The following is a 72,089-nucleotide window of genomic DNA, read 5'->3' as shown; positions in this document are numbered from 1 at the left end:
GGGCAACCTTGAATCTGTGAGGGAGGAGAACCAGACTCAGATCAGAGACCTGAACACACAAGTCCACAATCTTCAGCTTGAGGTGAAGATGGTTTACAAGGAGAAGTGTGACCTCAAGTGTGAGCTCAACTCCATCCAGGCAGAGAAGAACAAAATGAGAGAAGAACTCACTGAGAAGAAGACGACTCTTGAACAGCTGAGATCCCAGAGTGAGGAGAGAGAGGCAGAAAATGGATGTTTGAGGAGACGAGTTTCTACTGCATCTCAGGAGACAGAGACCTTCACTGCTGAGTTGGCCCACCTTGAATCAAGGAAGGACCAGGACCCCACAAAGACTGGCAGTCTGAACGGTGAATTTCAGAGTCTTCTATGTGCAGTGACAGCACATATTGATGATTTCATCATTGGGAAATCCTGGGAAATCTTCATGATTTAAAAAGCTGTTTGAAAGAGGAAAATCATGACCTTCAAGCGAAGGTCCAGCAAACTTCTGAAGAGCAAATAGACTCTCCCCTACGTCCAGCCAGAGAAGAGCAAACAGACTCTCCCCTACGTCCAGCCAGAGAAGAGCAAGCAGACTCTCCCCTACGTCCAGCCAGAGAAGAGCAATCAGACTCTCCCCTACGTCCAGCCAGAGAAGAGCAAACAGACTCTCCCCTACGTCCAGCCAGAGAGGAGCAAACAGACTCTCCCCTACGTCCAGCCAGAGAAGAGCAAACAGACTCTCCCCTACGTCCAGCCAGAGAAGAGCAAACAGACTCTCCCCTACGTCCAGCCAGAGAAGAGCAAACAGACTCTCCCCTACGTCCAGCCAGAGAAGAGCAAACAGACTCTCCACTACGTCCAGCCAGAGAACAGCAAACAGACTCTCCCCTACGTCCAGCCAGAGAAGAGCAAACAGACTCTCCCCTACGTTCAGCCAGAGAAGAGCAAAATGACTCTCCCATACGTCCAGCCAGAGAAGAGCAAACAGGCTCTCCCATACGTCCAGCCAGAGAAGAGCAAACAGACTCTCCCATACGTCCAGCCAGAGAAGAGCAAACAGACTCTCCCCTACGTCCAGCCAGAGAGGAGCAAACAGACTCTCCCCTACGTCCAGCCAGAGAAGAGCAAACAGACTCTCCCCTACGTCCAGCCAGAGAAGAGCAAGCAGATGCTATCACATGTTCTTCTGCAGAGGAGCGATGGCATTCTGCTGCATGTCCTGCAACTGAAAAGCAGAATGATGGGGGCACCCTGGAGACTGGACCTGCTATGGGTCAAACCAGAGGTCTACTGAGCCGTGTGACATCTGGTGTAGAAGATGCTCTGTTCATGTTCATAGTTTTTTTCTTTGTGTGCTTTTCCTCAACTTTGTTTTCTTTGTTTGTTATATATGATGATACCTTGATCACCACAGCAGTTGATCCCAGCTTGATTAGCTGAGTGCTTTGCAGTCTAAAGCACTTTAGTGATACCTGTGGGGTCCCTTATCCTCACTGACCACAGGTATTCAGCCTCAGTTAAGGAGAGTGAACCTTCCAGGTTGCAGCTCCTAGACTCTGGAATGCTCTCCCACTGGACATGAGGACGCTGTGGACGCCTTCAGAAAGAAGCTAAAGACCCATTTGTTTCGTAATATTATTGTTCATGATGGAATTGTCCCTCTGTACTTGCCCACACAGGTCAAGAGGTCAAATGATTCCTTGTTTAAAACAGCTCTTCATCACATGGATGTGCATCCCAACAGTCAGAGTTCACCGATACTCCTATTCCCTCCAGTGGGAGGCACTAGGAGTGACTGATGAGGGTCAGGGGGGATCAGGCTAGTCCAGATAGTGGGTCTGTATGAGGTTGTTAGGGAGGGATAAGGTAGTTGCAGAGTTCAGGCTGTAGTTGTGCTCCAACAGTTGAGACAGGGCAGGATAAAAAATGACACCCTGATGGCGTTAGGAGTGATTCTTACAAGAACCAATCAATAAAAGTGGGTGGTGACCTGCTCATGTGACGCTTGTGTTGATGATTACTGCGTCTCCTCCATGCTCGTTTATCATAAATGAATCCCTCTAAGTAAAACACCTGATGTCTCCTGAGTTGTTTCACAAAATATTTGTGTGTGTGTGTGTGTGTGTGTGTGTGTGTGTGTGTGTGTGTGTGTGTGTGTGTGTGTGGGCAATAACTACAAGTTATCTATGTATAGATCAAAAAATTATGAATCAGTTGGATACATTGACAGTGGAAGTTCAGGTTTCCTGTAATTCAGTTTGCAGACAACACAGAAAACTGCCCCTGACCCCTCCCCTCATTCTGGAGGCTTTAACATGAAAATGAAAATGCTGACAGACACAAATGCAAATCAGGGTATTTGACCAGAGGTGACATATCTTTTCATACTTTTCTTGTTATATTTGTTATATATGTTCTGTATGGTTATATTTGTTATGGTTGTTATGGAGTTGATGGTTATTATCTCTGTTTCTTGTGTCTTTGTCTTTGTTGTCCTCCCCTTCGTCCTTCCTGGATTTTTGACCTTGGTTGCAGGAAGCCTGTGACCTCAACTCCTTTTTCTGTGTTGCTGAACGTAGAGCCTTGCTTCATTGTGCTAGCTAAAGTGTGATCCTCCCTGCTAATTCCTTATTTCATTGACTAATTACCCACCAAAAATTAATACCTACTTGCTTTATTTGGCTGAAGTTTAAAAGACCATCATTCTGGCAGCAACAGTCTTTCTGCCTTGTAAAAACGCTAAGCTAACGATGGCTTCTCCCTCTTGTTCTCCTCTCTCCTGCTCAGGGTGCCACATGTTTTGTTCCTCCTCTGCCTCCTTTAGTGATACTGATAAGTGTGTTAAATGTAGTTTTTTGTTGTGTTGGAGGTGAGGCTTAGCGAGGTTGAATTGGACCTGCAGCGGCTCTGCACCAAAAGCTGCGAGAGCTAGCCAACCCTCACTAGCTGGTGCAGACCAACTTAGCTTAGCTCCTAGCTTAGGCCCAACTAGCGCTCCCCCAGAAGCTCCCAAGCATCTGGGAGAGCGCCAAGAAAAGTTGGGCCTAAACTAGGATGTGCTTGCTCATGAAGAATTGTTGGGTGTAAATTAATTTAAGGAGTGTTGAACTGGACCTGTTCTACTTGTAAAGTGTAACTTTTGTTATTTGGTGCTTTACAGGGTGATGACTTGACTTCATTGCAGCTTTGACCTGAGCAGGTGTTCATTCACATCTCAGTAACAGGGGACACTTTATAACACCAGTGGACAAACATCAGCATTCATCACCCAGCAGCTCCTCTGATCAACAGAACAAGCTAAAGTATTCTGGAGAATGAGGGCATCGATCCCTCTACCTCTCACATGCTAAGCGAGCGCTCTACCATTTGAGCTAATTCCCCTGTTAAGGAGCACAGCAGATGATGCACCTTGACCTTCATGGTTGAATGAGCGTCACCAGTTGAAGCTTCTCTGGTTGACCAATGTAATGGAGACCAAGGGTTCCATGACATCAATGATTAATTGAAGGTAGCATTTGTCTTGGTATTAACAGTTTATGTAAATTAGAGGCACACACACATGGTAATGGTGAGGTTTATTGAATCAGCAAACAAGTGAAACATTTTCTATGCCATGTGTTCCAGGGAGGGACCTGGGAAGCACAGGGGGACCGGCCATCCTGCCTGTGGAAAATGAAGACCCCAGTGTCAGTCAGTGGGAATCACTGTGCAAGGCCTGGTATTTAGTGTTTATCAAGTTTGTCTCATGTAAATGTGGCAGTTTCAGTCGTCACGTCAGTCCTCACCTCTTCCTGGTGGTTTCCTTAAAGGGGGTGGAGCCAAAAGGGGAGAGCAGCCCAAGGAAGCTCCTTAAGAGCTGTAGGTGCAAACCTTTGCTCCCAGATGGGGGAGGGGGTACAATCACAGGCAAGGTTCATTGAATGATTATGTGGATGTATGATTGAGTTGGTGTAGTAGTCTGGAATCATGTATATATTTAGTCAGGTTAAGTTGTTGAGATGGTGCTGGTTTGATGTAAATATTGATTGTGGAGCATGGTTGTGGTCTCACCTCCACTCTATGGGCCATCCATCGTCATCTTCTGCTAATTCCTTACTAGTAAGGGTCACGGGGGGGGGGGGGGCTGGAGCCTATCCCAGCATCTTCAGGCGAGAGGCGGTGTTCACCCTGGACAGGTTGCCAGTCCATCGCAGGGCCAACACACAGAGACGAACAAACATTCACACTCATACCTACGGTCAATTTAGAGTATCAATCAGCCTCGTCCCCAAATTGCATGTCTTTGGACTGTGGTAGGAAGCCGGAGTATCAGAGAGGACGCACGCAGGCCCGGGGAGAACATGGAGACTCCACACAGAAAGATCCCGCGCCCGAGCCAGGACTCGAACCCGGAACCTTCTTGCTGTGAGGCCACAGTGCTGACCACTGCACCACCGTGCAGCCCCGCTATGGGCTGGTCTGTCTAATTTCCTGCAGCCAGGAGGGAATTAAAGGCAGTCAGGGGTTTTTAATGTAAGTTGATGGTGTCTCATGCAATCTCTTTCAATACTTTTTAAGTAAGTTTAAGTGAAGAAAAACATCGGTTAGTCAGTAGGACTCTGTGTGTGTGTGTGTGTGTGTGTGTGTGTTTGTGTGTGTGTGTTTCCATGCAGACTTTTCCTTGTGACAACCGATTTGATTTGGAAACCATCTCATCTAAATCTCCTCTCCAAAAACCCTCTTCTTCAACTTTGTACCCAAGTTGTCTCCTCATCAGGCACCACAGTATCCAGTAGGTTCAGTTAAAACAGTCATCAGTGATTAATGTTCATGTTCAATGATGAGGTTTTGATTTATTCTTCCAGAATCATCTGAAGAAACCCTCCTCAACACTGTGAAGCCTTCATCTGACAGGAGGAGTTTCTTTTCCCAGTGATTCCACTGACAGTGAAAAGCTTCGTTCATCAGACTGGTCTGATAGGATCAACTACTGTTTGCTCTGGAGTGCAAACAGCAACCTGTCAGGAAACATTAGTCAGATCAAAGCCAAGATTAAAGCAAGAGCCTCCAGATCAAAGTCAGAATTGATGATGACGTCATCAGGGGGCTTTGATAGTATATTTATTTGTACCTAGAATTCTGTCTTTGATCTCAGGAGGACATGAAAGAAACCCAATTGAGGAAAGCAGAGGAGAACATTCAGCTTCATTAGAAACACTTGAACTGTTGAACAGTAGAATTTGTTAGAAACAGTTTACAACACTGAGTGACAGGATTGAAGAGGGAAGGTTTTTGTATTTTCAGTTTAATTCTAACTTTAAACTGGGCATGAACATTTTTAGTCGTTCATATTCTAATATACAGAGGAAGTCATGACATTCCCTTTTTTTAACCTGTCCTGTTCAGGAAATGGAAATGGAAATTTAGCTGCTATGTTGAATCAGAAAAACCTTCTGAAGTCTACTTTTGCTTCAGTCAGAAAGTGGACTGTTGTTAACTCTCACAATGGTTGGTGATTGTGGAGGAAGAAAGAATCCTTATGAACCTCTTTTTAACAGACACACATTTCTAAAGATGCAGGTTCATTTTATTTTTCTTCTTCTAGCAGAGGATGGTTTCGATCCATCGACCTCTGGGTTATGGGCCCAGCACGCTTCCTCTGCGCCACTCTGCTCTACCATTGACGGAACAGTCCTTGTTTTAGGAGAGCATTATCTGTCTTTGTCTCTGCCCTGCTCTCCTGCTCTCTTTCCCCTCAGTTAGTCCTTGACATGATCCATGCTCTACAGCTCTGCGGGTGGAATGAAGACCTGCGTCTGCTCTGCCCGTGCCGTCCTTTGTCTAAACCTAAATTGTTTGACCCACCTGTATAATGATCGGACTCGCTCCCGCTGAGCGCGCCAGGCGCTGCAGACAACACAACCAAACTGGCCCCGATCAGGATTTGACAGGCCGAAACATGCCCTCAAAACACCAAGAATAATATCCACCACCTTCTGAACGGGGCCTGACCCGTCTCCTGCATCAGGGGCCGCCGCAGTCGCGCCTCAGCTGTTCAACAGCTGTTCACCCTAACACTCAATGAGACAAAGACATGAGACAAAGACAAAGACACTCAATGAGACAAAGACAAAGACACACACACACACACACAATGGAGCGAGTCCGATCATTATAAAGGTGGGTCAAACAATTTAGGTTGAGACGAAGGACGGCACGGGCAGAGCAGACGCAGGTCTTCATTCCACCCGCAGAGCTGTAGAGCATGGATCATGTCAAGGACTAAGTGAGGGGAAAGAGAGCAGGAGAGCAGGGCAGAGACAAAGACAGATAATGCTCTTCTACAACAAGGACTGTTCAGTCAATGGTAGAGCAGAGTGGCGCAGAGGAAGTGTGCTGGGCCCATAACCCAGAGGTCGATGGATCGAAACCATCCTCTGCTAGAAGAAGAAAAATAAAATGAACCAGTGTCTTCAGAAATGTGTGTCTGTTAAAAAGAGGTTCATAAGGACTTTTTCTTCCTCCACAATCACCAACCATTGTGAGAGTTAACAACAGTCCACTTCTCACACACACAAACACACAGAGTCCTACTGACTAACCCATGTTTTTCTTCACTTAAACCACCACTGGAGTATTGAAAGAGATGGCATGAGACACCATCAACTTAAATTAAAAACCCCTGACTGCCTTTAATTCCCTCCTGGCTGCAGGAAATTAGACAGACCAGCCCCTAGAGTGGGGCTGCACGGTGGTGCCGTGGTTAGCACTGTGCCCTCACAGCAAGAAGGTTCCGGGTTCGAGTCCTGGCTCGGGCGCGGGATCTTTCTGTGTGGAGTCTCCATGTTCTCCCCGTCCCTGCGTGCGTCCTCTCTGATACTCCAGCTTCCTCCCACAGTCCAAAGACATGCAATTTGGGGACGAGGCTGATTGGATTCTCTAAATTGACCGTAGATGTGATTGTGAATGGTTGTTTGTCTCTGTGTGTTGGCCCTGCCATGGACTGGCGACCTGTCCAGGGTGAACACCGCCTCTCGCCCGTAGATGCTGGGATAGGCTCCAGCCCCCCCGCGACCCTTACTCGTAAGGAATAAGCAGAAGATGACGATGGATGGCCCATAGAGTGGAGGTGAGACCACAACCATGCTCCACAATCAATATTTACATCAAACCAGCACCATCTCAATAACATAACCTGACGAAATATATACATGATTCCAGACTACTACACCAACTCAATCATACATCCACATAATCACTCGAATGAACCTTGCCTGTGATTGTACCCCCTCCCCCATCTGGGAGCAAAGGTTTGCACCTACAGCTCTTAAGGAGCTTCCTTGGGCCACTCTCCCCTTTTGGCTCCACCCCCTTTAAGGAAACCACCAGGAAGAGGTGAGGACTGACGTGACGACTGAAACTGCCACATTTACATGAGACAAACTAGATCAACACTAAATACCAGGCCTTGCACAGTGATTACCACTGACTGACACTGGGGTCTTCATTTTCCACAGGCAGGATGGCCGGTCCCCCTGTGCTTCCCAGGTCCCTCCCTGGAACACATGGCATCGAAAATGTTTCACATGTTTGCTGATTCAATAAACCTTACCATTAACATGTGTGTGTGTCTCTAATTTACATAAACTGTTAATACCAAGACAAATGCTACCTTCAATTAATCATTGATGTCATGGAACCCTTGGTCTCCATTACATTGGTCAACCAGAGAAGCTTCAACTGGTGACGCTCATTCAACCATGAAGGTCAAGCTGCATCATCTGCTGTGCTCCTTAACAGGGGAATTAGCTCAAATGGTAGAGTGCTCGCTTAGCATGTGAGAGGTAGAGGGATCGATGCCCTCATTCTCCAGAATACTTTAGCTTGTTCTGTTGATCAGAGGAGCTGCTGGGTGATGAATGCTGATGTTTGTCCACTGGTGTGATAAAGTGTCCCCTGTTACTGAGATGTGAATAAACACCTGCTCAGTTCAAAGCTGCAATGAAGTCAAGTCATAACCCTGTAAAGCACCAAATAACAAAAGTTACACTTTACAAGTAGAAAAGGTCCAGTTCCACACTCCTTAAATGAATTTACACCCAACTATTCTTCATGAGCAAGTACATCCTAGCTTAGGCCCAACTTTTCTTGGCGCTCTCCCAGATGCTTGGGAGCTGCTGGGGAAGCGCTAGTTGGGCCTAAGCTAGGAGCTAAGCTAAGGTGGTCTGCACCAGCTAATGAGGGCTGGCTAGCTCTTGCAGCTTTTGGTGCAGAGCCGCTGCAGGTCCAATTCAACATCGCTAAGCCTCACCGCCAACACAACAAGAAAACTACATTTAACACACTTATCAGTATCACTAAAGGAGGCAGAGGAGGAACAAAACATGTGGCACCCTGAGCAGGAGAGAGGAGAACAAGAGGGAGAAGCCATCGTTAGCTTAGCGTGTTTACAAGGCACAAAGACTGTTGCTACAAGAATGATGGTCTTTTAAACTTCAGCCAAATAAAGCAATTAGGGATTAATTTTTGGTGGGTAATTAGTCAACGAAATAAGGAATTAGCAGGGAGGATCACACTTTAGCTAGCACAATGAAGCAAGGCTCTACGTTCAGCAACACAGAAAAAGGAGTTGAGGTCACAGGCTTCCTGCAACCAAGGTCAAAAATCCAGGACGGACGAAGGGGAGGATGACAAAGACAAAGACACAAGAAACAGAGATAATAACCATAAACTCCAAAACAACCATAACACATATTGCCCATACACACACACACATACACACACACATTTTGTGAAACAACTCAGGAGTTATCAGGTGTTTTACTCAGAGGGATTCATTCATGATAAATGAGCATGGAGGAGACGCAGTAATCATCAACACAAGCGTCACATGAGCAGGTCACCACCCACTTTTATGGATTGGTTCTTGTAAGAATCACTCCTAACGCCATCAGGAGGTCATTTTTTGTCCTGCCCTGTCTCAACTGTTGGAGCACAACTACAGCCTGAACTCTGCCACTACCTTATCCCTCCCTAACATCCTCGTACAGACCCACTATCTGGACTAGCCTGACCCCCCTGACCCTCATCAGTCACTCGTTGTGCCTCACACTGGAGGGAATAGGAGCGTCTGTGAGCTCTGACTGTTGGGATGCACATCCATGTGATGAAGAGCTGTTTTAAAGAGGGAATCATTTGACCTCTTGACCTGTGTGGGCAGGTACAGAGGGACAATTCCATCATGAACAATAATATTACTAAACAAATGGGTCTTTAGCTTCTTTCTGAAGGTGTCCTCAGCGTCCTCATGTCCAGTGGGAGAGCGTTCCAGAGTCTAGGAGCTGCAACCTGGAACGTTCACTCTCCTTCAGTGAGGCTGAATCCCTGTGGTCAGGGAGGATAAGGGACCCCACAGGTATCACTAAAGTGCTTTAGACTGCAAAGCACTCAGCTAATCAAGCTGGGATCAACTGCTGTGGTGATCAAGGTATCAACATATATAACAAACAAAGAAAACAAAGTTGAGGAAAAGCACACAAAGAAAAAACTATGAACATGAACAGAGCATCTTCTACACCAGATGTCACACGGCTCAGTAGACCTCTGGTTTGACCCGCAGCAGGTCCAGTCTCCAGGGTGCCCCCATCATTCTGCTTTTCAGTTGCAGGACATGCAGCAGAATCCCATCGCTCCTCTGCAGAAGAACATGTGAGAGCATCTGCTTGCTCTTCTCTGGCAGGACGTAGGGGAGAGTCTGTTTGCTCTTCTCTGGCTGGACGTAGGGGAGAGTCTGTTTGCTCTTCTCTGGCTGGACGTAGGAGAGAGTCTGTTTGCTCTTCTCTGGCTGGACGTAGGGGAGAGTCTGCTTGCTCTTCTCTGGCTGGACGTAGGGGAGAGTCTGTTTGCTCTTCTCTGGCTGGACGTAGGGGAGAGTCTGTTTGCTCTTCAGAAGTTTGCTGGACCTTCGCTTGAAGGTCATGATTTTCCTCTTTCAAACAGCTTTTTAAATCATGAAGATTTCCCAGGATTTCCCAATGAGCACTGCTCCTTTTCTTCTTTTGTGTTCTCACTGCACATAGAAGACTCTGAACTTCACCTTTCAGACTGCCAGTCTTTGTGGGGTCCTGGTCCTTCCTTGATTCAAGGTGGGCCAACTCAGCAGTGAAGGTCTCTGTCTCCTGAGATGCAGTAGAAACTCGTCTCCTCAAACATCCATTTTCTTCCTCTCTCTCCTCACTCTGGGACCTCAGCTGTTCAAGAGTCGTCTTCTTCTCAGTGAGTTCTTCTCTCATTTTGTTCTTCTCTGCCTGGATGGAGTTGAGCTCACACTTGAGGTCACACTTCTCCTTGTAAACCATCTTCACCTCAAGCTGAAGATTGTGGACTTGTGTGTTCAGGTCTCTGATCTGAGTCTGATTCTCCTCCCTCACAGATTCAAGGTTGCCCACCATGGCAGACATGTTCTCTACCAGCTGATATGCAATGATCTTCTCTTGTCCAAGACTAGAAACCTGTCCCCACAAATTCTGGTTTTCTGTCCATCTCTTGTCACACAGAGACTGAAGCTGATCAAGAGCACTTTTCTTCTCAGTCAGGTCTTCCTCAAGACATTTCATCTCCACCTGTTCACTCTCCCTCAGAGACTGAACCTGGGTCAGTTCTTTTCTGAGCTCATTGTTCTCTCCATCAACCTTCCTCCCCTCACACTGAAGACTGTGGACTGTTGCGTTCAGATCTTCTATCTGAGTCTGGTTCTTGTCCTGGACCGTTTGGAGGTTGGCCACCACAGCAGTGAGGTTCTGTAGCTCCTGGATTGCTCTTTTATTCTCACGTTCAAGAGTAGAAACTTGTTCCCTCAAATTCTGGTTTTCTGCCTGTGTGTTGTCACTCAGAGACTGAAGCTGCTCAAGGGCAGCTTTCTTCTCAGTCAGGTCCTCCTGCTCTGTCAGCCTTAGAGATGGAGGAGCAGGATCACATTGACCAGGATCATTCAGTGGATAAATACAGCTCCTACTGAGATCCACCAGATCTCTGAATGCTCCAACTATACAATCCAATGGAGTCATAGCCTTCTGTCCTGGGTTGATCTGAAGATCTTGAGCCAGACTAAATCTCCTGGAACTGTCAAATGTTTAAAGACCAAAACTGCCTCATAAAAGTGGAGTCTGGATTCTTTTCTAGAATGTGACGGCAATTACAGTCCTGCTGAGTGACATCACTGACATGACTGGATGACTTCAGTCACATGACTGGATGACAGCGTAGATGCCAATGTAGAGGTTGGGGAAATAGTCTCTGAGAATCCAGCTTGAAGCCACGCCCTCCTTGTCCTTCTAAAACCCAAACAGCGACCATCAGTCTCCCTCCAATCCTGTACTTGGGTTCAATGTTGCTGTTCCATTTTGCAGCAGTAGGTGTCGCTGTGATACCAGGTTCAGTTCAAGATTCCCAACTCCAGTTCATGTTGGTGACCTCAGTGGCAGGTAAAATGGTGCTTCAGTGGATCATGTGATCAACTCATGTCTGTCCTCACTGCTCCACAGGTCTGTCAAATGTTCTGTAAAATAGTTGGACCCAGCAGAGCTGCTAGATTAGGAGTTGATGGAGTCGTTGCAGATACCAGGGTCCAAAGTCCAGCTTGAACCTGGTTTGTGCAGTTCTTTGTCAAGCTAGCAGCCATTCTTGTCACTGCCAAGCCAAAGTGACTTCTGTCAACAAAGGTCAACATACAAAAGGATATTTCTGCTGTCAGTTCAAGATTTTGATCAAACTCCTTTTTCAGAGCTGGAACCTTCCTCTTGTGTCAGCTTTCTGTTCCCATCTCTATGTTAACGGTCAGTTTTGACCCACGTCTTCAATCAGCTGTCAAATAAACTAAAACAATTTTCTATCCTCCAAGTTGTTTCCATCTCTTGGTGACCTTGTTAGGCTTCCTTATCCATGGAAATATTGGTTTGAAGATTTAGTTGTGGGCCTCTGGACCTTTTTTTAGTCACTAAACCCTCGATTTCAGTTTAAAAAATGGTAAAATGAACCTCAAGAAAATCCTAGAAATAAACAAAAGGTTATTGTGTTTCCTGACCGTTACTGAGGGTGTTAGAACACATCTCTGACATGGACTGGTTTGATTTATTATTCATTTTAATATCATTAACTATTGGAACATCCATGGTGTTATGGGTCAGTTTAGACCCTCATAAATTTACTTCAAGAAAAAGAGAAAAAGTCTCTTTTTCAGCAACAGAACTTTAATACAAACACAAAATGAAAAGCAGAACAAGCCAGAACCCAAAATATGACATGAGCCAACAGTGGTGGTGTCTCCAAAGAGGTGGAGCTCTGTCCTTCACCTGCTAGGTTCCAGCAGGCAGCTCAGGTCTAGTTTTCTTCACTGAGCCACCATGATGAGTTTCCTCCTGAGAAGTTCTTCTCCAAGGTCCTGTCTGAGACCCCAGCTCCACACCATGGAGAGCCTCCTGGATGATGTCCTCAAGCAGCGTCCCTGTTTGTCTCCTGGCTGCAGCTGGACGCCCTCACAGCCCATAGACAGAGACAACCAGAACTGGCATCATTTTAATGCCACCGTTCAACAGTGAATCTGCTGGTCTCATGTTTTTAGGAGCTGATGGGAGCTGCACAGAGAAGCTCTTTGAGACAGGAAGCATTCAGAGCTCCACCCTGCTTCTTCCAGCAGGATCCACAGATCCACCAACACACCAGCTGTTTGATGTCCATCCCATCCATCCATTGTCTTCTGCTTATTCCTTATGTTAAGGATCGCGGGGGGGGGGGGGGGGGGCTGGAGCCTATGCCAGTATCTTCAGGCGAGAGGCGGGGTTCACCCTGGACAGGTCACCAGTCCATCACAGGACCAACACATAGAGACAAACAACCATTCGCTCTCACAGTCACACCTACAGTCAATTTAGAGTATCAATCAGCCTCGTCCCCTCTTGATGTCTTTGGACTGTGGGAGGAAGCTGGAGTACCAGAGAGAACCCACACAGGAACAGGGAGAACATCGAGACTCACACAGAAAGATCCTGTGCTGGAGCCGGGACTGGAACCCTGAACCTTCTTGCTGTGAGGCGACAGTGCTGACCACTGCACCACCGTGCAGTCGCTGTCTAATGTGTGGAGGCTTTTGACCAGGATTCCTAGACAGCACAGCTGGACTCACTCAACAGCTAACTTGTTAGCACCGACTAGACAGGAGTGCTTCTCTGGTTTTACTCAGTGGTTCAATGTTTTTAAAAGATGTCTCATTCAGCCTGTGGGTTTGAGTGATCACTCTTCAGTCTCCTGTTCTGTTTTCTGTTTGAGAGTCAGGTTGTCATCAACACTCACCGTCACACCGTGATGTCACTGCTTGACCTGAAGTCCCAGTCTTCAAGAGTTTCTCCCCAAACTGTCAACCTGCTGTGACTCATATAACAACCGATACACACAAACATCTGTTAAAATGACTCAACATTTCAAATGCTTTAATTGTGAAGCCCTGGATGGAACACATTCCCATGAAAATGCTTCATTTATTGTGAGGCTTGGCCTCCAAATCAGTCCACACATTCAACTCTGATGTCATCAGATCAGAAGGTGGCAGTGTTGTGTCTGTTTGTGTGTCTCTGGTTCCTCTTCCTGCCTCTGCTGTCGTCTTTCAGGTCTTCTTGATGGTCCGGCTTCTTCTCCTCCATCGAGGGGTTGCTCTCACCGAGTGGAAGCCTTGTAAACCTGGTGATTCCAAGATGGCTGCTGCGTTCATTCCTCGTCACTGTTATGGTGTTGATTCACTACACGCCCACATTGTTGTGCTGATTAGAGAAAAAGGTTATGTTTCCATCCAAGTGTCCTGCACAACTCTCAGCTAGTAACTTAACATAAGAGGTAACTTGGTGTGCAGAGTAGAAAATACTTGAAGTGAGAAAATACTTGAAGTGGGAAGACTGAGAATACTTCAATATGTGAGCCTGTGTACTTGAGCTTTGGCCTTGTTTCAGTGTCAGGAACCAATCAGAGCAGCCTCCTCCTAACTAAACAGCTCTACTCATCAAGCCCCTGACCCCAGACTCTTCTTGGTGAACTGATCAGAGATCAGATTAGTAGAGAAGCAGTGACACAAAGGGAAACTTGCTCATTCCCTGAACGCAGCTTCATCAAACAGAGCAATGCTAACTGTTCACCTGCAGTGTTGTTCAAGAGGGGTGGAGAGAGCAGGGAGGAAGAGAGGTGGAGAGAAGAGCACGGGGTCTCCATCCAGGGATCTGTTATTTTCTCAGCCCCCCTCCTCCCTTCCTTCCTGCTCACACACTTTGTCACGTGGACACGTGTTATTTGTAAATGGAAAGGTGCCAGAGTTCAACAGGGCTGAGTTTTCTCTCCAGTTTGACGGCCAAATTTGGTCAAATAATTGGAGATGAAGAGGAAGAGAGCTTTGTATCGTCCACGTTTGTGAGGAAGATCTTTTCATGCCATCACTGAGGAATCGCTCTCTTGATTTCTTTTGTTTTTGAAAGAAAGATATGGTCAGTTCCAAAAATTGGATCATTGTGATTGACAGGACCAGGCTCAGACTCAGGACAGAAGCAGGGTTCACGGCAAGGGACGTTGATGTTCTTGTACTCCGAGCAGAGAAACCAAACGGCTGCAAACGTATCCACTAAATCGAGACTATCGGATAAAACTTTCAAAAACTCTCAGAGGCTGAAGAACACAAGACAGGCACGGCTGCATTAACAAGGTAGAGGCTGTGGCAGGAACTGTGCATCAACGGGCTGGAGTGAGCACACAAGGACGAGACAGGAGTGAAGGGTGGATGAGGCGTCATGAAGCCTGTGGACGCCATGACACTGTGTTACTGTCACTGAATACTGACACCTGCTGGACTGTAAACTTCCCTGCAGGCTTGACCGACTGAACTGACACTGATTTGATGACCCGTGAACACAATGAGATCATTGAAGTCTTTGCGTTCCTACTGGATCGTTCCATGTCTTTGAACAATGGGACCATGATGTGAAAGTCTCAGTGAAAGTGATGGGACTGAGGACGCTTGTGGGCTCTGTTTTTACAATTTTTATGAAAAAAAGAAGTTTTTCCAACGTTTTCAAATCAAGTCTGTTGGGTTTCTTGAAGCGATTTCTCCTGCCGTGGAGCTCCAACAGACGCGCGAACCAGAGGGAGGAAACCACGGCGTTTCGCTGCTTTACATTTAGAATCTCAGGCCAAGCCGGAGAAGCAGGTCCTGAATCAGTCACGTGGTCACTGCCGGCTGAAGAGGCTTTGGACGTCACCACATACGTCATCAATACGCGCTTCACAAAACGACAAGAAGACGCGGGAAGCTTTGAACACAACAAGGAAAGAAGGAGAAGTCCGTGAACCCCCGGCCTCGGTCTTTGTCTCCTGAAGGCTGAGTGGCGCCGGTAGAACCTCAACATGTGCGCCGCGCAGCTGCTGCGGGTGTCGGTCCAGGAGCGGATCCTCGCCGCCGCTGAAGACTTCCTGCTGCAGCTGGGAGAAGGAGACTCAGCGGCTGGAGTCCCGGTGCTGAGAGCGCTGCTCACCGAGCGGCTGGCGGCGGCCGCGGAGCAGATCGTGGCTCTGCTGGAGGAAACCGTGGCGGAGTACGAGCGGGAGAACCGCCGGCAGAGGTTGCTGCTCGATGCCGTGCTGAAGCCCCGAGTCAGGCTGGACAGAGCAGGTGAGTCCCCCGGACCTGCTGGGCCCCTCATTCCTGGGTCCTGTTAAGAAGCCCTGCCTTAACAATCAGTAGCAGCGTGTTACCATTGAACTGAACCACAACAACACCTCGCCTGAATGACGTTCACACTGGATCACCAACTGCTGCTAACTTGTGGACCAGAATGTGAACCAGGCTCCTGCTGCATTGTTACCAACATAAAGGGAAGTTTTAGGAACTCAGGAAACAAAGTCGACCTGAAACAATTGGTTTATTTCCTGTTGTTACTGATTTAATTTAAAACCTTCAAAGAAATGCATACAACATGACAATTAACACCTCAACATCAAAACAGTCAGCGCACACACACACACACACACACACACACACACACACACACACACACACACACACGTGTCAGCAGTCTCTCTGTCTCCTGCAGCAAGTCACATGATATCCAAATGAGTCCCGTCAGAATGAACCAATGTTACAGCAGCTTTAGGGGACAAAATCCAAAGGCAAACCTCCTGCAGACACCAGTGAAGCTCTGTTGTTTCATTTCAATGCAGTTTCAGTCCAGATCAGTGAGTCCAGAGCTGCTAGCTTGACAGCTAAACACGGAGCATCACAACACTCAGCAGGACCCTGGCTGGAGTCGTTCTGCCAGCTTGAAGTGACGTCACTCATGCAGCTCTTTGAGTGTCTCACTGGTTCAGACCTCCAGTGCTCCAACATGAACAGGAACCTTGAAGACCATCAACCATTCATCAACAGTACAGAACAATGAGAAGAGTTTCCACTTCTAAATAAAAGGCTATCACACTGTTACTACTACAATATTACAGTATTAGAGGTTTAGAAAGTTCACCAAATTAAGAGTAAAATGATATCATAGGCATTGACTCAGCTACATGTGGAATACAAATGCAGAGCCAGAAAACCTGGAGAGAACCCACGTAGGAACAGGGAGAACATGCAGACTCACACAGAAAGATCCTGTGCCTGAGCCGGGGCTTGAACCCAGAACCTTGTTGCTGTGAGGTGACAGGTTGAACCACTGCACCACTGTGCCTCCTATAATAGAAACTATACAGGCCTTTTAAAAAGTTATTTTTGTTCCCTGCCCAGCTGGCCTGGGCTGGACCGGCCATTCAAGAATTGTCCCACTTTTCCCAGTGGAGAGGACATCCCTGGACCCCACACACTGACCAGGACACGGGGAGGCGGCACTCATGCTAATGGTAGCCAGCAAGTGTCTCTGGTCTTGTTGTGTCTGTAATGCGGGCCATTGTGTTCCAACTGAGTAGGAATGTAAAAACATAGAAGATTTTAATAGCTGACGGCTATTTGGTGTTGTTAGAGTGGTTAAACCTCACCTTGTGATTATGAATGGACAAAACCATTCAGTGGAGGGGACCAGTGACCTTTGACCTGGGTGACACAACGTTGATCCAAACATCTGAAGCCAGCGTTTCTGTTCCCAGTTTGCTGACTGGTCCTCAGTAGCAGGACGTCTCTTTTCATTGAGTTGATTTCTGTTTCTGTCTGTTGCTCCGCTGTTTCAGAGTCAAATGAAGAGATTTCTGATGTTGCTGTTTGTGTCCTGCAGATGTGGAGCAGCTGCTGGTGATTAAAGAAGAGGTTCCCCCTGAACTGCAGGACCCAGAGCCCCCCCACATTAAAGAGGAGTGGGAGGAGCTCAGGATCAGTGAGGAGGGAGGGCAGCTTCAAGGGCAGGACGAGGCTGATATCACCACGTTCCCCTTCACTCTGGTCCCTGTGAAGAGTGAAGGGGACGAAGAGAAACCTCAGTTCCCACAGCTTCACCAGAGTCTAACTGAGGAGAACTTGAAAGAAGAGTCTCTGAGCAGCAGCCCAGTTCATCCTCTGAAAACAGAAGCTGATGGAGAAGAGTGTGGAGGACCAGAACCAGAACCAGCCAGCAAGGTAGATCCAGATCCACTTGTACAACCTGAGACTGATGACCAGATATCAGACTCTTCTGAAGCTGAGACTGAAGTCAGTGAGGATGATTGGGTCAGACCTGATAACACGGCCACCTCAAGGAGGAATTTGCTTCAGAAACTGAGCCCAGGACAGGAAGTGACTCATTGCAGCTCAAAAGAGCAAAGAGTTAAGACTGAAAGAGAATCAGATATCGTCAGGAACGTGAACTTTGGTCCTTCTGAATCTGAGACAGAAGTCAGTGAGGATGAGCGTCCTTTTAGGTGCTCAACATGTAGTAAAGGTTTTAGGAACAGAAGGAGTTTGAATAATCACATGAGAACACACACTGGGGAGAAACCATTCCCATGCTCAGTTTGTGGCAGAAGATTCTCAGAAAAGGGTAATTTGAGAAGACACATGAGAAGACACACTGGAGAGAAACCATTCCCCTGCTCAGTTTGTGGCAAAAGATTTTCAGAAAAGGGAGGTCTGAAAAGACACATGAAAATGCACAATGGGGAGAAACCATTCCCCTGCTCAGTTTGTGGCACAAGATTTTCAGAAAATGGGCATCTGAAAATGCACATGAGAACTCACACAGGGGAGAAGCCATTCCCCTGCTCCATTTGTGGAAAAATGTTCTCTGTTCAAGGATATTTGAAAAGCCACATAAGAACACATACTAGAGAGAAACCACTCCTCTGCTCAATTTGTGGCACAAGATTCTCAGAAAAGAGATATCTGAAAAACCACATGAGGACACACACTGGAGAGAAACCATTCCCCTGCTCAGTTTGTGGAAAAAGATGGTCAGACAGTGGAAATCTGAAAAAACACATGAGAACGCACACTGGGGAGAAACCATTCCCCTGCTCACTTTGTGCTAAAAGATTCTTGATAAAGGCACAACTGAAAAGACACATGAGAATGCACAGTGGGGAGAAACCATTTTTCCAAACATGACACTGAAGCCATGACAAAAGAGTGGGAGACGCAGGTTGAAAGCCAATAATGAATGTATTTAACTAAAAAAAACACCACGATAAATCAAAAATGGGCCCAGGTGCTTCCAACTAGGAGGAATGAACAGCTCCCCACCCTCCAGATACCTGCTGCAACACAAGAAACATCATGAAAGACACGAGATTCTGCGTGACTTTTCTGTTAAACCTGTGTTGAGAGCTAATTTGCAGTATGCAACCAAACCAGGTTACTTTTGGATGTTGCAAAAATACATCCCTGCAATTCTTCAAAAATAATTAATAATACAAGAACACACATTAGGTTTGTTTTGCACTGGAATTGTCCTTTAAGAGCTTCACAAGCTGGGAGAAGGATTTTAAACGCTACTCTGGATTTTACTGGAGGCCAGTGCAGCGAAGCTAAGATTTGCGTGATGTGCTCTCTCTTCCTAGTTCCTGTCTATGCTTCTTGTCTATGCTTTACGCTTTATTTCTATGTGTGCACCTGCATTGTGGACCAGCTGCAGAGTCTTCAACCACTTGTTAGTACAGCCTGATAATAAAGTAAATAAAAATATATGATAATTAAGAGTTACAATCGAGCAGTGACATCACTAGATAATGTCTCTAAGGGGTTTTGGGCCAAGCACAGGAACTTCTGTCTTATCAGAGTTGAACAGTAACAAGTTATAAGTCATCCGGGCCTTCATGTCTGGAATGCATGCTTGTAGATTGGATAACTGTTGGCCTTCATCCAGCTTTATTGATAAATATCATTGAGTATCATCTGTGAAACAATGGAAATGGATGGAGTGTTTTTGAATAATATGACCTAAAGGAAGCATATATAAAGTGAAGAGTATCGGCCCCAGCACTGAACCTTGGGGAACACCGTGTTTAACTTTGGTTTGCATGGAAGATTTATCGTTAATGAGTAGGGTTGGGTTAAAAAAATCGATTTAATCCATTTGAATCAATTTTCCTTTTCATGGTTTGATATCGATTCATAAAACCCACAGATCGATTTCCAACTCGCAGAGAACAGCCTGTGTATCAACTCTGGCAGTCTCGCGTGATCAGCGTGGCAGTTTTAATGGAATGTGATCTCGCGAGAATTTACTACCAGTCAAGCAAACATGGCGGAAGGAAGCACAACCCTGAAGGCACCCCCGGCGAGATTAAAGGCCGATGTTTGGGTGCACTTTTGTTTTAAGGACGGAGAAAACGACGACTTGGGGGGGGGGGGGAGCAATATGCAACCTATGCAACGGGATGGTAAAGTACTGTGGGAATACGACAAATCTCCACTTGTCAAGACATCACCCAGCAGAAAACCAGTCGACACGGCTCAAACAACGCAGCCTGGAGCAGGTATAAGATAACCGAGGCTGTCGCAGTTTTTATATGCAAAGACATCCGACCTTACAGCGTCGAGGAAACGACGGTTTCCGAGGTCTCATAAAAACTTTGGAGCCGCGCTACATTTTGCCGACTTGCAAACACCTAAGTGAAGTGACAATACCAAACATGAACGCAAGCTTAAAACAAAGCATCGAAACTTCGCTTCACTCAGCAGAGAACGTAGCATTGACTTGTGATTGTTAGACGTCAAGAGCAACAGATTCATATCTGACCATTACAGCTCACTACATTAGTGACTGGGTCCTCGCATGCTATGTTCTTCAAACCAGAGCCGTGGAAACCAGCCACACAGCGAGAAAACTCAGTGAACTGTTATTCAGTGCAATAGGCGAGTGGAAGCTTACGAACAAGGTGCCAGCCATCGGAACTGACAATGCAGCAAATATTGTCCGCGCTGCGGAGATTACGGGCTTGTTGCACATTGGTTGCTTTGCACACCTTCTTAATTTAGCCTCACAAACTGCGCTGAAAGTCCCTACAGCTGCACGCTTGCTCGGCAGAGTCAGACGCATCGCTGCATTTTTTCATCGTAGCTCTACGGCGAGCCGCATCCTCAGAGAGAAGCAAAGGGTGCTGGAGCTTCCTGAGCACAAGATGGTGATTGACGTGGTGACACGTTGGAATAGCTTACTGGAGATGCTGGACCGTTTCCTCGAGCAGCAACCAGCCATCTCAGCAGCTCTGCTGTCACCTGAAGTACGCAGTAACGAGAAAGATGTCTGCACGTTGACAGAAGTGGACGAAAGAGTAGCAGAGGATGTGGTCAAAGCCCTTCAGCCACTGAAAGCAGCCACTCTTGCCACGTCTGAGGAAAAATCCCCGACTCTGTCCATCATTGCACCCTTGCATGCACAACTGTTGGAAGAGATGCGCTGTGTCCCCCAGGATTCAACAGTCATCAAAGAGGTCAGGACAGCAGCAGACAACAACCTCAATTCAAGGTAAGCTTAAAAAGTATGTAGGTGAATGCGTGTGCATTCATGCACATTCATTTCCAATTAAATTATATTTAAGTGATCAAATATATCTTTTCAAGGTTCGTGCCTTGAAGGACAGGCTCTATGTTGCTTCAGCGTCAGACCCTCGTTTCAAGGCTCTGCCTTTCTTGTCTGATGAGGCCCGGAACCACACATTCTCCCGACTGGTGACTGAAGCTTCTGTTGTGGCACAGGCGGAGGCATCTAATGTAAGTTATTGACACAAAAAAAACCTTATTTCCTACAGTTTTTGTACTTTACTGTATTCAACTCAAATTTAATTTGTCTTCATTATTTTAATATTAAGCAGTTGCATTCTGAATTGTGTTCCAAGTGACTTTCCAGATCATTTTCTTGCTATTTTCAAACAGCAAACATCTGCTTTTGGTGGAAAAGAAGAAGCTGTGCCTGATCCCATTGAAGATGTTGCTCCACCAAAGAGACCAAAGGAATCCTCAGCACTGATGTCTCTCCTAGGGTCAGCCTACATGCGGAAAGACACAGTTACACAGAAAACTGTATTTGAAAAGGCCCAGGAGGAAATCAAAATATACAGGGAAGTAACACCCATTCCACTCTCTGAGAATCCTCTCAACTGGTGGAGAACACATGCAAAGCAGGATCCCCTATTGGCCCACCAAGCAAAACAGTACCTTTGTGTACCTGGTACCAGTGTCCCGTCCGAGCGGGTTTTTTCCACCACTGGGGATGTTGTGACGGCAAAAAGGAGCTGCCTTACTCCTCAACATGTTGATCAACTCCTTTTCATGCAGAAAAATCTTACTCTCTCCAACAAGTAAGAAAAGGGATGACAGGTCTTGAAGTTTTATGGACTTAGGTTTGTGATTATTGTTCAGAAGTTTACAAGATCTTTTTCATTCGTGTGTCAAGAAAACCCTTTAAGGAGTAATTCAGAGCTGTTTAGACTTGTAAATACTTTTCTTTTTTGCATGAATGAAAAACAAACCAAACCCAAACAGGAAGTTCAGAATGCCTGGAAAACAAGATGGAATGTCACCACTTGTCTGATGGTGTTTTTCAGTTTACATTGTATGTTTCAAATATACAGACCATGTTCCAAAAAATGGAGATATTGGCGCTATTTTAATTTGCCTATATTTATTTGAGTCAACAGATGGCTGTTAATTCTGTTCTGATGCAGTTGTCACAACCATTGTAGTGTTATTGCACAGAAGCTGTGAGACAGTTGTAGCTAAGAGAGTGTCCTGTTTATGTGTGTCATCTTTGGAGATACTTGAATAATATACATTGTATATATACATATACATAATTTACATTGTCTATCTTGTAATTTATTTTAATTTGATTTATATTCATTCATTTTTTTGTGTTGTCAGTCACTTGGTCAGGTTTAAATAAATAAATAAATGGATATCGAATTGAATCGTGAATTGAATTGAATCGGACCTCGGAAAATCGAATCAAATCGATTAGGAAAATCTGAATCGATACTCAGCCCTACTGACTGGTATTTGTTGTTAAACTGGACAGTTTGTCTGTTGAAGCTCTTTACGTTGATCTGGTTGGACACAAATCTTAGCCACTCAGATGCAGCAGCAGAAGAAGCTGTCATCCACCCTGACAGTCAGAGCATCAAGTCAAGGAAACATCACCATCTTGTAGTTCCAAACCTTCACCTGTCAGATTCAGCTACTTCTTATTGTGGGACTTTAACTTTGAACACAAACAGTGTCTCGACGCACGATGGCCCAAAAACGGCCCGCATCCCGATTGCAGATCAGCACCACACCAGACCCAGGATTGGTCCAGTTCTGATTTTACTTTAGTATTTGGCACCTTCGGATGTTCGGACCGAATCCAGTTAGTTCCACACATTTTCATTTCACCTTGGATTTTGGCGCTTTCGGGTTAAAACCTGAATTTCATGTGTGGGCCACAACCGTCATGTGTGCACCACAGCCGGATCAGGAAGCTTTCAAACGGATCTGGCCCAAAGACTCCTGCTATCTGGGCAGTGTAGATGCCAATGTAGTGGTTGGGGAAATAGTCTCTGAGAATCCAACTTGAAGGTCCTGCTAAGTGTTGTGATGCTCAAATGTTCTGTAAAATAGTTGGACCCTCAGCAGAGATGCTAGATTAGGAGTTGATGGGAGATACCAGTGTCCAAAGTCCAGGCTTGAACCTGGTTTGTGCCAGTTATTTGTCAAGCTTGCAGCGATTCTTTCCTTTTCACATCGCCGTGTCTCCTGATGACTCAGGACCAGTTGATGTCCATTTACCTGTCATGGTGACAGAGAACTTTCTCCAGCTCAACCAGGACAAAACTGAGGTCTTAATTGAAGGTGGTGGCAGCGTTGTTAGGGCCTGAGCCTCCTCCCAACCAGCCACAGCCAAGTAGCAGGAGTTGGCCATAGAAAAATCCAATTCCTCTTTCAAAGTCCGTCAGAGACCTGCTGGAGGTTCCACCGAGATTTGAACTCGGATCACTGGATTCAAAGTCCAGAGTGCTAACCATTACACCATGGAACCAGTCTAAGAAAAAGACATGAGTGAGAAAAATTATGGCGCTTATCATGTAGGAGGGACTACAGTGGTTGTCTGGTTTTAATTTTCACAAACATCCATCCATTCATCCATTGTCTTCCGCTCATTCCTGTTAATGGTTGCAGACTCCTTTTTCAGAGCTGGAACCTTCCTCTTGTGTCAGCTTCATGTTCCCATCTCTATGGTAACGGTCAGTTTTGACCCACGTCTTCAATCAGCTGTCAAATAAACTAAAACAATTTTCTATCATGGTTCAGGTTAACAAAATCCTCATCAACTTCTCTGGTCCAATCACATTTATGTTGGCACACAGAGAACAGATCCAGAGTCAGAGCTGAGACTTCAGTCTAACCACCTTAAGCTGGAGGAGAAGAAGCCCTGATTTCTGGGTCTCAGTCTTTTTACTCTCTTGGCTCCACCCACACAGGGCAGGAGAACATCCTCATAGTGAGTCAGTATTTTTCCATGTTTAACCCAATCAGCTCTCAGTGGTTAAGAACAGGTGAGTTAGTGAGTGTGGTTCGTTCTAATCTGATGTCCAAGCTGCAGGGAACAGCAAAGCCAAACAGTACAGAAGCCTTTCAGCATTCATGCAGACTGGAAAGAGGCTGAAATGCTCCCTGCTTCTGGAAGGAGCAGAGATGGAGCCAGAAAAAACACAGAATTTACCCAGACTCTGATTTGAACTAGCAAGAGACTCAAGCTGGTCATGAAGTATGATTGGCTGCCTCTTCGTGATGTCATTCACACACACCTGTATAATCAGGATGTGAGCTGAGGGGGGGGAGATCGATGAGTCCTGGAGACGTTCAATAATGTCCACAACTTTGGCACCAGGAAGACAGCAGGTGATGGCACCTGGGAGTTCAACAGACCTGATGATTGAACCACCAATCACAAGGATTTCAGCCTCCATTGTAAACAAAGAGTTTAGATGAGAGAGAACCTGCTGTCAGCCTCACCAGTCAGGGCAGTGGCAGAGGCAGCAGAGTTGAATGAAGGAGGACCACCTGGCAGGTCTCAGCTGGAGGTGATGACATCACTGGCCTCAGTCCTCACCAGTGCTCTGCCTAGCAACAGGGACGATGGAGAGAAACCAGTAGTAGCACTCTGAGAGTTGCAGGCAGCAGGAGAGAGACCATGACAGAGTCACCCATGGGAAACTTTTGGATCCACTCAGGACAAGCTGGACAGACACAGATCAAAGTCAGAATTGATGATGATGTCATCAGGGCTTTGATGGTGTCTTTATTTGTACCTAGAATTCTGTCTTTGATGTCAGGAGGACATGAAAGAAACACAACTGAGGAAAGAAGAGGAGAACATTCAGCTTCATTGGAAACACTTGAACTGTTGAACAGTAGAATTTGTTTGAAACAGTTTACAACACTGAGTGACAGGATTGAAGAGGGAAGAGTTTTGTATTTTCAGTTTAATTCTAACTTTAAACTGTGGATGAACATTTTTAGTAGTTCATATTCTAACATACAGAGGAAGTCATGTCATTCCCTTTTTAAAAAAAGAAAAAACATGTGAAGCTCTTCCCCCCAGCTCCAGATGGACAGACAGACATGAGAGAGGCACGGAAGCAAAGAAGTGTTGTGCTCCTCTCCAGTGCTCTGGTGTTGTTGTGTTCTTCTCAGCTCCATCATGAAGACCTGCTGGCACTGGGAGCTGGTGGAAGTTTGCAGCTCTCACTGGAAAGTCCTGAGGCTCCTCCCACTCTGAAGCAGGCAGTTGCTCCCAGCCAGCCCACACTTTCACTCTCTGGTGTAGGAGTGAAGAACAAAATCAGAATCAAGAACCATCTCTCTTTCATTGGGGCTCCTTTCTCCTTGTTCTTATCCAGAAATTCAACAGCTTCTATCATTGATTTGACAGGAAATGTTGATGACACACTGGGATTTTTGTTCTCCTGCTGTCACTGTCAAGTGCAGCTTAACATGAGAGGTAGCAGGATCGTTCATGTGTTCATGTTTCCAGCAGACAAGGAGGAAACCTGGGAGGACTTCAGTGACTTTGATCACTGGTTCTCACTTCATCTTCTCAGTATAAAGTTCAAAGCGAGCTGGCCAGGAGTTGAACCTAGAATCTTCTGATCCGTAGTCAGACGCGTTATCCATTGCGCCACCAGCCCTGTGAAGAAGCGGTTGTGTTCATGTGTGCTTGCTGTTACAGAAAATCCCAACAAGGTGGTGGCATTTTCAGGGGACACAATGGTGCAGTGGTCAGCACTGTGGCCTCCCAGCAAGAAGGTTCAGCTCTCCTCCTATTTGGTTGCTAGGAACCTGAATCAGTCCTCAGTGGAGCGGTGCTGCTGAGGCTGAGTGAGGCTGAGTGAGGGACTGAGCAGGAGCCAGCAGGTCCAAGCAGGTTCAGGCAAACTCCCCTCAGTCCACCAACATCAAAGCAGAGGAATTGAGTTCATCTAACAAAATGATTCATATCATCTCCTCTTGGAATGTTCTGGAACTACAAGTACACTTAAAATGGCCGACTTATGACAACAGAAGGAACTTTGAAGTAGATTTGATTTATTTAAGTCAGTGACAGTCATTTTTGTTCATTTTTTGTTCTTGTCTTGCCACTGTGAGACAGTCGCTAGAAAACTGACCAACAATAATTTCATGTGGCATGCAATTAACAAAAGACCCACATTGATGGTCGAGGGGTCTGGAGCCTATCCGAGCATCTACGGGCCAGAGGTAGGGTTCACCCTGGACAGGTCACCAGTCCATCACAGGGCCAACATACAGAGACAAACAACCATTCATACCTACGGTCAATTTAGAGTGTCCAATCAGCCTCGTCCCAAATTACACGTCTTTGGACGGTGGGAAGGAACCGGAGTACCCGGAGAGAACTCACGCATTCATGGGGAGAACATGCAGGCTCTACACAGAAAGATTCTGCACCCGAGCCTGGACTCAAACCCAGAACCTTCTTGCTGTGAGGCCACAGTGCTCACCACTGCACCACCATGCTGCCATGCTCTCTTCTACTTTCCTCAATTGTGTTTCTTTCATGTCCTCCTGAGATCAAAGACAGAATTCTAGCTACTGTCAAAGCCCTGATGACATCATCATTCATATCTGACCATTACAGCTCACTACATTAGCGACTGGATCCTCGCATGCCATGTTCTTCAAACCAGAGACGTGGAAACCAGCCACACAGCGAGAAAACTCAGCAGCAAATATTGTCCGCGCTGCGGAGATGACGGGCTTGTTGCACATTGGTTGCTTTGCACACCTTCTTAATTTAAGTCCCTACAGCTGCACGCTTGCTCGGCAGAGTCAGACGCATCGCTGCATTTTTTCATCGTAGCTCTACGGCGAGCCGCATCCTCAGAGAGAAGCAAAGGGTGCTGGAGCTTCCTGAGCACAAGATGGTGATTGACGTGGTGACACGTTGGAATAGCTCACTGGAGATGCTGGACCGTTTCCTCGAGCAGCAACCAGCCATCTCAGCAGCTCTGCTGTCACCTGAAGTACGCAGAAACGAGAAAGATGTCTGCATGTTGACAGAACTGGACGTAAGAGTAGCAGAGGAAATCGTCTCTGAGAATCCAGCTTGAAGCCACACCCTCCTTGTTCTTCAAAAACCCAAACAGCGACCATCAGTCTCCCTCCAATCCTGTACTTGGTTCAGTGTTGCATTTCCATTTTGCAGCAGCAGGGGTCGCTGTGATACCAGGTTCAGTTCAAGATTCCCAACTCCAGCTCATGTTGGTGACCTCAGTGGCAGGGCTTATACAAAAAGAGTCAACACGTTCATTTGTATAACAGAAAATTTCAATGATGTGGTGGCATTTTCTTTTTTTGTGCTGTCTGATTTTCTAAATATCAGGTTTAGATCCTCAAATTAACACTGGGACACCAAAAGAGAACACAGTAATTCTCCAGTGCTCTGGTGTTGTTGTGTTCTTCTCAGCTCCATCATGAAGACCTGCTGGCACTGGGCGCTGGTGGAAGTTTGCAGCTCTCACTGGAAAGTCCTGAGGCTCCTCCCACTCTGAAGCAGGCAGTTGCTCCCAGCCAGCCCACACTTTCACTCTCTGGTGTAGGAGTGAAGAACAAAATCAGAATCAAGAACCATCTCTCTTTCATTGGGGCTCCTTTCTCCTTGTTCTGATCCAGAAATTCAACAGCTTCTATCATTGATTTGACAGGAAATGTTGATGACACACTGGGATTTTTGTTCTCCTGCTGTCACTGTCAAGTGCCAGTTCAGATGTACTTGATGTTACAGAAAATCCAGCACGGTGGTGCAGTGGTCAGCACTGTCTCCTCACAGCAAGAAGGTTCCAGGTTCTAGTCCCAGCTGGAGCACAGGATCTTTCTGTGTGAGTCTCCATGTTCTCCCTGTTCCTGTGTGGGTTCTCTCTGGTACTCCAGCTTCCTCCCACAGTCCAAAGACATCAAGAGGGGACGAGGCTGATTGATACTCTAAATTGACTGTAGGTGTGACTGTGAGTGTGAATGGTTGTCTGTCTCTATGTGTTGGTCCTGTGATGGACTGATCACCTGTCCAGGGTGAACCCCGCCCCTCGACCAATGTCAGCTGTGATAGGCTCCACCCCCCACGAACCTTAACAAATAATCAGTGGAGAAATGGAAATTTAGCTGCTATGTTGAATCAGAAAAACCTTTTGAAGTAAACTTTTGCTTCAGTCAGAAAGTGGACTGTTGTTAACTCTCACAATGGTTGGTGATTCTGGAGGAAGAAAAACTCCTTACGAACCTCTTTTTAACAGACACACATTTCTAAAGATGCAGGTTCATTTTATTTTTCTTCTTCTAGCAGAGGATGGTTTTGATCCATCAACCTCTGGTTTTGGTCCCAGCTCTCTTCCTCTGCACCTCTCTGCTCTACCATTGACTGAACAGTCCTTGATTTAGGAGAGCAGGATTGTGACAAGAACAGGATTTTGAGTTTCAAATGTTTCCCAGTTTGGCTCTGCAGCAGGAGGTCTTGTAGAAACAGGGACTGACCTGACACCAGCTCCCTCTGGAACAATGGTTCATTCATTCATCGGTGCCAGGAGGCCTAAAAACACACAAAACACCAACTCAATCCAGGACCTTGGATCCTAAACTGAAACTCCATCACACGGTGGCTCTGCTGGGGCTCCCACAGGTGAGTGAGGCTGAGCTCCAGTCTGCTCTGAGGAGGCAGGAGACATCTGCACCACTCAGAGGTTTGGTTGGTGTCTTTGACAAAATCCCAACAAACTCAAATCCTGTTGAATCAGGAAGTTCTAGTTGAACTCTCATCCACGTCACATGACCAAGAAAACCTCCTCTTTCATTCAGACCAGAACAGACAAACATAGAAACATTGTTTCAGCTTCTGATCAAACAATAACAAGTTCTTGATTGTTTGTCATGTTCTATTAATCAGACTGATGATCTCTGGATGTTCTAGGAGGGGGGTCTGTTTCTGATGAAGCCTGTTTGGTCTGGGGGGGTTAAGATGGTGGGGCTGTTTCAGTTCTAGTGCTGAAGGCTTTCATTATGACAGTCAGACTCTCCTCTGTCCTTCATGGTCCCTCAAATGTGCAGTGTGGACCTCACACACTGAATTTAGCCTGAAAACTCTTCATGAAAAGCAGGAGACTCAGAGTCTCTGTGGCGCAATCGGTCAGCGCGCTCGGCTGTTAACCGAGAGGCTGGTGGTTCGAGCCCACCCAGGGACGATGAACAGGCTCTGCTGGTGCTTAGGAGTCGCTGTGTTAATGATCTGAATGTGGACGGACAGACTGACCCTCCACAGCAGACACCTGTGACTGATCTCTGGATGAGAAGTCTTAAATTTAGTCGTCGTGTGTCATGCAGTGTTGAGGAGGCCTGCTGGCTGTGGGTAAAGTGGGGGCTCAGAGTTTGTGGAGTCGGCTCTGGAGTGAAGGGGGTCACTGTTTGGTTCTCAGATGCTCCACCTCAGGTTAGCGAGGTGGTGGAGAAACCAGTGAGAGCTCTGCCAGCTGGAGCCTCTTGGGTCCCGGGAGGCTTCACTCCTGGAGGTGGAAATGATGAGGAGTTTTAAAATCTGCTCCTCTTTCACGCTGACTTGTTTTCTAGGGTTCCCTCTTTTATTCTCCTGGAGATCAAGAGGATCCTGCCATGTTTGTCCAGGAGACCCACAGCACAACAGTCAGTGAATGGGGATGCAGGCAGGCTTTTAATGGGGGTCATTTGAAGTCCCAAGTCCAGTTGGAGCAGAGGGTGGAGTTTGATTCTCCAGGAGTTTTTGTTGTTTTTTTTACCAGTTTCTTTTGGTTTGGAGGAAATCATTCCAGGTGTTTGAAAGAAGGTGAGAGCAACTTTGGAAAATGTTCAACTGGTGTTTTTAAATGTCTTTGCACCAACAAATGGTGGACAGGACAGCTTTTGAGACATTTTAATGCCACCGTTCAACAGTGAATCTGCTGGTTTCCTGTTTTTAGGAGCTGATGGGAGCTGCACAGAGGAGCTCTTTGAGACAGGAACCATTCAGAGCTCCACCCTGCTTCTTCCAGCAGGATCCACAGATCCACCAACACACCAGCTGTTTGATGTGTGGAGGCTTTTGACCAGGATTCCTAGACAGCACAGCTGGACTCACGCAACAGCTAACTTGTTAGCACCGACTAGACAGGAGCGCTTCTATGGTTTTACTCAGTGGTTCAATATTTTTAAGAGATGTCCCATTCAGCTTGTGGGTTTGAGTGATCACTCTTCAGTCTCCTGTTCTGTTTTATTAAAATATTCATTTAAAAGCTCCTGAGAGAGAGAGAGGGAGACAGAGAGAGGGGGGGAGAGAGAGATAGAGGGAGGGGGGGACAGAGAGAGAGAGGGAGAGGGGGGGAGACAGGGAGAGAGAGGGGGGAGGGAGAGAGAGGATCAAACTGATCTCAAACTTGACTTCAAAATTCTCAGATTATAATCATTTGTACTCCTTGATAGATTCATCACTACAGTGTCATAGAGGGTCCATTACTATTGCAGTATATTAAAGAATATAAGAACGAGGTTACCATTCATGGAAATATAATATTTCATGTATTGCAGTATATTTTCAAAGATATAACACTTTAATTTTTTTAATAAGAGAGGCTTTAATGTGAGACTTTAATGTCTGTGTTTGATCTCTGAACTCTGACTCTGATGTCATTGGTGGTGACTGAACTCTACCCCCTGACAGACTGAAGGCTCCTATTGGTGATGTCATCATAAATACATGAAGGTCTTTTTTCAATGGTATAACATTAAAGCTCATCTTCGTAAAACAATCAAGTTACCTGAACTAAATTCTTGAAAAAATGACTGTCACTGACTTAAATAAATCAAATCTACTTCAAAGTTCCTTCTGTTGTCATAAGTCGGCCATTTTAAGTGTACTTGTAGTTCCAGAACATTCCAAGAGGAGATGATATGAATCATTTTGTTAGATGAACTCAATTCCTCTGCTTTGATGTTGGTGGACTGAGGGGAGTTTGCCTGAACCTGCTTGGACCTGCTGGCTCCTGCTCAGTCCCTCACTCAGCCTCACTCAGCCTCAGCAGCACCGCTCCACTGAGGACTGATTCAGGTTCCTAGCAACCAAATAGGAGGAGAGCTGAACCTTCTTGCTGGGAGGCCACAGTGCTGACCACTGCACCATTGTGTCCCCTGAAAATGCCACCACCTTGTTGGGATTTTCTGTAACAGCAAGCACACATGAACACAGCCGCTTCTTCACAGGGCTGGTGGCGCAATGGATAACGCGTCTGACTACGGATCAGAAGATTCTAGGTTCAATTCCTGGCCGGCTCGCTTTGAACTTTATACTGAGAAGATGAAGTGAGAACCAGTGATCAAAGTCACTGAAGTCCTCCCAGGTTTCCTCCTTGTCAGCTGGAAACATGAACACATGAATGATCCTGCTACCTCTCATGTTAAGCTGCACTTGACAGTGACAGCAGGAGAACAAAAATCCCAGTGTGTCATCAACATTTCCTGTCAAATCAATGATAGAAGCTGTTGAGTTTCTGGATCAGAACAAGGAGAAAGGAGCCCCAATGAAAGAGAGATGGTTCTTGATTCTGACTTTGTTCTTCACTCCTACACCAGAGAGTGAAAGTGTGGGCTGGCTGGGAGCAACTGCCTGCTTCAGAGTGGGAGGAGCCTCAGGACTTTCCAGTGAGAGCTGCAAACTTCCACCAGCGCCCAGTGCCAGCAGGTCTTCATGATGGAGCTGAGAAGAACACAACAACACCAGAGCACTGGAGAGGAGCACAACACTTCTTTGCTTCCTGGCCACTCTCATGTCTGTCTGTCCATCTGGAGCTGGGGGGAGGAGCTTCACATGTTTTTCTTTTTTAAAAAGGGAATGACATGACTTCCTCTGTATGTTAGAATATGAACGACTAAAAATGTTCATCCACAGTTTAAAGTTAGAATTAAGTTTAAAGTAGAAAACTCTTCCCTCTTCAATCCTGTCACTCAGTGTTGTAAACTGTTTCAAACAAATTCTACTGTTCAACAGTTCAAGTGTCTCTAATGAAGCTGAATGTTCTCCTCTACTTTCCTCAATTGGGTTTCTTTCATGTCCTCCTGACATCAAAGACAGAATTCTAGCTACTGTCAAAGCCCTGATGACATCATCAGGAATTCTGACCTGTCCAGGGTGAACCCTGCCTCTTGAACAATGTCACCTGGGATCGCCCCCCCCCCCATGACCCTTAAAGGATAAGAACAGAAAGTGGATGGAGGGATGGACTCAACACTGAAATCAGCTGATCTGATCCACATTCTAATGTTTCCTGTCCCTCTTTAGGAGTCAGTGAGAATAGTAGTGTATATAATAATGTATATCCAACCTTGTAGTATCTTTCCAAAGCTTTTAGTACTTCTTCTAGTTTCTACTTGTAGTTTTAGTGTCTGGATCTTTTCTTTTGATGTCCTGCTGTCTGCTCTTTGCTTTTGGAGCTTCCTTCAACAACTACCAGGCCTCCTGGGTACTGTAGGAAACATGGTCAAGTTCTTCTGACTTCTCCAGGAACGTCCTGCTCACATTGGTCTGTCTTCATTTTGACTCCTCCCACTGCCACAATGACCAGCCTTTATACTCTTTGTGACTGGGGCCCTGGTTGCTGCAGGCCTCAACACCAGCCTGTGGTTGTGAGCAGGGCAGAACAGAACTGACAGTATCTCCCATGCAGGACCTGGGTCAGCACCTGGTGCCAGCTGGGGCGCCGCTTTAACCTGGACCCCTAGAAGATCTTCTCCAGGAACTGGTCTTTTTCAATCGAAACAGCATGAAACTACAAGTAAAGAATTAAAATTATTTAATTCACAATGAAGCCTCTGTCAAAAAACAAAGGAACAACTGACTACCTCACCATGACTTCACCCTGATCACCAGGAGGTAACCTGGTAGTCAGAGCAGCGATGCTCAGGTCTGTGGACTCAGAGGAGGGTTCTTCTTTTGGTCACAGGTTTGAAGACCTCAGTGGAAGAGAGAGGAGAGGTAGTTAGAGACCTGCCACACGTCTCCAGTGACCTGGGACATGATGGCAGTGGTGGGATTTGAACCCATGCCTCCTCAGAGACTGGAACCTTAATCCAGCACCTTAGACCACTCGGCCACACTACCTCACTGTGCTGCTCTCTGAGTTGGTCTGCTAAAGGCATGTTGAAGAGGAAGTAACAATGATATCAAACGTATTCTGAAGGGGGACCCCTTTCCTCCACGGTCACAGGAAGTGACGACAGCGCTGCTAGAAGCAGGAAAGAAATGGTAAAAGGACTCAGTTTGTACAGAGCCTTTCTACCTCAGCAGCACTCAAGGAGCTGAACAATGTCCTCTCATTCACACACACTCACACACTGATGCTGAAGGCTGCCATGCAAGGAGCCAACCTACTCATCAGAAGTATTTAGGGGTTCAGTATCTTACTCAAGGACACTTTGACATGGTCACTGGAGAAAGTGAGGATCAAACCAGCCACCCTTTGGTTGCCAGACGGCCATGCTACTCCTGAGTCATGTGACCTGGATAAGATGGTGAACTACAGCTGATCGCCATGCTAGCAAACCTCTTTTGTTTGGTTTGGTTGTTGTTTAGTGACTGTGGATGAATACACAGGAGAAGTTGAGCATAAATTTGTGTTCCCTGTTCACTTGAATATCTGCAGGAGTGTGAGGTGGAAATAATAGTTGGAGGAGAATGAGAGTTCAGTCTCAGCGCTATGACCTGTGCTGACACTAAAACATGTCAGCCCACAGAACAAAGATGGCAGTCCTCTGGGAAAGCAGGTACACCACACATACATGAAGAAACCCTACAGGAAACAAATATGTTGCCAGAGACTTTTACTCTGTTTCTGTTGTTTACCCAAGTACAGGATTGGAGGGAGACTGATGGTCGCTGTTTGGGTTTTTGGAAAACAAGGAGGCTGTGGCTTCAAGCTGGATTCTCAGAGACTATTTCCCCAACCTCTACATTGGTATCTACACTGTCATCCAGTCATGTGACTGAAGTCATCCAGTCATGTCAGTGATGTCACTTGGCAGGACTGTCATTGCCGTCTCATTCTAGAAAAGAATCCAGACTCCACCTGTGGCTCCAGGATAACTGATGGACCTCTGGTTGGAGGCTGGACGATGATGTTTGGACTGGAAGGAAAACTCCTTGTCCAAATTCCATTGTGTTCAAGTTTAAAGTCCCACAATAAGAAGTAGCTGAATCTGACAGGCGGAGGTTTGGAACTACAAGATGGTGATGTTTCCTTGACTTGATGCTCTGACTGTCAGGGTAGATGACAGCTTCTTTCTGCTGCTGCATCTGAGTGGCTATGATTGGAGCTTTTACCTCCCAAGGTTGTCTGGTTCCAGGGGAAATTTTAGAATTCCAGTCCCCAACCTTGGCTGTTCTGAAACTCTTCTCCTGAATCACTCCTGAGCTGCAGCAAGAACAAATACCAGTGCCAACCAGATCAACTTCATGGCTGCTAACAGCCTCAGACACTTGATTTCCATCAATCTGGAGCCAAGAAGGCCCTCACCTGTGGTTCTCCTCCAGGAGGGTCCAGGTTCTGCCATTGGGGCTCCTGGTGCCACTGCCAGAGAGCCTCAGCTGCACACTGCAACATTTCAACAGGAGATTGACATTCCTTCAAATGTCCTGACATCTGATTCCAATGGTTCTGTTCCATATTTATATTTTAAATCAATCACACAATGAAAGCTGCCTCAGCTGGTTTAAGAGAGAGAACAAGCTAAGAGATCTGAAACCAGTAAAATATGCTTTTCTGTGTGCAAATTAGTGAGGGGCACGGAAGGATGTTTACCACCAATACAGAACCCAGACTTTAGTCATGTGATGAGATGGAGTCTCTGATTATGAAGTTAATGGACAAAACGTGAATTGAAAGAAAACACATTCCTTCAGTAGACTTTGATCCAACATTGAAGTTAGAGTTTGGTGGCTGCTCCATGTTGGAGGAAACCAGGCGATGTTGGACCGTCACAGGGAAGCTCCTTTGCCTCCTCTGCTGCCAGTTCAACCACTCACTCCCATCAGTGGAGAGCAGCTTCAACTGGGTTTGGAATTTACCACTGTGGATGCATAGGAATGTGGAGAAAATGTCCTTTGTCAGAAGTGGGATTTGAACCCACGCCTCCAGGAGAGACTGCGACCTGAACGCAGCACCTTAGACCGCTCGGCCATCCTGACAGAAACTGACAGTTGCAGACTGAATTAATTCACTGACAAAGTAGAATTTTTTAAATTGTTAACATTAAACACACAGTCTGAGTTCATGGCAGGAAGAAATGATTTTCATTTTTCTAAAGGACAAGAAATGAACCAGAACATTAGAACCACATTGCATCTCTTGATCAGTTTGTTACATGGGACACCTTCCAGACAGGAAGGTCCCACCAAGACTTGAACTGGGATTACTGGATCCAGAGTTCTCACCCTTCCATCATGGAACCAAACACAAGGAGGAGGTTCCTCAAAATACCACTTGACATCACCTGCAATCAACCTGTTGATATTTGGAGGTTCATCTTGCTCTTGTTCCAGACTACATTGGCAAAAGGATCATGAACCACAAGGAAATCAAGGAACTCCAGATTTATTCAGGACTTTCTAACTCCATCGTATGACCTGGGAGCAAAGACTGGCCAGGCCTTTCTTAATTTATCAGTTAATTACTGCTTCAACAAACATGCCACTTAATTAAGTTACCAGAATTTCTCTCATTGAAAAACCCACCAGCCTGATTTCTTGACACGACATGAAAAATTCTCCAAGAACCCACAGTTGGGTGGAAAGACACCAGGTTAACCAGGAGGAGTCCTGCTCCTGAACCATGGATGGAACAAAGTCCACTGGAAAACTCAGCAGTTCCTGAGTGCCAGATCCATCCGGGAGCTTGGGTCTCCCCTTGACTGTGGTGATCCATGAGATCAAGGAGGACAGAGGAAAGAAGGATCCTGTTGGAGATCTCCTCCCTTCTTCCTCCACTTCACTACTACTTGGATGTCAGGAATATGAGGTACTTTACTCAAATGACGTATTAGGAGTTTCCTGTTTGACAAGAAGGAAGTCAGAGGTTCATACCTCACTTGTTGGTGGTGCCCTCAACCTGCTGAGAGCATCACTTAGTTCTCTACAGAGAAACATGGCAGCTCTGCTGAAGGCTGCAGGAAACCTGCTGGAACTGAGACTTGGACTCAGGTCACTGGATTCAAAGTCCAGGGTGCCAACAGGTCCACCAGGGCATCTGTGCTTTACTTACCGTGTAAAAAAGGACCACAGTGGTCGTCTGGTTTTAATTTAACAAACAAATACGGTTGAAAACTTTGAGACAGAGACACAGGGCTCTTATTTGAAGGGCCATGGGATGGGAAATATCCCAGACCTCTGAGATCAGAGCGCTCACTTTGATCTCAGGGTCCTGACTTTGGGGGTCCTTCCTTTGGTCTTCAAATACTTGTGGTTTTTATTGGCAGAACTTTCAACTTGCATGCAAAAAGAGAATCACAGTCAATCACAGTCCCAGCAGACAGTGTTTATTTCTAATAAATAAGACAATCGCACAAATGAGAATGAAAGGAAAAAAACAATAAAATGTTTTAAAAACCTTCTCCACTCTGAAGCTTTTTAAAGTTCATTTGAAGGTTCAAAGGTGGAGGTGAGGAGGTCACCCTGATCCTCCCTGTCGTCACTGCCAGGATTCTTTCTTCTGGTGCTGTGGTTCTTCTGATGAAGGGGGCGTGATGTTTGCTGTCTCAGGCTCCACCAAATGTCCTCTTTAGGACGCCACAATGTGGCCTCTTCACTGCTCCATCTTCCCTGCATCGGAGACACCAGGGTTCCTCCTGGTGCCGACCCCATCGTCCTTCTACCCAATGGTGCGGCCATGGATCCTCAGAGGAGGCTGGGATCCTTCTTCTCATCAGAGCCACAGTTTTTCCTGGAGGGAACAACAGGAGCTTTGTTGTAATGTTTTGCTCGGTGTTTCCTGCTCAGAGCGTCAGGATCTGTGACGCCATCTTGTGGTAGGGGGTCATCATCTTGTTGTGTGGTAGTGGATTCATTGATCTGCTGTTTCAACACATTCAAGTTCATTATCCTACAAGTCAAAGTACATTTGGTGTGGAGTTTTAGTTTCTGGCCTCAATCATAACGTGTGCCTTTCTTCTTCATGAACATTTCTCAGCTTTGTAAGTTTATTCTAGTTTTTCTTCCTCACTTTTCTATTCCATTGTTGTTGAAGATTCTACTGCAGGTTGGAGTTCCCTGTTGACTGAAGCAGAAACAGGAACAACAAGCTGGAGGCTGTCAGAGCTCCAAGTTGGGGGCTGATATTAAAGTAGGAGATGAACACATCCAGGTTAGCATCCCTCTCAGAAGCTGCTACTTTAGCTCTTCAGGATACAGCAGCCTAGCATAGCTTCATCTGGCCAGTTAGTGGCCCACTTTGATGTCTGGGATATCAGGTTCAAGGTTCTTCACAGCTCTGAATGAAGGCTTTCTAAGGTGTCAACCAATACTCCAGTTGTAAAAAACAATCAGGGGGGATGGTAGATTTTGATGTCTAGGAACAGATCATTTGTGCTGATGACAGCGCATCAGGTGAGAGACCAACAGTGTACCCTTACTCCTCTCAAACAACATGCATGCTATGGATATTACCTGTCTGCTACTCCTGTCATTGATCTTGACCAAGCCCCCAGGCTGACACTGCTACCACTGCTCCTACATAGTTAGAGTCAAATGCAGAGGACATTTTCCCACCGGGTGCAAGTGCAACTTCATACTCATGCTAGCTATAAATCTGGGAATTCATCTATATTTTGAAACAAAACATTCTCAAGTCAAGTCCATTTTAATTAAAGTGCAAGAGCAAAAGAATTAAACAAATGTACTGTGGCAGGATGGCGCTACACTCCCCACCATGAGGGGCAGTGTGGAAGACGATAGTGAGTGGTCACCTCGAAGTAGACCTGGTCCGACCCTTCTCCGTCCTTTCCACTTCCTCTCCCTCCTTTACAGAGCTGACAGCCGTGCGTGGTGGCGTCTCGCTGGTCAGCAGATCGGTTACAAACAAAGGAATCTCAAAACCTCAAAATAATGCTACAGTGATGTCGGAAGAATTGCTAATGAACTCAAAATGATGCTAACAGTAATGGAGGAAGAGTTGCTAATAACCTCAAAATAATGCTACAATGATGTTGTAAAAATTGCTAATGATCTCAAAATGATGCGACAGTGATGTCGGAAGAATTCCTAATGATCTCAAAATGATGCGAAAGTGATGTCATAAGAATTGCTAATGAACTCAAAATTATGCTAACAGTAATGTAGTGATAGTTGCTAATAAACTCAAAGTGATGCTGACAGTCGTGTAGCAAGAGTTGCTACGAACCACAAAATAATGTGACAGTGATGTCGGAAGAATTGCTAATGATCTCAAAATGATGTGAGAGTGATGTCGTAAGAATTACGAATGAACACAAAATGATGCTAAAAGTAATGTAGTGATAGTTGCTAATAAACTCAGTGAGGCTTACAGTAATGTAGTAAGAGTTTCGAACAACCTCAAAGTGATGCTGACATTCGTGTTGTAAGAGTTGCTACTAACCTCAAAATAATGCTACAGTGATGTCGTAGGAATTGCGAATGAACGCAAAATAATGCGAAAGTAATGTCGGAAGAATTGCTAATGAACTCAAAATGATGCTAACAGTAATGGAGTGAATGTTTCGAATAACCTCAAAGTGATGCTGACAGTCATGTACTAAGAGTTGCTACGAACCTCAAAATATTGCGACAGTGATGGAGTAAGAATTGCTAATGAACTCAAGATGATGCTAACAGTAATGGAGTGAAACTTTCGAATAACCTCAAAGTGATGCTGACAGTCATGTAGTAAGTGTTGCTAAAAAACCTCAAAATAATGTGACAGTAATGTAGTCAAAGTTGCTACGAACCTTAAAATATTGCGACAGTGATGTCGGAAGAATTGCTAATGAACTCAAAATGATGCTAACAGTAATTTCGTGATAGTTGCTAATCAACTCAGTGATGCTTACAGTAATGTAGTAAGTGTTTCGAATAACCTCAAAGTGATGCTGACAGTCATGTACTAAGAGTTGCTACGAACCTCAAAATAATGTGAGAGTAATGTAGTAAATGTTGCTACGAACCTCAAAATAATGCGACAGTAATGTAGTAAGAATTGCTAATGAACTTAAAATGATGCTAACAGTAATGTAGTGATAGTTGCTAATCAAGTCAGTGATGCTTACAGTAATGTAGTAAGTGTTTCGAACAACCTCAAAGTGATGCAAGCAGTCATGTAGTAAGAGTTTCTACGAACCTCAAAATAATGCGACAGTGATGTCGGAAAAATTGATAAAGATCTCAAAATGATGCAAATGTGATGTCAGAAGAATTGGTAATGATCTCAAAATGATGCTAACAGTAAAGGAGTGAACGTTTCGAATAACCTCAAAGTGATGCTGACAGTCATGTACAAAGAGTTGCTACGAACCTCAAAAAAATGCGACAGTAATGTAGTAAAAGTTGCTACGAACCTCAAAATATTGCGACGGTGATGTCGGAAGAATTGCTAATGAACTCAAGATGATGCTAACAGTAATGGAGTGAAACTTTCGAATAACCTCAAAGTGATGCTGACAGTCATGTAGTAATTGTTGCTACGAACCTCAAAATAATGCGACAGTAATGTAGTAAAAGTTGCTACGAACGTCAAAATATTGCGACAGTGATGTCGGAAGAATTGCTAATGAACTCAAAATGATGCTAAAAGTAATGTAGTGATAGTTGCTAAGAAACTCAGTGATGCTTTCAGTAATGTAGTAAGAGTTTCGAACAACCTCAAAGTGATGCTGACAGTCATTTAGTAAGAGTTGCTAATGAACTCAATTTAATGCTACAGTGATGTCGTGAGAATTGCTCAACAACTCAAAATGATGCTAACAGTTATGTAGTGATAGTTGCTAAAAAACTCAAAGTGATGCTGACAGTAATGTAGTAAGAGTTACAACGAACCTTAAAATAATGCAACAATAATGTAGTAAGAGTTGCTACGAACCTCAAAATATTGCGACAGTGATGTCGGAAGAATTGCTAATGAACTCAAAATGATGCAACAGTGTTGTAGGAAGAATTGGTAATGAACTCAAAATGATGCTAACAGTAATGGAGTGATAGTTGCTAATCAAGTCAGTGATGCTTATAGAAATGTAGTAAGTGTTTCGAACAACCTCAAAGTGATGCTGACAGTCATGAACTAAGAGTTGCTACCAACCTCAAAATAATGCGACAGTGATGTCAGAAGAATTGCTAAAGATCTCAAAATGATGCGACAGTGATGTTAGAAGAATTGCAAATGATCTCAAAATGATGCTAACAGTAATGGAGTGAACGTTTCAAATAACCTCAAAGTGATGCTGACAGTCATGTAGTAAGAGTTGCTACGAACCTCAAAATATTGCGACAGTGATGTCGGAAGAATTGCTAATGATCTCAAAATGATGTGACAGTGATGTAGTAAGAATTGCTAATGAACTCAAAATGATGCTAACAGTAATGGAGTGATAGTTGCTAATCAAGTCAGTGATGCTTATAGTAATGTAGTAAGTGTTTCGAACAACCTCAAAGTGATGCTGACAGTCATGTAGTCAGAGTTGCTATGAACCTCAAAATAATGCGACAGTGATGTCAGAAGAATTGCTAAAGATCTCAAAATGATGCGACAGTGATGTAGTAAGAATTGCTAATGATCTCAAAATGATGCTAACAGTAATGGAGTGAACGTTTCGAATAACCTCAAAGTGATGCTGACAGTCATGTACTAATAGTTGCTACGAACCTCAAAATAATGCGACAGTAATGTAGTAAAAGTTGCTACGAACCTCAAAATATTGCGACAGTGATGTCAGAAGAATTGCTCATGAACTTGAAATGATGCTAACAGTAATGTAGTGATAGTTGCTAATCAAGTCAGTGATGCTTACAGTTATGTAGTAAGTGTTTCGAACAACCTCAAAGTGATGCTGACAGTCATGTAGTAAGAGTTGCTACGAACCTCAAAATAATGCGACAGTGATGTCAGAAGAATTGCTAAAGATCTCAAAATGATGCAACAATGATGTCGGAAGAATTGCTAATGAACTCAAGATGATGCTAACAGTAATGTAGTGATAGTTGCGAAGAAACTCAGTGATGCTTACAGTAATGTAGTAAGAGTTTCGAACAACCTTAAAGTGATGCTGAAAGTCATTTAGTAAGAGTTGCTAATGAACTCAATTTAATGCTACAGTGATGTCGTGAGAATTGCTCAACAACTCAAAATGATGCTAACAGTTATGTAGTGATAGTTGCTAAAAAACTAAAAGTGATGCTGACAGTAATGTAGTAAGAGTTTCTGCGAACTTTAAAATAATGCAATAATAATGTAGTAAAAGTTGCTACGAACCTCAAAATATTGCGACAGTGATGTCGGAAGAATTGCTAATGAACTCAAAATGATGCGACAGTGTTGAAGGAAGAATTGCTAATGAACTCAAAGTGATGCTAACAGTAATGGAGGAAGAGTTGCTAATAACCTCAAAATAATGCTACAATGATGTTGTAAAAATTGCTAATGATCTCAAAATGATGCGACAGTGATGTCGGAAGAATTCCTAATGATCTCAAAATGATGCGAAAGTGATGTCATAAGAATTGCTAATGAACTCAAAATTATGCTAACAGTAATGTAGTGATAGTTGCTAATAAACTCAAAGTGATGCTGACAGTCGTGTAGCAAGAGTTGCTACGAACCACAAAATAATGTGACAGTGATGTCGGAAGAATTGCTAATGATCTCAAAATGATGTGAGAGTGATGTCGTAAGAATTACGAATGAACACAAAATGATGCTAAAAGTAATGTAGTGATAGTTGCTAATAAACTCAGTGAGGCTTACAGTAATGTAGTAAGAGTTTCGAACAACCTCAAAGTGATGCTGACATTCGTGTTGTAAGAGTTGCTACTAACCTCAAAATAATGCTACAGTGATGTCGTAGGAATTGCGAATGAACGCAAAATAATGCGAAAGTAATGTCGGAAGAATTGCTAATGAACTCAAAATGATGCTAACAGTAATGGAGTGAATGTTTCGAATAACCTCAAAGTGATGCTGACAGTCATGTACTAAGAGTTGCTACGAACCTCAAAATATTGCGACAGTGATGGAGTAAGAATTGCTAATGAACTCAAGATGATGCTAACAGTAATGGAGTGAAACTTTCGAATAACCTCAAAGTGATGCTGACAGTCATGTAGTAAGTGTTGCTAAAAAACCTCAAAATAATGTGACAGTAATGTAGTCAAAGTTGCTACGAACCTTAAAATATTGCGACAGTGATGTCGGAAGAATTGCTAATGAACTCAAAATGATGCTAACAGTAATTTCGTGATAGTTGCTAATCAACTCAGTGATGCTTACAGTAATGTAGTAAGTGTTTCGAATAACCTCAAAGTGATGCTGACAGTCATGTACTAAGAGTTGCTACGAACCTCAAAATAATGTGAGAGTAATGTAGTAAGAATTGCTAATGAACTTAAAATGATGCTAACAGTAATGTAGTGATAGTTGCTAATCAAGTCAGTGATGCTTACAGTAATGTAGTAAGTGTTTCGAACAACCTCAAAGTGATGCAAGCAGTCATGTAGTAAGAGTTTCTACGAACCTCAAAATAATGCGACAGTGATGTCGGAAAAATTGATAAAGATCTCAAAATGATGCAAATGTGATGTCAGAAGAATTGGTAATGATCTCAAAATGATGCTAACAGTAAAGGAGTGAACGTTTCGAATAACCTCAAAGTGATGCTGACAGTCATGTACAAAGAGTTGCTACGAACCTCAAAAAAATGCGACAGTAATGTAGTAAAAGTTGCTACGAACCTCAAAATATTGCGACGGTGATGTCGGAAGAATTGCTAATGAACTCAAGATGATGCTAACAGTAATGGAGTGAAACTTTCGAATAACCTCAAAGTGATGCTGACAGTCATGTAGTAATTGTTGCTACGAACCTCAAAATAATGCGACAGTAATGTAGTAAAAGTTGCTACGAACGTCAAAATATTGCGACAGTGATGTCGGAAGAATTGCTAATGAACTCAAAATGATGCTAAAAGTAATGTAGTGATAGTTGCTAAGAAACTCAGTGATGCTTTCAGTAATGTAGTAAGAGTTTCGAACAACCTCAAAGTGATGCTGACAGTCATTTAGTAAGAGTTGCTAATGAACTCAATTTAATGCTACAGTGATGTCGTGAGAATTGCTCAACAACTCAAAATGATGCTAACAGTTATGTAGTGATAGTTGCTAAAAAACTCAAAGTGATGCTGACAGTAATGTAGTAAGAGTTACAACGAACCTTAAAATAATGCAACAATAATGTAGTAAGAGTTGCTACGAACCTCAAAATATTGCGACAGTGATGTCGGAAGAATTGCTAATGAACTCAAAATGATGCAACAGTGTTGTAGGAAGAATTGGTAATGAACTCAAAATGATGCTAACAGTAATGGAGTGATAGTTGCTAATCAAGTCAGTGATGCTTATAGAAATGTAGTAAGTGTTTCGAACAACCTCAAAGTGATGCTGACAGTCATGAACTAAGAGTTGCTACCAACCTCAAAATAATGCGACAGTGATGTCAGAAGAATTGCTAAAGATCTCAAAATGATGCGACAGTGATGTTAGAAGAATTGCAAATGATCTCAAAATGATGCTAACAGTAATGGAGTGAACGTTTCAAATAACCTCAAAGTGATGCTGACAGTCATGTAGTAAGAGTTGCTACGAACCTCAAAATATTGCGACAGTGATGTCGGAAGAATTGCTAATGATCTCAAAATGATGTGACAGTGATGTAGTAAGAATTGCTAATGAACTCAAAATGATGCTAACAGTAATGGAGTGATAGTTGCTAATCAAGTCAGTGATGCTTATAGTAATGTAGTAAGTGTTTCGAACAACCTCAAAGTGATGCTGACAGTCATGTAGTCAGAGTTGCTATGAACCTCAAAATAATGCGACAGTGATGTCAGAAGAATTGCTAAAGATCTCAAAATGATGCGACAGTGATGTAGTAAGAATTGCTAATGATCTCAAAATGATGCTAACAGTAATGGAGTGAACGTTTCGAATAACCTCAAAGTGATGCTGACAGTCATGTACTAATAGTTGCTACGAACCTCAAAATAATGCGACAGTAATGTAGTAAAAGTTGCTACGAACCTCAAAATATTGCGACAGTGATGTCAGAAGAATTGCTCATGAACTTGAAATGATGCTAACAGTAATGTAGTGATAGTTGCTAATCAAGTCAGTGATGCTTACAGTTATGTAGTAAGTGTTTCGAACAACCTCAAAGTGATGCTGACAGTCATGTAGTAAGAGTTGCTACGAACCTCAAAATAATGCGACAGTGATGTCAGAAGAATTGCTAAAGATCTCAAAATGATGCAACAATGATGTCGGAAGAATTGCTAATGAACTCAAGATGATGCTAACAGTAATGTAGTGATAGTTGCGAAGAAACTCAGTGATGCTTACAGTAATGTAGTAAGAGTTTCGAACAACCTTAAAGTGATGCTGAAAGTCATTTAGTAAGAGTTGCTAATGAACTCAATTTAATGCTACAGTGATGTCGTGAGAATTGCTCAACAACTCAAAATGATGCTAACAGTTATGTAGTGATAGTTGCTAAAAAACTAAAAGTGATGCTGACAGTAATGTAGTAAGAGTTTCTGCGAACTTTAAAATAATGCAATAATAATGTAGTAAAAGTTGCTACGAACCTCAAAATATTGCGACAGTGATGTCGGAAGAATTGCTAATGAACTCAAAATGATGCGACAGTGTTGAAGGAAGAATTGCTAATGAACTCAAAGTGATGCTAACAGTAATGTAGTAAGAGTTGCTATGAAGCTTAAAATAATGCAACAATAATGTAGTAAGAGTTGCTACGAACCTCAAAATAATTCGACAGTAATGTAGTAAAAGTTGCTAGGAACCTCAAAATATTGCGACAGTGATGTCGGAAGAATTGCTAATGAAGTCAAAATGATGCTAAAAGTAATGTAGTGATAGTTGCTAATCAACTCAGTGATGCTTACAGTAATGTAGTAAGTGTTTCGAATAACCTCAAAGTGATGCTGACAGTCATGTACTAAGAGTTGCTACGAACCTCAAAATAATGCGACAGTAATGTAGTAAAAGTTGCTACGAACCTCAAAATATTGCGACAGTGATGTCGGAAGAATTGCTCATGAACTTGAAATGATGCTAACAGTAATGTAGTGATAGTTGCTAATCAAGTCAGTGATGCTTACAGTAATGTAGTAAGTGTTTCGAACAATCTCAAAGTGATGCTGACAGTCATGTAGTAAGAGTTGCTACGAACCTCAAAATAATGCGACAGTGATGTCAGAAGAATTGCTAAAGATCTCAAAATGATGCAAAGAGTAATGGAGTGAAACTTTCGAATAACCTCAAAGTGATGCTGAAAGTCATGTAGTAAGTGTTGCTACGAACCTCAAAATAATGCGACAGTAATGTAGTAAAAGTTGCTACGAACCTCAAAATATTGCGACAGTGATGTCGGAAGAAATCCTAATGAACTCAAGATGATGCAAACAGTAATGTAGTGATAGTTGCTAAGAAACTCAGTGATGCTTACAGTAATGTAGTAAGAGTTTCGAACAACCTCAAAGTGATGCTGAAAGTCATTTAGTAAGAGTTGCTAATGAACTCAATTTAATGCTACAGTGATGTCGTGAGAATTGCTCAACAACTCAAAATGATGCTAACAGTTATGTAGTGATAGTTGCTAATAAACTCAAAGTGATGCTAACAGTAATGTAGTAAGAGTTGCTATGAAGCTTAAAATAATGCAACAATAATGTAGTAAGAGTTGCTACGAACCTCAAAATATTGCGACAGTGATGTCGGAAGAATTGCTCATGAACTTGAAATGATGCTAACAGTAATGTAGTGATAGTTGCTAATCAAGTCAGTGATGCTTACAGTAATGTAGTAAGTGTTTCGAACAACCTCAAAGTGATGCTGACAGTCATGTAGTAAGAGTTCATACGAACCTCAAAATAATGCGACAGTGATGTCAGAAGAACTGCTAAAGATCTCAAAATGATGCAACAGTGATGTCGGAAGAATTGCTAATGAACTCAAGATGATGCTAACAGTAATGGAGTGAAACTTTCGAATAACCTCAAAGTAATGCTGACAGTCATGTAGTAAGTGTTGCTACGAACCTCAAAATAATGCGACAGTCATGTAGTAAGTGTTTCGAACAACCTCAAAGTGATGCTAACAGTAATGTAGTGATAGTTGCGAATCAAGTCAGTGATGCTTACAGTAATGTAGTAAGTGTTTCGAACAACCTCAAAGTGATGCTGACAGTCATGTCGTAAGAGTTCATACGAACCTCAAAATAATGCGACAGTGATGTCAGAAGAATTGCTAAAGATCTCAAAATGATGCAACAGTGATGTCGGAAGAATTGCTAATGAACTCAAGATGATGCTAACAGTAATGGAGTGAAACTTTCGAATAACCTCAAAGTGATGCTGACAGTCATGTAGTAAGTGTTGCTACGAACCTCAAAATAATGCGACAGTAATGTAGTAAAAGTTGCTACGAACCTCAAAATATTGCGATAGTGATGTCGGAAGAAATCCTAATGAACTCAAGATGATGCAAACAGTAATGTAGTGATAGTTGCTAAGAAACTCAGTGATGCTTACAGTAATGTAGTAAGAGTTTCGAACAACCTCAAAGTGATGCTGTAAATCATTTAGTAAGAGTTGCTAATGAACTCAATTTAATGCTACAGTGATGTCGTGAGAATTGCTCAACAACTCAAAATGATGCTAACAGTTATGTAGTGATAGTTGCTAATAAACTCAAAGTGATGCTAACAGTAATGTAGTAAGAGTTGCTATGAAGCTTAAAATAATGCAACAATAATGTAGTAAGAGTTGCTACGAACCTCAAAATATTGCGACAGTGATGTCGGAAGAATTGCTCATGAACTTGAAATGATGCTAACAGTAATGTAGTGATAGTTGCTAATCAAGTATGTGATGCTTACAGTAATGTAGTAAGTGTTTCGAACAACCTCAAAGTGATGCTGACAGTCATGTAGTAAGAGTTGCTACGAACCTCAAAATAATGCGACAGTGATGTCAGAAGAATTGTAAAAGATCTCAAAATGATGCAACAGTGATGTCGGAAGAATTGCTAATGAACTCAAGATGATGCTAACAGTAATGGAGTGAAACTTTCGAATAACCTCAAAGTGATGCTGACAGTCATGTAGTAAGTGTTGCTACGAACCTCAAAATAATGCGACAGTAATGTAGTAAAAGTTGCTACGAACCTCAAAATATTGCGACAGTGATGTCGGAAGAAATCCTAATGAACTCAAGATGATGCAAACAGTAATGTAGTGATAGTTGCTAAGAAACTCAGTGATGCTTACAGTAATGTAGTAAGAGTTTCGAACAACCTTAAAGTGATGCTGAAAGTCATTTAGTAAGAGTTGCTAATGAACTCAAGTTAATGCTACAGTGATGTCGTGAGAATTGCTCAACAACTCAAAATGATGCTAACAGTTATGTAGTGATAGTTGCTAAAAAACTAAAAGTGATGCTGACAGTAATGTAGTAAGAGTTGCTGCGAACCTTAAAATAATGCAATAATAATGTAGTAAGAGTTGCTACGAACCTCAAAATATTGCGACAGTGATGTCGGAAGAATTGCTAATGAACTCAAAATGATGCGACAGTGTTGTAGGAAGAATTGCTAATGAACTCAAAGTGATGCTAACAGTAATGGAGTAAGAGTTGCTATGAAGCTTAAAATAATGCAACAATAATGTAGTAAGAGTTGCTACGAACCTCAAAATAATTCGACAGTAATGTAGTAAAAGTTGCTAGGAACCTCAAAATATTGCGACAGTGATGTCGGAAGAATTGCTAATGAAGTCAAAATGATGCTAAAAGTAATGTAGTGATAGTTGCTAATCAACTCAGTGATGCTTACAGTAATGTAGTAAGTGTTTCGAATAACCTCAAAGTGATGCTGACAGTCATGTACTAAGAGTTGCTACGAACCTCAAAATAATGCGACAGTAATGTAGTAAAAGTTGCTACGAACCTCAAAATATTGCGACAGTGATGTCGGAAGAATTGCTCATGAACTTGAAATGATGCTAACAGTAATGTAGTGATAGTTGCTAATCAAGTCAGTGATGCTTACAGTAATGTAGTAAGTGTTTCGAACAATCTCAAAGTGATGCTGACAGTCATGTAGTAAGAGTTGCTACGAACCTCAAAATAATGCGACAGTGATGTCAGAAGAATTGCTAAAGATCTCAAAATGATGCAAAGAGTAATGGAGTGAAACTTTCGAATAACCTCAAAGTGATGCTGAAAGTCATGTAGTAAGTGTTGCTACGAACCTCAAAATAATGCGACAGTAATGTAGTAAAAGTTGCTACGAACCTCAAAATATTGCGACAGTGATGTCGGAAGAAATCCTAATGAACTCAAGATGATGCAAACAGTAATGTAGTGATAGTTGCTAAGAAACTCAGTGATGCTTACAGTAATGTAGTAAGAGTTTCGAACAACCTCAAAGTGATGCTGAAAGTCATTTAGTAAGAGTTGCTAATGAACTCAATTTAATGCTACAGTGATGTCGTGAGAATTGCTCAACAACTCAAAATGATGCTAACAGTTATGTAGTGATAGTTGCTAATAAACTCAAAGTGATGCTAACAGTAATGTAGTAAGAGTTGCTATGAAGCTTAAAATAATGCAACAATAATGTAGTAAGAGTTGCTACGAACCTCAAAATATTGCGACAGTGATGTCGGAAGAATTGCTCATGAACTTGAAATGATGCTAACAGTAATGTAGTGATAGTTGCTAATCAAGTCAGTGATGCTTACAGTAATGTAGTAAGTGTTTCGAACAACCTCAAAGTGATGCTGACAGTCATGTAGTAAGAGTTGCTACGAACCTCAAAATAATGCGACAGTGATGTCAGAAGAACTGCTAAAGATCTCAAAATGATGCAACAGTGATGTCGGAAGAATTGCTAATGAACTCAAGATGATGCTAACAGTAATGGAGTGAAACTTTCGAATAACCTCAAAGTAATGCTGACAGTCATGTAGTAAGTGTTGCTACGAACCTCAAAATAATGCGACAGTCATGTAGTAAGTGTTTCGAACAACCTCAAAGTGATGCTAACAGTAATGTAGTGATAGTTGCGAATCAAGTCAGTGATGCTTACAGTAATGTAGTAAGTGTTTCGAACAACCTCAAAGTGATGCTGACAGTCATGTCGTAAGAGTTCATACGAACCTCAAAATAATGCGACAGTGATGTCAGAAGAATTGCTAAAGATCTCAAAATGATGCGACAGTGATGTCGGAAGAATTGCTAATGAACTCAAGATGATGCTAACAGTAATGGAGTGAAACTTTCGAATAACCTCAAAGTGATGCTGACAGTCATGTAGTAAGTGTTGCTACGAACCTCAAAATAATGCGACAGTAATGTAGTAAAAGTTGCTACGAACCTCAAAATATTGCGACAGTGATGTCGGAAGAAATCCTAATGAACTCAAGATGATGCAAACAGTAATGTAGTGATAGTTGCTAAGAAACTCAGTGATGCTTACAGTAATGTAGTAAGAGTTTCGAACAACCTTAAAGTGATGCTGAAAGTCATTTAGTAAGAGTTGCTAATGAACTCAAGTTAATGCTACAGTGATGTCGTGAGAATTGCTCAAGAACTCAAAATGATGCTAACAGTTATGTAGTGATAGTTGCTAAAAAACTAAAAGTGATGCTGACAGTAATGTAGTAAGAGTTGCTGCGAACCTTAAAATAATGCAATAATAATGTAGTAAGAGTTGCTACGAACCTCAAAATATTGCGACAGTGATGTCGGAAGAATTGCTAATGAACTCAAAATGATGCGACAGTGTTGTAGGAAGAATTGCTAATGAACTCAAAGTGATGCTAACAGTAATGGAGTAAGAGTTGCTATGAAGCTTAAAATAATGCAACAATAATGTAGTAAGAGTTGCTACGAACCTCAAAATAATGTGACAGTAATTTAGTAAAAGTTGCTACGAACCTCAAAATATTGCTTCAGTGATGTAGTAAGAATTGCTAATGAACTTAAAATGATGCTAACAGTAATGTAGTGATAGTTGCTAATCAAGTCAGTGATGCTTACAGTAATGTAGTAAGTGTTTCGAACAACCTCAAAGTGATGCTGACAGTCATGTAGTCAGAGTTGCTATGAACCTCAAAATAATGCGACAGTGATGTCAGAAGAATTGCTTAAGATCTCAAATTGATGCGACAGTGATGTAGTAAGAATTGCTAATGATCTCAAAATGATGCGAACAGTAATGGAGTGAACGTTTCGAATAACCTCAAAGTGATGCTGACAGTCATGTACTAATAGTTGCTACGAACCTCAAAATAATGCGACAGTAATGTAGTAACAGTTGCTACGAACCTCAAAATATTGCGACAGTGATGTCGGAAGAATTGCGAATGAACTCAAAATGATGCTAAAAGTAATGTAGTGATAGTTGCTAATTAACTCAGTGATGCTTGCAGTAATGTCGTAAGTGTTTCGAATAACCTCAAAGTGATGCTGACAGTCATGTAGTAAGAGTTGCTACGAACCTCAAAATAATGCGACAGTGATGTCAGAAGAATTGCTAAAGATCTAAAAATGATGCAACAGTGATGTCGGAAGAATTGCTAATGAACTCAAGATGATGCTAACAGTAATGGAGTGAAACTTTCGAATAACCTCAAAGTGATGCTGAAAGTCATGTAGTAAGTGTTGCTACGAACCTCAAAATAATGCGACAGTAATGTCGTAAAAGTTGCTACGAACCTCAAAATATTGCGATAGTGATGTCGGAAGAATTGCTAATGAAGTCAAAATGATGCTAACAGTAATGTAGTGATAGTTGCTAATCAACTCAGTGATGCTTACAGTAATGCAGTAAGTGTTTCGAACAACCTCAAAGTGATGCTGACAGTCATGTACTAAGAGTTGCTACGAACCTCAAAATAATGCGACAGTAATGTAGTAAAAGTTGCTACGAACCTCAAAATATTGCGACAGTGATGTCGGAAGAATTGCTCATGAACTTGAAATGATGCTAACAGTAATGTAGTGATAGTTGCTAATCAAGTCAGTGATGCTTACAGTTATGTAGTAAGTGTTTCGAACAACCTCAAAGTGATGCTGACAGTCATGTAGTAAGAGTTGCTACGGACCTCAAAATAATGCGACAGTGATGTCAGAAGAATTGCTAAAGATCTCAAAATGATGCAACAATGATGTCGGAAGAATTGCTAATGAACTCAAGATGATGCTAACAGTAATGGAGTGAAACTTTCGAATAACCTCAAAGTGATGCTGACAGTCATGTAGTAAGTGTTGCTACGAACCTCAAAATAATGCGACAGTAATGTAGTAAAAGTTGCTATGAACCTCAAAATATTGCGACAGTGATGTCGGAAGAAATCCTATTGAACTCAAGATGATGCAAACAGTAATGTAGTGATAGTTGCTAAGAAACTCAGTGATGCTTACAGTAATGTAGTAAGAGTTTCGAACAACCTTAAAGTGATGCTGAAAGTCATTTAGTAAGAGTTGCTAATGAACTCAATTTAATGCTACAGTGATGTCGTGAGAATTGCTCAACAACTCAAAATGATGCTAACAGTTATGTAGTGATAGTTGCTAAAAAACTAAAAGTGATGCTGACAGTAATGTAGTAAGAGTTGCTGCGAACTTTAAAATAATGCAATAATAATGTAGTAAAAGTTGCTACGAACCTCAAAATATTGCGACAGTGATGTCGGAAGAATTGCTAATGAACTCAAAATGATGCGACAGTGTTGTAGGAAGAATTGCTAATGAACTCAAAGTGATGCTAACAGTAATGTAGTAAGAGTTGCTATGAAGCTTAAAATAATGCAACAATAATGTAGTAAGAGTTGCTACGAACCTCAAAATAATGCGACAGTAATGTAGTAAAAGTTGCTACGAACCTCAAAATATTGCGACAGTGATGTCGGAAGAATTGCTAATGAACTCAAAATGATGCTAAAAGTAATGTAGTGATAGTTGCTAATTAACTCAGTGATGCTTGCAGTAATGTAGTAAGTGTTTCGAATAACCTCAAAGTGATGCTGACAGTCATGTAGTAACAGTTGCTACGAACCTCAAAATAATGCGACAGTGATGTCGAGGAAATTGCTAATGATCTCAAAATGATGCGACAGTGATGTAGTAAGAATCGCTAATGAACTCAAAATGATGCTAACAGTAATGGAGTGAAACTTTCGAATAACTTCAAAGTGATGCTGACAGTCATGTCGTAAGTGTTGCTACAAATCTCAAAATAATGCGACAGTCATGTAGTAAAAGTTGCTAGGAACCTCAAAATATTGCGATAGTGATGTCGGAAGAATTGCTAATGAAGTCAAAATGATGCTAAAAGTAATGTAGTGACAGTTGCTAATCAACTCAGTGATGCTTACAGTAATGTAGTAAGTGTTTCGAATAACATCAAAGTGATGCTGACAGTCATGTACTAAGAGTTGCTACGAACCTCAAAATAATGCGACAGTAATGTAGTAAAAGTTGCTACGAACCTCAAAATATTGCGACAGTGATGTAGTAAGAATTGCTAATGAACTCAAGATAATGCTAACAGTAATGGAGTGAAACTTTCGAATAACCTCAAAGTGATGCTGACAGTCATGTACTAAGAGTTGCTACGAACCTCAAAATAATGCGACAGTAATGTAGTAAAAGTTGCTACGAACATCAAAATATTGCGACAGTGATGTCGGAAGAATTGCTAATGAACTCAAGATGATGCTAACAGTAATGGAGTGAAACTTTCGAATAACCTCAAAGTGATGCTGACAGTCATGTAGTAAGTGTTGCTACGAACCTCAAAATAATGCGACAGTAATGTAGTAAGTGTTGCTACGAACCTCAAAATATTGCGACAGTGATGTCGGAAGAATTGCTAATGAACTCAAGATGATGCTAACAGTAATGTAGTGATAGTTGCTAAGAAACTCAGTGATGCTTACAGTAATGTAGTAAGAGTTTCGAACAACCTCAAAGTGATGCTGAAAGTCATTTAGTAAGAGTTGCTAATGAACTCAATTTAATGCTACAGTGATGTTGTGAGAATTGCTCAACAACTCAAAATGATGCTAACAGTTATGTAGTGATAGTTGCTAAAAAACTCAAAGTGATGCTGACAGTAATGCAGTATGAGTTGCTGTGAACCTTAAAATAATGCAATAATAATGTAGTAAGAGTTGCTACGAACCTCAAAATATTGCGACAGTGATGTCGGAAGAATTGCTAATGAACTCAAAATGATGCTAACAGTAATGGAGTGAAACTTTCGAATAACCTCAAAGTGATGCTGACAGTCATGTAGTAAGAGTTGCTACGAACCTCAAAATAATGCGACAGTGATGTCAGAAGAATTGCTAAAGATCTCAAAATGATGCAACAGTGATGTCAGAAGAATTGGTAATGATCTCAAAATGATGCTAACAGTAATGGAGTGAACGTTTCGAATAACCTCAAAGTGATGCTGACAGTCATGTACTAAGAGTTGCTACGAACATCAAAATAATGCGACAGTAATGTAGTAAAAGTTGCTACGAACATCAAAATAATGCGACAATAATGTAGTAAAAGTTGCTACGAACGTCAAAATATTGCGACAGTGATGTCGGAAGAATTGCTGATGAACTCAAGATGATGCTAACAGTAATGGAGTGAAACTTTCGAATAACCTCAAAGTGATGCTGACAGTCATGTACAAAGAGTTGCTACGAACCTCAAAATAATGCGACAGTAATGTAGTAAAAGTTGCTACGAACCTCAAAATATTGCGACAGTGATGTAGTAAGAATTGCTAATGAACTCAAGATGATGCTAACAGTAATGGAGTGAAACTTTCGAATAACCTCAAAGTGATGCTGACAGTCATGTACTAAGAGTTGCTACGAACCTCAAAATAATGCGACAGTAATGTAGTAAAAGTTGCTACGAACCTCAAAATATTGCGACAGTGATGTCGGAAGAATTGCTAATGAACTCAAGATGATCCTAACAGTAATGGAGTGAAACTTTCGAATAACCTCAAAGTGATGCTGACAGTCATGTAGTAAGTGTTGCTATGAACCTCAAAATAATGCGACAGTAATGTAGTAAGTGTTGCTACGAACCTCAAAATATTGCGACAGTGATGTCGGAAGAATTGCTAATGAACTCAAGATGATGCTAACAGTAATGTAGTGATAGTTGCTAAGAAACTCAGTGATGCTTAAAGTAATGTAGTAAGAGTTTCGAACAACCTCAAAGTGATGCTGAAAGTCATTTAGTAAGAGTTGCTAATGAACTCAATTTAATGCTAAAGTGATGTTGTGAGAATTGCTCAACAACTCAAAATGATGCTAACAGTTATGTAGTGATAGTTGCTAAAAAACTCAAAGTGATGCTGACAGTAATGCAGTATGAGTTGCTGCGAACCTTAAAATAATGCAATAATAATGTAGTAAGAGTTGCTACGAACCTCAAAATATTGCGACAGTGATGTCGGAAGAATTGCTAATGAACTCAAAATGATGCTAAAAGTAATGTAGTGATAGTTGCTAATCAAGTCAGTGATGCTTACAGAAATGTAGTAAGTGTTTCGAACAACCTCAAAGTGATGCTGACAGTCATGTAGTAACAGTTTCTATGAAGCTTAAAATAATGCAACAATAATGTAGTAAGAGTTGCTACGAACCTCAAAATATTGCGACAGTGATGTCGGAAGAATTGCTAATGAACTCAAAATGATGCTAACAGTAATGGAGTGAAACTTTCGAATAACCTCAAAGTGATGCTGACAGTCATGTAGTAAGTGTTGCTACGAACCTCAAAATAATGCGACAGTAATGTCGTAAAAGTTGCTACGAACCTCAAAATGTTGCGATAGTGATGTCGGAAGAATTGCTCATGAAGTCAAAAAGATGCTAACAGTAATGTAGTGATAGTTGCTAATCAACTCAGTGATGCTTACAGTAATGTAGTAAGTGTTTCGAATCACCTCACAGTGATGCTGACAGTCATGTACTAAGAGTTGCTCCGAACCTCAAAATAATGCGACAGTAATGTAGTAAAAGTTGCTACGAACCTCAAAATATTGCGACAGTGATGTCGGAAGAATTGCTCATGAACTTGAAATGATGCTAACAGTAATGTAGTGATAGTTGCTAATCAAGTCAGTGATGCTTACAGTAATGTAGTAAGTATTTCGAACAACCTCAAAGTGATGCTGACAGTCATGTAGTAAGAGTTGCTACGAACCTCAAAATAATGCGACAGTGATGTCAGAAGAATTGCTAAAGATCTCAAAATGATGCAACAGTGATGTCGGAAGAATTGCTAATGAACTCAAGATGATGCTAACAGTAATGGAGTGAAACTTTTGAATAACCTCAAAGTGATGCTGACAGTCATGTAGTAAGTGTTACTACGAACCTCAAAATAATGCGACAGTAATGTAGTAAAAGTTGCTACGAACCTAAAAATATTGCGACAGTGATGTCGGAAGAATTGCTAATGAACTCAAGATGATGCTAACAGTAATGTAGTGATAGTTGCTAAGAAACTCAGTGATGCTTACAGAAATGTAGTAAGAGTTTCGAACAACCTCAAAGTGATGCTGAAAGTCATTTAGTAAGAGTTGCTAATGAACTGAATTTAATGCTACAGTGATGTCGTGAGAATTGCTCAACAACTCAAAATGATGCTAACAGTAATGTAGTGATAGTTGCTAATCAAGTCAGTGATGCTTACAGTAATGTAGTAAGTGTTTCGAACAACCTCAAAGTGATGCTGACAGTCATGTAGTAAGAGTTGCTTCGAACCTCAAAATAATGCGACAGTGATGTCAGAAAAATTGCTAAAGATCTCAAAATGATGCGACAGTGATGTTAGAAGAATTGCTAATGATCTCAAAATGATGCTAACAGTAATGGAGTGAACGTTTCGAATAACCTCAAAGTGATGCTGAAAGTCATGTACTAATAGTTGCTACGAACCTCAAAATAATGCGACAGTAATGTAGTAAAAGTTGCTACGAACCTCAAAATATTACGACAGTGATGTCGGAAGAATTGCTAATGAACTCAAGATGATGCTAACAGTAATGGAGTGAAACTTTCGAATAACCTCAAAGTGATGCTGACAGTCATGTAGTAAGTGTTGCTACGAACCTCAAAATAATGCGACAGTAATGTAGTAAAAGATGCTACGAACCTCAAAATATTGCGACAGTGATGTCGGAAGAAATTCTAATGAACTCAAGATGATGCAAACAGTAATGTAGTGATAGTTGCTAAGAAACTCAGTGATGCTTACAGTAATGTAGTAAGAGTTTCGAACAACCTTAAAGTGATGCTGAAAGTCATTTAGTAAGAGTTGCTAATGAACTCAATTTAATGCTACAGTGATGTCGTGAGAATTGCTCAACAACTCAAAATGATGCTAACAGTTATGTAGTGATAGTTGCTAAAAAACTCAAAGTGATGCTGACAGTAATGTAGTAAGAGTTGCTGCGAACCTTAAAATAATGCAATAATAATGTAGTAAGAGTTGCTACGAACCTCAAAATATTGCGACAGTGATGTCGGAAGAATTGCTAATGAACTCAAAATGATGCGACAGTGTTGTAGGAAGAATTGCTAATGAACTCAAAGTGATGCTAACAGTAATGTAGTAAGAGTTGCTATGAAGCTTAAAATAATGCAACAATAATGTAGTAAGAGTTGCTACGAACCTCAAAATAATGCGACAGTAATTTAGTAAAAGTTGCTACGAACCTCAAAATATTGCGACAGTGATGTAGTAAGAATTGCTAATGAACTTAAAATGATGCTAACAGTAATGTAGTGATAGTTGCTAATAAAGTCAGTGATGCTTACAGTAATGTAGTAAGTGTTTCGAACAACCTCAAAGTGATGCTGACAGTCATGTAGTCAGAGTTGCTACGAACCTCAAAATAATGCGAAAGTGATGTCAGAAGAATTGCTAAAGATCTCAAAATGATGCGACAGTGATGTAGTAAGAATTGCTAATGATCTCAAAATGATGCTAACAGTAATGGAGTGAACGTTTCGAATAACCTCAAAGTGATGCTGACAGTCATGTACTATTAGTTGCTACGAACCTCAAAAGAATGCGACAGTAATGTAGTAAAAGTTGCTACTAACCTCAAAATATTGCGACAGTGATGTCTGAAGAATTGCTAATGAACTCAAAAAGATGCTAAAAGTAATGTAGTGATAGTTGCTAATTAACTCAGTGATGCTTGCAGTCATGTAGTAAGTGTTTGGAATAACCTCAAAGTGATGCTGACAGTCATGTGGTTTGAGTTGCGAATAAACTCAGTGATGCTTACAGTAATGTAGTAAGTGTTTCGAACAACTTCAAAGTGATGCTGACAGTCATGTAGTAAGAGTTGCTAATGAACTCAATTTAATGCTACTGTGATGTCGTAAGAATTGCTAATGAACTCAAAATGATGCGACAGTGATTTAGTAAGAACTGCTAATGAACTCAAAATGATGCTAACAGTAATGGAGTGAACGTTTCGAACAACCTCAATGTGATGCTGACAGTCATGTAGTAAGAGTTTCTACGAACCTCAAAATAATGCGACAGTGATGTCGGAAGAATTGCGAATGATCTCAAAATGATGCGACAGTGATGTCAGAAGAATTGCTAAAGATCTCAAAATGATGCGACAGTGATTAAGTAAGAATTGCTAATGAACTCAAGATGATGCTAACAGTAATGTAGTGATAGTTGCTAATAAACTCAGTGATGCTTACAGTAATGTAGCAAGAGTTTCGAACAACCTCAAAGTGATGCTGACAGTAATGTAGTAAGAGTTGCTACGAACCTCAAAAAAATGCGACAGTGATGTCAGAAGAATTGCTAATGATCTCAAAATGATGCTACAGTGATTAAGTAAGAATTGCTAATGAACTCAAAATGATGCTAACATTAATGGAGTGAAAGTTTCGAATAACCTCAAATTGATGCTGACAGTCATGTAGTAAGAGTTAATACGAACCTCAAAATATTGCGAGTCATGTAGTAAGAATTGCTAATGAACTCAAGATGATGCTAACAGTAATGTAGTGATAGTTGCAAATAAACTCAGTGATGCTTACAGTAATGTAGTAAGAGTTTCGAACAACCTCAAAGTGATGCTGACACTCATGTAGTAAAAGTGGCTAATAAACTCAGTGATGCTTACAGTAATGGAGTAAGTGTTTCGATCAACTTCAAAGTGATGCTGACAGTTATGTAGTAAGAGTTGCGAATGAACTCAATTTAATGCGACTGTGATGTCGTAAGAATTACGAATGAACTCAAAATGATGCTAACAGTTATGGAGTGAAAGTTTTGAATAACCTCAAAGTGATGCTGACAGTAGTGTTGTAAGAGTTGCTACGTAACTCAAAATAATGCGACAGTTATGTCAGAAGAATTGCTAAAGATCTCAAAATGATGCGACAGTGATTTAGTACGAATTGCAAATGAACTCAAAATGATGCTAACAGTAATGGAGTGAAAGTTTCGAATAACCTCAAAGTGATGCTGACAGTCATGTAGTTTGAGTTGCGAGTAAATAAAAAATGATGCTGACAGTGATGTCGGAAGAATTGCTATTAAACTCAAAATGATGCTAACAGTAATGTATTGATAGTTGCTAATCAACTCAGTGATGCTTACAGTAATGTAGTAAGAGTTTCGAACAACCTCAAAGTGATGCTGACAGTCATGTAGTAAGAGTTGCTACAAACCTCAAAATAATGCGACAGTGATGTCAGAAGAATTGCTAATGATCTCAAAATGATGCGACAGTGATTTAGTAAGAATTGCTAATGAACTCAAAATGATGCTAACATTAATGGAGTGAAAGTTTCGAATAACCTCAAAGTGATGCTGACAGTCATGTGGTTTGAGTTGCGAATAAACTCAGTGATGCTTACAGTAATGTAGTAAGTGTTTCGAACAACTTCAAAGTGATGCTGACAGTCATGTAGTAAGAGTTGCTAATGAACTCAATTTAATGCTACTGTGATGTCGTAAGAATTGCTAATGAACTCAAAATGATGCGACAGTGATGTAGTAAGAACTGCTAATGAACTCAAAATGATGCTAACAGTAATGGAGTGAACGTTTCGAACAACCTCAATGTGATGCTGACAGTCATGTAGTAAGAGTTGCTACAAACCTCAAAATAATGCGACGGTTATGTCAGAAGAATTGCTAAAGATCTCAAAATGATGCGACAGTGATTTAGTAAGAATTGCTAATGAATTCAAAATGATGCTAACAGTAATGGAGTGAACGTTTCGAATAAACTCAAAGTGATGCTGACAGTCATGTAGTAAGAGTTTCTACGAACCTCAAAATAATGCGACAGTGATGTCGGAAGAATTGCGAATGATCTCAAAATGATGCGACAGTGATGTCAGAAGAATTGCTAAAGATCTCAAAATGATACGACAGTGATTTAGTAAGATTTGCTAATGAACTCAAAATGATGCTAACATTAATGGAGTAAAAGTTTCGAATAACCTCAAAGTGATGTTGACAGTCATGTAGTAAGAGTTAATACGAACCTCAAAATATTGCGACACTGATGTCGGAAAAATGGCTAATGATCTCAAAATGATGCGACAGTGATGTCGTACGAATTGCTAATGAACTCAAGATGATGCTAACAGTAATGTAGTGATAGTTGCTAATAAACTCAGTGATGCTTACAGTAATGTAGTAAGAGTTTCGAATAACCTCAAAGTGATGCTGACAGTCATGTAGTAAAAGTTGCTAATAAACTCAGTGATGCTTAGAGTAATGTAGTAAGAGTTGGTAATGAACTCAATTTAATGCTACTGTGATGTCGGAAGAATTGCTAATGAACTCAAAATGATGCTAACAGTAATGGAGTGAAAGTTTCGAATAACCTCAAAGTGATGCTGACAGTCATTTGGTAAGAGTTGCTACGAACCTCAAAATAATGCGACAGTTATGTCAGAAGAATTTCTAAAGATCTCAAAATGATGCGACAGTGATTTAATAAGAATTGCTAATGAACTCAAAATGATGCTAACAGTAATGGAGTGAACGTTTCGAATAAACTCAAAGTGATGCTGACAGTCATGTAGTAAGAGTTTCTACGAACCTCAAAATAATGCGACAGTGAAGTCGCAAGAATTGCTAATGATCTCAAAATGATGCGACAGTGATGTAGTCAGAATTGCTAATGAACTCAAAATGATGCTAACAGTAATGGAGTGAAAGTTTCGAATAACCTCAAAGTGATGCTGACAGTCATGTGGTAAGATTTGCTCAAACTCAATGATGCGAACAGTAATGTAGTGATAGTTGCTAATAAACTCAGTGATGCTTACAGTAATGTAGTAAGTGTTTCGAACAACCTCAAAGTGATGCTGACAGTCATGTAGTAAGAGTTGCTACTAACCTCAATTTAATGCAACAGTGATGTCGTTAGAATTGCTAATGAACTCAAAATGATGCTAACAGTAATGTCGTGATAGTTGCTCATAAACTCACAGTGATGCTGACAGTAATTTAGTAAGAGTTGTTATAAACCTTTAAATAATGCAACAGTAATGTAGTAAGAATTGCTACGAACCTGAAAATATTGCAACAGTGATGTCAGAAGAATTGCTAATGAACTCAAAATGATGCTAACAGTAATGTAGTGATAATTTTTAATCAACTCAGTGATGCTTACAGTAATGTAGTAAGTGTTTCGAACAACCTCAAAGTGATGCTGACAGTCATGTAGTAAGAGTTGCTACGAACCTCAAAATAATGCGACAGTGATGTCAGAAGAATTGCTAAAGATCTCAAAATGATACGACAGTGATTTAGTAAGAATTGCTCATAAACTCAAAATGATGCTAACAGTAATGTAGTGATAGTTGCAAAAAACTCAAAGTGATGCTGACAGTAATGTAGTAAGAGTTGCTACGAACCTCAAAATAATGTGACAGTGATGTCAGAAGAATTGCTAATGATCTCAATATGATGCGACAGTGATGGAGTGAACGTTTCGAATAACCTCAAAGTGATGCTAACAGTCATGTACTAAGAGTTGCTCCGAACCTCAAAATAATGCGACAGTAATGTCAGAAGAATTGCTAATGATCTCAAAATGATGCGACAGTGATGTAGTAAGAATTGCTAATGAACTCAAAATGATGCTAACAGTAATGGAGTGATAGTTGGTAAGTAACTCAGTGATGCTTACAGTAATGTAGTAAGTGTTTCGAACAACCTCAAAGTGATGCTGACAGTCATGTAGTAAGAGTTGCTACGAACCTCAAAATAATGCGACAGTGATGTCAGAAGAATTGCTAAAGATCTCAAAATGATACGACAGTGATTTAGTAAGAATTGCTCATAAACTCAAAATGATGCTAACAGTAATGTAGTGATAGTTGCTAAAAAACTCAAAGTGATGCTGACAGTAATGTAGTAAGAGTTGCTACGAACCTCAAAATAATGTGACAGTGATGTCAGAAGAATTGCTAATGATCTCAATATGATGCGACAGTGATGTAGTAAGAATTGCTAATGAACTCAAAATGATGCTAACAGTAATGGAGTGATAGTTGGTAAGTAACTCAGTGATGCTTACAGTAATGTAGTAAGTGTTTCGAACAACCTCAAAGTGATGCTGACAGTAATGTAGTAAGAGTTGCTACGAATATCAAAATAATGCGACAGTGATGTCAGAAGAATTGCTAATGATCTCAAAACGATGCGACAGTGATGTCGGAAGAATTGCTAATGAACTCAAAATGATGCTAACTGTAATGTAGTGATAGTTGCTAATAAAGTCAGTGATGCTTACAGTAATGTAGTAAGTGTTTTGAATAACCTCAAAGTGATGGTGACAGTCATGCAGTAAGAGTTGCTACGAACCTCAAAATAATGCGACAGTTATGTTGGAAGAATTGCTAAAGAGCTCAAAATGATGCGACAGTGATTAGGAAAGAATTGCTCATGAACTCAAAATGATGCTAACAGTAATGGAGTGAAAGTTGCTAATAACCTCAAAGTGATGCTGACAGTAATGTAGTAAGAGTTCCTACGAACCTCAATATAATGCGACAGTAATGTAGTAAAAGTTGCTACGAACCTCAAAATATTGCGACAGTGATGTCGGAAGAATTGCTAATGAACTTTAAATGATGCTAACAGTAATGTAGTGATAGTTTCTATTCAACTCAGTGATGCTTACAGTAATGTAGTAAGTGTTTCGAATAACCTCAAAGTGATGGTGACAGTCATGTAATAAGAGTTGCTACGAACCTCAAAATAATGCGACAGTGATGTCGGAAGAATTGCTCATACACTCAAAATGATGCCAACAGTAATGGAGTGAACGTTTCGAACAACCTCAAAGTGATGCTGACAGTCATTTAGTAAGAGTTGCTAATGAACTCAATTCAATGCTACAGTGATGTCGTGAGAATTGCTCATAAACTCAAAATGATGCTAACAGTAATGGAGTGAAAGTTGCTAATAAACTCAAAGTGATGCTGACAGTAATGTAGTAAGAGTTGCTACAAACCTTAAAATAATGCAACAGTAAAGTAGGAAGAGTTGCTTTGAACCTCAAAATAATGCGACAGTGATGTCATAAGAATGGCTAATGAACTCAAAATGATGCGAACAGTAATGTAGTGATAGTTGCAAATAAACTCAGTGATGCTTACAGTAATGTAGTAAGAGTTTCGAACAACCTCAAAGTGATGCTGACAGTCATGTAGTAAGAGTTGCTACAAACCTCAAAATAATGCGACAGTGATGTCAGAAGAATTGCTAATGATCTCAAAATGATGCGACAGTGATTTAGTAAGAATTGCTAATGAACTCAAAATGATGCTAACATTAATGGAGTGAAAGTTTCGAATAACCTCAAAGTGATGCTGACAGTCATGTGGTTTGAGTTGCGAATAAACTCAGTGATGCTTACAGTAATGTAGTAAGTGTTTCGAACAACTTCAAAGTGATGCTGACAGTCATGTAGTAAGAGTTGCTAATGAACTCAATTTAATGCCACTGTGATGTCGTAAGAATTGCTAATGAACTCAAAATGATGCGACAGTGATGTAGTAAGAACTGCTAATGAACTCAAAATGATGCTAACAGTAATGGAGTGAACGTTTCGAACAACCTCAATGTGATGCTGACAGTCATGTAGTAAGAGTTGCTACAAACCTCAAAATAATGCGACGGTTATGTCAGAAGAATTGCTAAAGATCTCAAAATGATGCGACAGTGATTTAGTAAGAATTGCTAATGAATTCAAAATGATGCTAACAGTAATGGAGTGAACGTTTCGAATAAACTCAAAGTGATGCTGACAGTCATGTAGTAAGAGTTTCTACGAACCTCAAAATAATGCGACAGTGATGTCGGAAGAATTGCGAATGATCTCAAAATGATGCGACAGTGATGTCAGAAGAATTGCTAAAGATCTCAAAATGATGCGACAGTGATTAAGTAAGAATTGCTAATGAACTCAAGATGATGCTAACAGTAATGTAGTGATAGTTGCTAATAAACTCAGTGATGCTTACAGTAATGTAGCAAGAGTTTCGAACAACCTCAAAGTGATGCTGACAGTAATGTAGTAAGAGTTGCTACGAACCTCAAAAAAATGCGACAGTGATGTCAGAAGAATTGCTAATGATCTCAAAATGATGCTACAGTGATTAAGTAAGAATTGCTAATGAACTCAAAATGATGCTAACATTAATGGAGTGAAAGTTTCGAATAACCTCAAATTGATGCTGACAGTCATGTAGTAAGAGTTAATACGAACCTCAAAATATTGCGAGTCATGTAGTAAGAATTGCTAATGAACTCAAGATGATGCTAACAGTAATGTAGTGATAGTTGCAAATAAACTCAGTGATGCTTACAGTAATGTAGTAAGAGTTTCGAACAACCTCAAAGTGATGCTGACACTCATGTAGTAAAAGTGGCTAATAAACTCAGTGATGCTTACAGTAATGGAGTAAGTGTTTCGATCAACTTCAAAGTGATGCTGACAGTTATGTAGTAAGAGTTGCGAATGAACTCAATTTAATGCGACTGTGATGTCGTAAGAATTACGAATGAACTCAAAATGATGCTAACAGTTATGGAGTGAAAGTTTTGAATAACCTCAAAGTGATGCTGACAGTAGTGTTGTAAGAGTTGCTACGTAACTCAAAATAATGCGACAGTTATGTCAGAAGAATTGCTAAAGATCTCAAAATGATGCGACAGTGATTTAGTACGAATTGCAAATGAACTCAAAATGATGCTAACAGTAATGGAGTGAACGTTTCGAATAAACTCAAAGTGATGCTGACAGTCATGTAGTAAGAGTTTCTACGAACCTCAAAATAATGCGACAGTGATGTCGGAAGAATTGCTAATGATCTGAAAATGATGCGACAGTGATGTAGTAAGAATTGCTAATGAACTCAAAATGATGCTAACAGTAATGGAGTGAAAGTTTCGAATAACCTCAAAGTGATGCTGACAGTCATGTAGTTTGAGTTGCGAGTAAATAAAAAATGATGCTGACAGTGATGTCGGAAGAATTGCTATTAAACTCAAAATGATGCTAACAGTAATGTATTGATAGTTGCTAATCAACTCAGTGATGCTTACAGTAATGTAGTAAGAGTTTCGAACAACCTCAAAGTGATGCTGACAGTCATGTAGTAAGAGTTGCTACAAACCTCAAAATAATGCGACAGTGATGTCAGAAGAATTGCTAATGATCTCAAAATGATGCGACAGTGATTTAGTAAGAATTGCTAATGAACTCAAAATGATGCTAACATTAATGGAGTGAAAGTTTCGAATAACCTCAAAGTGATGCTGACAGTCATGTGGTTTGAGTTGCGAATAAACTCAGTGATGCTTACAGTAATGTAGTAAGAGTTTCGAAGAACCTCAAAGTGATGCTGACAGTCATGTAGTAAGTGTTTTGAACAACTTCAAAGTGATCCTGACAGTCATGTAGTAAGAGTTGCTACTAACCTCAATTTAATGCTACAGTGATGTCTTAAGAATTGCTAATTAACTCAAAATGATGCTAACAGTAATGTAGTAAGAGTTGCTATGAACCTTTAAATAATGCACTGGTAATGTAGTAAGTGATGTAGTGAGAGTTGCTACGAACCGCAAAATGATGCTACAGTGATGTAATGAGGGTCTCTATTTACCTAAGAAATGATGCTCCAGTGATGTGGTGAGAGTTGCTACTAACCTAAGAAATGATGCGACAGTGATGTAGTGAGAGTTGCTACTAACCTAAGAAATGATGCGACAGTGATGTAGTGAGAGTTGCGACTAATCTCAAAATGATGGTACAGTGATGTAGTGAGAGTTGCTACGATGCTCAAAATGATGCTTACAGTAATGTTGTGAGAGTTGCTTAAAACCTCAAAATAATGCTACAGTCATGTCATGAGAGTTGCTTCTAACCGAAGAAATGATGCTACAGTGATATAGGCAGAGTTGGTACGATGCTCAAACTGATGCTTCCAGTCATGTAGTGAGAGTTGCTACAAACCTCAAAATGATGCTACAGTGATGTCATGGGAGATGCTACTAACCTAAGAAATGATGCTACAGTGATGTAGTGAGAGTTGCTGCGAACCGCAAAATGATGCTACAGTGATGTAATGAGGGTTGCTATTTACCTAAGAAATGATGCTACAGTGATGTGGTGAGAGTTGCTACTAACCTAAGAAATGATGCGACAGTGATGTAGTGAGAGTTGCTACTAACCTAAGAAATGATGCGACAGTGATGTAGTGAGAGTTGCGACTAATCTCAAAATGATGGTACAGTGATGTAATGACAGTTGCTAGGAGTCTCAAAATGATGCTCCAGTAATGTCGTGAGAGTTGTGACTATCCTCAAAATGATGCGACAGTGATGTAATGAGAGTTGCTACAAATGTCCAAATGATGCTTAAGTGATTTAATGAGAGTGGCTACAAACCTAAGAAATGATGCTACAGTGATGTAATGAGAGTTGCTACAAATGACCAAATGATGCTAGAGTGATGTAATGAGAGTTGCTACTTACGTCAGAAATGATGCTACAGTGATGTGGTGAGAGTTGCTACTAATCTCAAAATGATGCTACAGTTATGTCGTGAGAGTTGCGACTATCCTCAAAATGATGCGACAATGATGTAGTGAGAGTTGCTACAATCCTCAAAATGATTCTACAGTGATGTGATGACAGTTGCTACTAACCTAAGAAATTATGCTGACAGTGTTGTGGTGAGAGTTGATAGTAATTTCAAAATCATGCTAAAGCGATGTCATAAGAGTTGCTTCTAACCAAAAAATGATGCAACAGTGATGTGGTGAAAGTTGCTACGAACCTAAAACTGATACTTCCAGTAATGTCGTGAGAGTTGCTACAAACCTCAAAATGATGCTGCAGTGATGTCATGGGAGTTGCTACTAACCTAAGAAATGATGCTACAGTTATATAACAAGTGTTGCTACAAATGTCAAAATGATGCAACAGTGATGTAGTGAGAGTTGATAGTAATTTCAAAATCACGCTAAAGTGATGTCGTGAGAGTTGCTACGATCCTCAAAATGATGGTACAGTGATGTAATGACAGTTGCTAGGAATCTCAAAATGATGCTCCAGTAATGTCGTGAGAGTTGCGACTATCCTCAAAATGATGCGACAGTGATGTAATGAGAGTTGCTACAAATGTCCAAATGATGCTTAAGTGATGTAATGAGAGTGGCTACAAACCTAAAAAATGATGCTACAGTGATGTGGTGAGAGTTGCTACGATCCTCAAAATGATGCTACAGTGATGTTATGACAGTTGCTACTAACCTAAGAAATTATACTGACAGTGTTGTGGTGAGAGTTGATAGTAATTTCAAAATAAAGCGAAAGTGGTGTAATGACAGTTGATACTTCCCTAAGAAATGATGCTACAATGATGTAGTGAGGTTTGCTACGAACCGCAAAATGATGCTACAGTGATGCAATGAGAGTTGCTACGAATCTCAAAATGATGCTAGAGTGATGTCATGAGATTTGCTACAAACCTAAGAAATGATGCTACAGTAATGTCGTGAGAGTTGCGACTATCCTCAAAATGATGCGACAATGATGTATTGAGAGTTGCTAATATCCTCAAAATGATGCTACAGTGATGTAGTGAGGTTTGCTACGAACCGCAAAATGATGCTACAGTGATGTAATGAGAGTTGCTACGAATCTCAAAATGATGCTAGAGTGATGTAACGAGATTTGCTACAAACCTAAGAAATGATGCTACAGTAATGTCGTGAGAGTTGCGACTATCCTCAAAATGATGCGACAATGATGTGGTGAGAGTTGCTACGATCCTCAAAATGATGCTACAGTGATGTTATGACAGTTGCTACTAACCTAAGAAATTATACTGACAGTGTTGTGGTGAGAGTTGATAGTAATTTCAAAATCATGCTAAAGTGATCTCATGAGAGTTGCTTCTAACCGAAGAAATGATGCTACAGTGATATAGGCAGAGTTGGTACGATGCTCAAACTGATGCTTCCAGTCATGTAGTGAGAGTTGCTACAAACCTCAAAATGATGCTACAGTGATGTCATGGGAGATGCTACTAACCTAAGAAATGATGCTACAGTGATGTAGTGAGAGTTGCTACGAACCGCAAAATGATGCTACAGTGATGTAATGAGGGTTGCTATTTACCTAAGAAATGATGCTACAGTGATGTGGTGAGAGTTGCTACGAACCTCAAAATGATGGTACAGTGATGTAATGACAGTTGCTAGGAATCTCAAAATGATGCTCCAGTAATGTCGTGAGAGTTGCGACTATCCTCAAAATGATGCGACAGTGATGTAATGGGAGTTGCTACAAATGTCCAAATGATGCTTAAGTGATGTAATGAGAGTGGCTACAAACCTAAGAAATTATGCTACAGTGATGTGGTGAGAGTTGATAGTAATTTCAAAATCATGCTAAAGTGATGTAATGAGAGTTGCTACTTACCGAAGAAATGATGCTACAGTGATGTGGTGAGACTTGCTACGAATCTCAAAATGATGCTACAGTAATGTCGTGAGAGTTGCTACTATCCTAAAAATGATGCGACAGTGATGCGATAATTGCGATGAAGCTCATAATGAAACTACAGTGATGTATTAAGAGTTGCTAAAAACCTCAAAATGATGCGACAGTGATGTAATGAGAGTTGCTACTAACCTAAGAAATGATGCTACAGTGATGTGGTGAGAGTTGCTAGGAATCTCAAAATGATGCAGGGTGACTTTGTGGAAAGTCTTGCACTCCCAACACATTCATTCTTACGAATGCAGTGACAGGTCAGAGCCAAGGGAGCCTCCATGTCCACAGATGTCCACATGGCAGCTGGACTTCCTTTTTCACTCCTTCCCGTTCCTCCTGGTACTTTTTGGCCACCGTTTGTTTGATGGTCTGAAAATGACACCCAGAGTAAATCAATACATTGAAATTAGAGATGAAATAAACTGGAGATATCAAGGACTGCTTTAGATCATTTCCACACAAACCTTTCTGGTTGGCAAACATATGAGGCTCAAGGACCTGAACCAGTTCCCTGAACCCTTCCCTCTCAACAGTGCTGAGGGGCTGGCAGTCCTTCAGGATGAAATTCAGCAGAGCCTCATCCAGCATCTGCTTCCTGGAAGCTGGATGGTTAAAGATGAAGGAGAGAAGAAATGAAGAAGAATTAATGATCAATGAAGCAACTGTGAGTCAGTTGGAGAGTGGCTGTATACCTGAGTTCATCCTGGTGGATCTGGGACTTCATTCTCATGCCTGGCCCCATCATGCCTCAGCACTGAAGAGGTGCTTTTGTTGAGATGAGACGCTTCTGTCCAACAAATGCCACATTCAACCTGCAGAAAAGAACATGAGTACTCAGCTAAAAGTTCCTTTCTTCATGGTGACTGGTGTTTCTTAGTCTTAGACCACCAGGTTTCCAATGAGGTGTATCGGATACGTTGTTGTGTGCCGCTGAAATCCGTCCAATTCCAGCGTTGTTTCCTCATGAAATATGTTTGCCTTAAAGCTCATTAAAGTGTTGAACCACAATATCGTTCACCATAACTGAGTCAACTTCAAGATAACCTACTTCTACATTCCAGTCCCGGCTGCTCCTGTTCTGCTGCAGTCCAGAAAACAACAACCCGATACAATTGGCGCTCCTTCCCACAGCTCCGGCCCGGATCCGCATGGTTCCGCTGACTGACTGTGAGACGCGCTCCCTCCAGAGTGGCACAGCCCGATGGGGGTCCTTATCTGGCACGGGGGCGTAAAACAGGTGCGACTGCAAAGCCTGGTTTATTCTGCGTCGAGGGAACGCGTTGCTCTGCAATACACTGCCAAGCCGCTAGGGGGTGTGGCTTTGTCTTTGTATTGTTTACGGGGCTCTTGTCGGATTCCTTGGTTTTCTTCCGGTCACAGACAACAATTGTTGGCCATTTGTCAGTCTTTGTAGTGCCGCGAAGAGGCATTGTAGAGGTGGTCGTACTTGAGCACCTCCTCGATAATCCTTTCTTCAGCTTGGTCCATTTTTTCTTGGAGCCTTCACCACAGAACCTTTGAAAATGGCGGTGTTGCTGTGCCGCGACTGAACCGGAAATAACGTTCTGAGCGGACCAATCACAGGACTCGACGTTGACGTCACCACGCGTCGACGCTATGCGTAGGCAGGATTTTTTGGAGGCGCGTTTCAGGCTACGGCGGAGGTATGAATACTACGCGACTCAGAAGCATAAATCAGGCTTAAATCAGGCTTTATAGTCCAACAGGAAGTTAGCATGTCAGGGATGAGACACCCTGATAGTCCAAAAGGAAGTTAGCATGTCAGGGATGAGACACGCTTATCGTCCAACAGGAAGTTAGCATGTCAGGGATGAGACACGCTTATCGTCCAACAGGAAGTTAGCATGTCAGGGATGAGACACGCTTATCGTCCAACAGGAAGTTAGCATGTCAGGGATGAGACACGCTTATCGTCCAACAGGAAGTTAGCATGTCAGGGATGAGACACCCTTTTCGTCCAACAGGAAGTTAGCATGTCAGGGATGAGACACCCTGATAGTCCAAAAGGAAGTTAGCATGTCAGGGATGAGACACGCTTATCGTCCAACAGGAAGTTAGCATGTCAGGGATGAGACACGCTTATCGTCCAACAGGAAGTTAGCATGTCAGGGATGAGACACGCTTATCGTCCAACAGGAAGTTAGCATGTCAGGGATGAGACACCCTGATAGTCCAACAGGAAGTTAGCATCTCCATGGTTCCCTTGACCAGAAGCCAGTGGGATCGTTCCATTCTGACATCTTGATTGACATTTGTCCTTCTCTGAGCTAAATAGCTGGCAATCATTTGAAAAAAACCTTGATTTACTTTTTGTATTTTGATCTTCAGCTCATTTGCATACTTTTGTTAAAATTCTCCCCTTTTTGTCTTTTTTTTCTGCTGTTTTGAGCACAAAGTCCACCTGGTGCCTAAAGACCAGTTCAGCATGGACTACGTTGAACCTTCAGTCCGCTGCATCAGCACCCATGGATGGTTCCCCCCTGACAGGAGGATTCTGGTGAGGAACATTAGTGGGACAGCACTCTTGTTAGAACGGTTCTGATCCACCTTCCCTCCCCCTGTAGCTCCTCCTGTGTCCCCTCAGCGCTCTTGTTAGAACGGTTCTGATCCACCTTCCCTCCCCCTGTAGCTCCTCCTGTGTCCCCTCAGGTTTCCAAACTCCCTCCCACTGGCTGGTGCTGAAGGAGGGCCAGAGCTCCTCCTACAGGAGCCCATCCTGGCCTCGCCCGCTGCAGCTCCTCCACTGACCTCCCACCAGAGAGATGAGCCCCCTGGTTCAGAGGTGACAGACCACCTCTGGGAGCAGACAACAGAGACCACATCAGGCTGGACTCCGTGCAGGTACGGAGGCTGACGGCTGCTGAGTGAGTGAGTTTACGACGCTCCCACCACTGCTGCTGGATTGATTTAACACATCTGGAATATTTAGATTTATTCTGGGTCAACATCTGCATCTGTTGAAGTCCTCAGTCTCCATGCAGGTGGTGTTGTTCCAGATAAAAGGTCTCAATAACAGCATCACTCCAGGTGAAACCAAACCCGGAGCTGGCATATCAGCCCCCAATGGAAGCCTGCTGCTGCTGCCAAGCTCTCCATGTCATCATGGAAAAGTTGATTGTTCAACTCAATGTTTTTCCCATTGGGAGGAGATTTGTTGTTCCACCATGAAGTCTTTTCTTGTGATGAGTTTGTGTGTTGTAGTAGCATGAAGATATCTTGTTATCATGATCAACTCATCTGGCCTGGTGGAAGAACGCTGCTGTGTTTGGATTCAGACGAGTCAAATCTGAACCACGGACTTGTAGTTTTATCCTCGGTCTCCGGACTCATAAAATGGAGACCGGCCCAGTTTGACACTTTTGAACTCCTCCATGATGTTCAAATCTCATGACTGAGATTCGTGATTGGAAACATCGGCGGTTCAGGAAAGAAAACATGTACCATTGAACATCGCTCTCATCCTTCTACTCAGAACGCTGCGGTGGACTCCACCGTGTCCAGGCTTTGGGCAGATACGTCTTCATCCTCCACCACCACCAGCCGCTCCACCCCACCCACCCTGTGCAGGTCTACATTACCAGGGTCGGATCTGGCAGGGTGGAGGATCTTTGATTCATCTTAGCTTTCCTGCTCCGGCTGTTTGAGAAACATTCAAATGGAGATGGTTGTTTGTGTCTTCCAGGCCACGCCA

General features: G+C 42.2%; 5 non-coding genes across 5 annotated transcripts; 2 read left to right on the top strand and 3 right to left on the bottom strand.

Annotated features, from left to right (window-relative positions):
- Positions 1–5,566: 5,566 nt before the first annotated feature.
- On the bottom strand, positions 5,567–5,638 carry trnam-cau (transfer RNA methionine (anticodon CAU)). Its single transcript has one exon. It is a non-coding gene; the product is annotated as a tRNA-Met (tRNA).
- Positions 5,639–23,390: 17,752 nt separating this feature from the next.
- trnaq-uug (transfer RNA glutamine (anticodon UUG)) lies at positions 23,391–23,462 on the bottom strand. Its single transcript has one exon. It is a non-coding gene; the product is annotated as a tRNA-Gln (tRNA).
- Positions 23,463–25,541: 2,079 nt separating this feature from the next.
- On the bottom strand, positions 25,542–25,614 carry trnar-acg (transfer RNA arginine (anticodon ACG)). The gene has a single exon. It is a non-coding gene; the product is annotated as a tRNA-Arg (tRNA).
- A 3,487-nt stretch (positions 25,615–29,101) lies between these two features.
- On the top strand, positions 29,102–29,175 carry trnan-guu (transfer RNA asparagine (anticodon GUU)). The gene has a single exon. It is a non-coding gene; the product is annotated as a tRNA-Asn (tRNA).
- A 2,022-nt stretch (positions 29,176–31,197) lies between these two features.
- Positions 31,198–31,270, top strand: trnar-acg (transfer RNA arginine (anticodon ACG)). Its single transcript has one exon. It is a non-coding gene; the product is annotated as a tRNA-Arg (tRNA).
- Positions 31,271–72,089: the final 40,819 nt, after the last annotated feature.

This window comes from Aulostomus chinensis, chromosome 1 (genome assembly GCF_037954235.1).
Source record: "Aulostomus chinensis isolate RoL2024-O1b breed Wild chromosome 1, RoL_Achi_v1.0, whole genome shotgun sequence".
Classification (NCBI taxonomy): domain Eukaryota; kingdom Metazoa; phylum Chordata; class Actinopteri; order Syngnathiformes; family Aulostomidae; genus Aulostomus; species Aulostomus chinensis.
The sequence above is the reverse complement of the archived record's forward strand: the minus strand, read 5'-3'. Positions and strand labels throughout refer to the sequence as shown.